Raw genomic sequence first — 72,089 nt, 5'->3', positions numbered from 1 at the left:
TGTTTATAGAAGCTTTAGAAATGAATAAAAATTCTCTCATTTCCTGTGCATCGCTTCACTTTTCTTTATTATAGATACATGGGCCAGTCAATGTTGCAAAGTGTCCAGAATCTCACTTTCTCCAAGGTGGGCTTTGGGATGTAGTTCCAGAAATTAGACCCTACTCACATAAGCAACATGAGTAAGTATGTTTAGGCAAAATACCAAAGGTCACTTTTACCCAAATGTGAGGTGTGCCTAGAACAAATAGCAGAAAACACAATTATAAACTAGGTTTGGGGCAAAAGTTGTGAGAAAGGAAGCTATTGTGCCAGATATCTAGAAAAAAAAAAGAAAATCTGACAAAAATGGTCACCCTTTCCTATTGTCCAATGCTATGGTAGGAAATAATATGGCTTCTAGTGCCAACCTGCCTTGCAGAATGTGCCAACACATCCAGAAAATGGCCAGCCATTGCATGAACACCAAGGAGCAAGAAATGCCTTACCTCTACGCAGTAGATAACATTGTCTTACTCCTTTATTTAAAAAAAAGACTTCTTTATGCAGAAGTAAAACAACAATATGTGGTAGAAATATTATACAATCTGAAACCACAAAGATATGAGTGAAAGTTTGGCTTGGCAATTTCCTATCTGTCCAATCTCAGGCATAGCATTTACATGCTTTCCATCCCATCTTTTCACATAATTTGAACACTTTGTTTGTAATACATTAAATCTCTTAACTTATAAAATACCATCTGTTCTTCCTACCTTAACAGAAGTCAATAATATATATGAGTTAAGTGATAATATATATGAAAGTATAAATTGCTTTTGATAAGTGATGATTGTACTTGAATATCATCACTTTTATAAATCTTCCAACCATTAAGCCTGTGACTAATATTTGGGCCTGTGGAAGAAAATTCTATTTCTCTAACACTTCAGTACCAACTGGATTTGAACTCTATTATTAGGTTTTTCAAGAAAATTAACAAAATAAATTAGGAGAAACTTAAGACAATAAAGAAGCATTAGAAGAAAACCAGCCACAGCATGTATACATGAAGAAAGAACACTATACATGATTGTTATCCCCTGTGTGAAGAAAACAGAAGAAAATTTTAGGGTAATCAGAGAAAGAAGACAAACACAGCAATATAGAAAAAGTTGGATGAAAAGAATACATTTCATCTCTAGTTAGATTTATCTGAAGTGAATATGGTTTGATGTAATTGGCATCCTCTAAATGATTGGTAGTGGTATCTCCACAAAATATAAATGTTTAATCACCACCAGGAGGAAAGCACAGATAGGATTTAGCTGATTCATAACCCTGATGTTTCTTTTTAAATTTACTGATGAAAAATATTGAAAGAAATATTTAATGATGTAGTGCACATTGAGATGAATACATGCAATTTGGCCTGAAGCCAGCCCTTTGAACATAACATCATTTCCAAACTTTAATCCACTGGGAGCTTCTAAGATATTTCTGGAGGAATTTCTTACCTTGAAAGATAATATCATTCTGGACTAAAAAAAAAATTAGCTTGCACATAAAGAAAACTTATAGGAGTTGGATCTTCTCTCCCAGCTGGGGAATGCATAGTGATTTTAATAACTGAGTATTATGGTTCCAAGGGTCAAACTCAAGACAAAATTTTGGATGTAGTGGCCTCTGCATATTATCAGTGTTCTGTATGTATCACAGCAACATTTCACTCTACACCTAAGTAGAAAAAAATCATTCTTCTCACAGAAACCCTCATCTTACTCATACAAGTTTTAGTAACTGTGACAATTATAGGTGCATAGATGACAATCAGCTAGGTGGTTCACAAATTAAGATGAATGAAAAAATAGCCAAAAAGTCTCCCTTTCTCATACTACCTCTATGATTTACCAATATAAAAATCCAGACTTCTTTTCTCTTGACTTAAGGCATTGCCTATTCTGTTAACACTCATCTACTATGAGAAGAACGAAACCCTTTTCAGACTGTATATATATATTGCACTTTCCAATTAAGCATCTCCCCTGGAGAACACAGAATGAGATGCCTGACATAGAGAATAACAATGGGCAGCTGAGTGGTTCTGTAGATATTACAAGTGAGTCTGAATATCCAGCATCTATCCCAGCTCAATTATTTATTAGCCTGTGACTCTGAGAACCTTAAGTAAATTCTGTGAATCTCAGAAATGAGAATGCTAATTCCTATGCTGCTCATTGGACAATTATTAGGAGAAAAAAAAACATTGCATAAAGAAGCAATATGTCAATTGTAAAAGCCTACCCAAATGCCGGTCATTGCTTTTATGATTACTATGGAATTCTTGACCAGGGAGCAGGACAGAGCTGTAGAGTGTGACTTCCTTTAGGGAATGCTGCTATATAACATTTGTGTTATTGTCATGGTCATCTGTGGGAGCCTTGAGGGTGGGAAGCATATCCCATTCCTCTCACTTCTTCCACTGCTGTTGCCAGAGCTCTCATCACAAAGTGTGTTCTATGTAAGAAGCTATTTAGAACATTTCTGGGTAAAAATAACAAGAAGCTTCTAAAGGGCATGCTTCTTTTCTAGCTTGAAAAGTCTATAAAAATGAGACCACAGTAGAATTAGATTATTCTACCCCTAGAGCCAGATTTTGTCCTCATGCAGGACACTCAGGGAAGTATAAAAAACTTAATTCACCCTCTTAAACCATAAGAATTTGACTTGGATACATGCGAGTTTAAAATAAATATATTTAACTCTGTTTAGTTTTTTAACACCTTTATTGAGGTATAATAGGTATGCAAAGGACTGTACATATTTAATGTGTACAATTTTATGAATTTGGACATATACAAGCACCTATGATACTATCAGTACAATTCAGGACATATATATATATATCTATCTTTGGAGATATATATATGTCTCCCAAACCTCCCAAAGTTTCCTTGTATACCTTTGTTTTTGTTTTCATTTTGTGTAGTAAGAACACTTAATATGAGATCTATCCTGTTCAATTCTGAAGTGCAAAATACAATATTTTAATTCTAGGCAATATGTTGTACAGAAAATTGCTAGAACTTCTTCATCTAGCAAAGGTGAAACTTTGCATCCATTAAACAACTCCCCATTTCCCCACCTCCTAGCCCTAAGCAACAACTATTGTATTCTCTTCTTCTATGAGTTTAACTATTTTAGATACCTCGTATAAGTGGAATCATGCGGTATTTGTCCTTCTGTGACTGGCTTATTTCATTTAGCATAATGTCCTCAAGGTTCATCTCTGTTGTTACAAACAGCAGGATTTCCTTCTTTCTCATGATTGAAAAATATTCCTTTGTATCTATATATCACATTATCTTTATCCATTCATCCATCAATGTACATTTGAGTTGTTTCTATATGTTGGTTATTGTAAATAATGCTGCAATGAATGTGGCAGTGCAGATAATGCTTCCCTATCCTGACCTCAATTCTTTTGGATATATACTCAGAAGTGGTGCTGTTGATCATATGGTAGTTTTATTTTTATTTTCTTAAGGTACCTCCATACTGTTTCCCATAGTTGCTGCACCAAATTACATTCCCATCAACAGTATACAAGGATTTCAGTTTCTCCACAATCTAGGCAACATGTGTGTGTTATCTTTTATTTTTTTAATAATTGTCATCCTAACAGATTTGAGGTGGTATCTCATTATGGTTTTGATTTGCATTTTCCTGATAATTAATGATGTTGAACATATTTTTATATACCTGTTAGCCATTAGTATATCTTCTTTGGAAAAATAGCTGCTCAAGTCCTTTGCCCATTTTTAATTGTTATTTTTATTGTGTTTTGGTTTATTTTGTTGCCATTAAGCTGTAGGAGTTCCTTATAAATTTCGGAAATCAACCCTTTATCTGGTATATAGTTTGCAAATGCTTTCTCCCATTCTTTAGGTTGCCTTTTAATTCTGATTGTTTCCTTTGTTGTGCAGAAGTTTTTAATTTGATATAATCCCACTTGTATAATTTTGCTCTTGTTGCTTGTGTTTTGGTGTCATATACAAGGAATCATTGCCAAGACCAATGTTAAGGAGGTTTTACTCTAATGTTTTCTTTTAAGAACTTTACAATTTCAGGTCTAATCTTTATGTCTTTAATCCATTTAGAGTTTATTTTTGTGTATGGTAAGGTAGAGCTTCAATTTCATTCTTTTGCAAGTGTATATCCAATTCTCCCACACTAGTTGTTGAAAAGACTATCTTTTCCCCACTGTGCATTCTAGGGACCCTTGTAAAAGTTCAGCTTATTGTAATGTTATATATGTGAGTTTAATTCTGGGCTCTCTATACTTTTCCATTGGTCTACAGGTTGGTCTTTATTCCAGTTCCATATTGTTTTAGTTACTGTAGCTTTGTAATATATTTTGAAATTGGACCGTGCGATACCTCCAGCTTTACTCTTCTTTCTCAGGATAGCTTTGGCTATTCTGAGTCTTTTGTGTTTCCGTATGAATTTTAGAATTGGTTTTTCTATTTCCTTAAAAAAATATTTCCTTTAATGGGGTTAGAATTGAGTCTTTAGATCTCTTTTGGTAGTATGAAAATTTTAACAGTATTGTCATCTAATACATGAACACAGGATTTCTTTCCATTTATTTGTGTATTCTTTCATTTCTTTCATCAATGTTTTGTAGCTTTTGTTGTACAGGAATTTTACCTGCTTGGTTACATTTATCCCTAAGTATTTTATTCTTTATTATGCTATTGTAAGTGGAATTGTTTCCTTAAACTCCATGTAGGTTTAATCTTCATAGAAGAGAAGTGAAATCAATGCAACACTAAACAAGAGATTAAAAATAAAAATTTAATCTAACATGGTAACATAACACAATAAAAGTATAAAACAGGGTAAGTATTCAAAGTAAATCAGTGAACACGTGTTGGGATGGACTAGGGAAACGAACATAATAGCCACTTATTGAGTCCCTGCCCTATGGCAGACACTACATCTAAATTGTCTTTATAATAATAAAATTATGAATTAGGTATTCCTCTTCCCAAATTGCAGGTTTTGAAGGTGAAACTCAAAGATGTTGAATGAATTGCCCAAATTCATATATATTAAAATTCAGGATTTTAAACTCCCATCTGGCCTATGCCAAATTTCTTGGTTTTACATTATGGGAGGATGAATGGGTCAAATTCATCTGGATTCAACCCATTTTCCAATCTGTGTTCATATACTTTCTACAAAGAGTTAGTATATTTTGATGCCTTATAAAACAAACCCCCAAATCATCAGATTGCCTGGTTTCCATCATAACTCTACCACTTAATATCTGCTAGGACTTAATACATACATACATCTCACACACACACACACACACACACATTCACTCACAAACAGAGGAAAGCATTAGGTGGCTCAAATAGACAAAGTTTTAACTAGATTAGAATGAAAAGATCAGCTGAACTTCTGATTTGCATATTTCAAAAATGTGAAAATTGTACTTTTTTTTAATTTTTAAATTTTATTTTATTTATTTCTTTATACAGCATGTTCTTATTAGTCATCAATTTTATACACATCAGTCTACACATGTCAATCCCAATAGACCAACTAATCACATAACCACCCCCACCACCTCACTACTTTCCCTGTTTGGTGTCCGTACGTTTGTTCTCTACATCTGTGTCTCAATTTCTGCCCTGCAAACTGGTTCATCTGTACCATTTTTCTAGGTTCCACATATATGCGTTAATACACGATATTTGTTTTACAATTTCAGACTTATTTCACTCTGTATGACAGTCTCTAGATCCATCCACGTCTCAACAAATGACCCAGTTTCGTTCATTTTTATGGCTGAGTAATATTCCATTGTATATATGTACAACATCTTCTTTATCTATTCCTCTGTCAATGGGCATTTAGGTTGCTTCCATGACCTGGCTATTGTAAATAGTGGTGCAATGAACATTGGGGTGCATGTGTCTTTTTGGATTAGGGTTTTCTCTGGGTATATGCCCAGTAGTGGGGTTGCTGGGTCATACGGTAATTCTATTTTTAGATCTTTAAGGAACATCCATATTGTTCTCCATAGTGGCTGTATCAACTTACATTCCCACCAACAGAACAAGAGGGTTCCTTTTTCTCCACACCCTCTCCAGCATTTGTTGTTTGTAGATTTTCTGATGTTGCCCATTCTAACTGGTGTGAGGTGATACCTCATTGTAGTTTTGATTTGCATTTCTCTAATAATTAGTGATGTTGAACAGCTTTTCATGTGCTTCTTGGCCATCTGTATGTCTTCTTTGGAGAAATGTCTATTTAGGTCTTCTGCCCATTTTTGGATTGGGTTGTTTGTTTCTTTAATATTGAGCTGCATGAGCTGTTTATATATTTTTGAGATAAATCCTTTGTCCGTTGATTCATTTGCAAATATTTTCTCTCATTCTGAGGGTTGTCTTTTCGTCTTGTTTATGGTTTCCTTTGCTGTAAAAAAGCTTTTAAGTTTCATTAGATCCCATTTGTTTATCTTTGTTTTTATTTCCATTTCTCTAGAAAGTGGATCAAAAAAAGATCTTGCTGTGATTTAAGTCAAAGAGTGTTCTTCCTACGTTTTCCTCTAAGAGTTTTATAGTGTCCAGTCTTACATTTAGGTCTCTAATCCATTTTGACTTTATTTTTGTGTATGGTGTTAGGGAGTATTCTAATTTCATTCTTTTACATGTAGCTGTCCAGTTTTCCCAGCACCACTTATTGAGAGACTGCTTTTTCTCCATTGTATATCCTTGCCTCCTTTGTCATAGATTAGTTGACCACAGGTGCATGGGTTTATCTTTGGGTTTTTACCTTCTTCCATTGATCTATGTTTCTGTTTTTGTACCAGTACAATATTGTCTTGATTATTGTAGCTTTATAGTATAGTCTGAAGTCAGGGAGTCTGATTCCTCCAGCTCCGTTTTTTTCCCTCAAGAATGCTGTGGCTAGTCAGGGTCTTTTGTGCCTCCATACAAATTTTAAGATTTTTTTGTTCTAGTTCCGTAAAAAATGCCACTGGTAATTTGGTAGGGATTGCATTGAATCTATAGATTGCTTTGGGTGGTATAGTCATTTTCACAATATTGATTCTTCCAATCCAAGAACATGGTAAATCTCTCCATCTGTTGGTACCATCTTTAATTTCTTTCATCAGTCTCTTATAGTTTTCTGCATAAAGGTCTTTTGTCTCCTTAGGTAGGTTTAATCCTAGGCATTTTATTCTTTATATTGCAATGGTAAATGGGAGTGTTAATTTAATTTCTTAATTCTTAATTTCTCTTTCAGATTTTTCATCATTAGTGTATAGGAAGGCAAGAGATTTCTGTGTATTAATTTTGTATCCTGCAACTTTACCAAATTCATTGATTAGCTCTAGTAATTTTCTGGTGGCATCTTCAGGATTCTCTATGTACAGTATCATGTCATCTGCAAACACTGACAGTTTTACCTCTTCTTTTCCAATTTGTATTCCTCTTATTTCTTTTTCTTTTCTCATTGCCGTGGCTAGGACTTCTAAAACTATGTCGAATAATAGTGGCGAGAGTGGACATCCTTGTCTTGTTCCTGATCTTAGAGGAAATGCTTTCAGTTTTTCACCATTGAGAATGATGTTTGCCATAGGTTTTTCGTATATGGCCTTTATTATGTTCAGGTAGCTTCCCTCTATGTCCACTTTTTGGAGAGTTTTTGTCATAAATGGTGTTGAATTTTGTCAAAAGCTTTTTCTGCATCTATTGAGATGATCATATGGTTTTTATTCTTCAGTTTGTAAGTGTGGTGTATCACATTGTTTGATTGGCATATATTGAAGAATCCTTGCATCCCTGGGCTAAATCTCACTTGATCATGGTGCATGATCCTTTTAATGTGTTGTTGGATTCTGTTTGCTAGTGTTTTGTTGAGGAATTTTGCATCTGTATTCATCAGTGATATTGGTCTGTAATTTTCTTTTTTTGTAGTATCTTTGTCTGGTTTTGGTATCAGGGTGATGGTGCCTTCATACACTGAGTTTGGGAGTGTTCCTTCCTCTGCAATTTTTTGGAAGAGTTTGAGAAGGATGGGTGTTAGCTCTTCTCTAAATGTTTGGTAGAATTCACCTGTGAAGCCATCTGGTGCTGGACTCTTGTTTGTTGGAAGACTTTTAATCACAACTTCAAATTCATTACTTGTGATTGGTCTGTTCATATTTCCTGTTTCTTCCTGGGTCAGTCTTGGAAAGTTATACCTTTCTAAGAATGTGTCCATTTCTTCCAGGTTGTCCATTTTATTGGCATAGAGTTGCTTGTAGTAGTCTCTTAGGATGCTTTGTATTTCTGCGGTGTCTGTTGTAACTTCTCCGTTTTCATTTCTAATTTTATTGATTTGAGTCCTCTCCCTCTTTTTCTTGATGAGTCTGGCTAACGTTTTATCAATTTTGTTTATCTTCTCAAAGAACCAGCTTTTAGTTTTATTGATCTTTGCTATTGTTTTCTTTGTTTCTATTTCATTTAGTTATGCTCTGATCTTTATGATTTGTTTCCTTCTGCTAACTTTAGGTTTTTCTTGCTCTTTTCTCTAGTTCCTTTAGGTGTAAGGTTAGTTTGTTTATTTGAGATTTTTCTTGTTTCTTGAGGTAAGCTTGTATAGCTATAAACTTCCCTCTTAGAACTGCTTTTGCTGCATCCCACAGGTTTTGGATCATCGTGTTTTCATTGTCATTTGTCTCTAGGTATTTTTTGATTTCCTCTTTGATTTCTTCAGTGATCTCTTGGTTATTTAGTAACGTATTGTTTAGCCTCCATGTGTTTGTGTTTTTTATATTTTTTGCCCCTGTAATTGATTTCTAATCTCATAGCGTTGTGGTCAGAAAAGATGCTTGATATGATTTCAATTTTCTTAAATTTACTGAGGCTTGATTTGTGACCCAAGATGTGATCTATCCTGGAGAATGTTCTGTGCGCACTTGAGAAGAAAGTGTAATCTGCTCTTTATGGATGGAATGTCCTATAAATATCAATTAAGTCTTTCTGGCCTATTGTGTCATTTAAAGCTTCTGTTTCTCTTTTTATTTTCATTTTGGATGATCTGTCCTTTGGTGTAAGTGAGGTGTTAAAGTCCCCCACTATTATTGTGTTACTGTCGATTTCCTCTTTTATAGCTGTTAGCAGTTGCCTTATGTATTGAGGTGCTTCTATGTTGGGTGCATATATATTTATAATTGTTATATCTTCTTCTTGGATTGATCCCTTGATCATTATGTAGTGTCCTTCCTTGTGTCTTGTAACATTCTTTATTTTAAAGTCTATTTTATCTGAAATGAGTATTGCCACTCCAGGTTTCTTTTGATTTCCCTTTGCATGGAATATCATTTTCTATCCTCTCACTTTCAGTCTGAATGTGTCCCTAGGTCTGAAGTGGGTCTCTTGTAGACAGCATATATACAGGTCTTGTTTTTGTATCCGTTCAGGAAGCCTGTGTCTTTTGGTTGGAACATTTAATCCATTCACGTTTAAGGTAATTATTGATATGTATGTTCCTATGACAATTTTCTTAATTGTTTTGGTTTTGTTTTTGTAGGTCCTTTTCTTCTCTTGTGTTTCCCACTTAGAGAAGTTCCTTTAGCATTTGTTGTAGAGCTGGTTTGGTGGTGCTGAATTCTCTTAACTTTTGCTTGTCTGTGAAGCTTTTGATTTCTCCATCGTATCTGAATGAGATCCTTGCCAGGTAGAGTAATCTTGGTTGTAGGTACTTCCCTTTCATCACTTTAAGTATATCATGCCACTCCCTTCTGGCTTGTAGAGTTTCTGCTGAGAAATCAGCTGTTAACCTTATGGGAGTTCCCTTGTATGTTATTTGTCATTTTTCCCTTGCTGCTTTTAATAATTTTTCTTTGTCTTTAATTTTTGCCAATTTGATTACTATGTGTCTTGGCGTGTTTCTCCTTGGGTTTATCCTGTATGGGACTCTCTGCGCTTCCTGGACTTGGGTGGCTATTTCCTTCCCCATGTTAGGGAAGTTTTCGACTATAATCTCTTCAAATATTCTCTCGGGTCCTTTCTCTCTCTCTTCTCCTTCTGGGACCCCTATAATGCTAATATTGTTGCTTTTAATATTGTCCCAGAGGTCTCTTAGGCTGTCTTCATTTCTTTTCATTCTTTTTTCTTTATTCTGTTCCACAGCAGTGAATTCCACCATTCTGTCTTCCAGGTCACTTATCCGTTCTTCTGCCTCAGTTATTCTGTTATTGATTCCTTCTAGTGTAGTTTTCATTTCAGTTATTGTATTGTTCCTCTCTGTTTGTTTGTTCTTTAATTCTTCTATGTCTTTTTTAAACATTTCTTGCATCTTCTCGATCTTTGCCTCCATACTTTTTCCGATGTCCTGGATCACCTTCACTATCATTATTATGAATTCTTTTTGTGGAAGGTTGCCTATGTCCACTTCATTTAGTTGTTTTTCTGGGGTTTTATCTTGTCCCTTCATCTGGTACATAGCCCTCTGCCTTTTCATCTTGTCTCTTTTTCTGTGAATGTGGTTTTTGTTCCACAGGATGCAGGATTGTAGTTCTTCTTGCTTCTGCTGTCTGCCCTCTGGTAGAAAATTGAACTTTTGAAATTGAAGACATATGTAGCTCACCTGTGATTATACAGTACTACTATTAGACCTCACATCTATAGAATTTCTATTCCATGAGACCTCATTTCCTATCTTATTTCTAATAACCTATCTCTGAGAGATTAAGTCTCATCTCAACAAATATTTTAACAGAAAAGTAATTATGAATTATTGGAGAACAGAAAGATAGCATTACTCAATTTATATCATTTATAGAAGATTTCTGTTATAAACTCCAACAATGTGGTAAAAAAAAAAAAGAGTGCAGACTTTGAGGGTCAAAGACCTGAACCTGAGTTTCAGACTTTGCCAGAAATTTATGATACATATGGAGAAAATCATATCTAGGCTTACTCAACTCATCTCTATGAACCACTATTACTTTTAGTAATGTGGTAAAACCATCATTACTATCTATTTGCAAAAAGTTCCCATCACCGAAACAGAAAATTTGTATCCATTAAGCAGTGTCACCATTCCACTTCCCCAACTTATGGTAACCTCAAATATATTTTCCACCTCTATGAATTTTCCCATTCTATATATTTCTTAAAAATGCAATCATACAATATTTTTCCTTTTGTGTCCAACCTACTTCACTTAGTTTCAAGTTCGTGTTGTTTTCAAGGTTCATCTATATTGTGTATCAGAATGTCATGCTCTTTTTATAGTTGAATAATATTCCATTGCACAAATATATAGAGCCACATTTAATCATCCTACTAAGGTATGCTGAATGATGTTAAGAGGTAATGATGGTTTTCATCTTGCAAGAAGGTTATAAAATTTAAATATGATAATGTAAGTAAAAATATTTTGTAAAAAACTATACAAGTTTTAAATATTATTTTCTCTGAAGTTTTATTTCTTAGCTAAACCTCGTTTCTTTCATCATAATATGTAAAGAACACATCTGCCACTAATGAGAGGTTTGACCTGGAATCACAACTTTTTAGGTAACTGTTTCTTCATCTTTAATAGTAGGGAACAGTATGGTATTTGTAGAGGGTGGAGTTGCCCCTGTTTTCAGGAAATATCCTAGTTTAAGTCCTGATTCTACTGCTAAAGAATTATTTCACTTAGGCTATTTACTTAGTCTCCGTGAGCCTCAGTTCCTGGCTGTGTAGGGAAGGGGTAGTTGCTCTCAAATACCATCAGCTCTAACATTGTGTAGATCCAGCTAAGGAGCGACTGAGGTAAACTATAAGACATATTAATGACTAGAGTCAAACATTTATTTATTTATTTATTTATTTATTTATTTTTGAGGCAAGCAATACGAATTCATTCAGATAGCTGGTGGACCGCAAAGATGGCTGACTAGTGTCTCCTGAAAAACCATCTTATTAGGGTTTGGATGCCAGTTTCTTTGATAGCACAGGGAGGGGGAGGAGATGAGGAAGTAAAGTAAAAAGGTCATAAGATTTGCAAATGTCCACTGGAATGGCCAGCCTTGGGGAGGTGACGTGTTAATTTCTTCTTTCTTACAGCCATCCACAGGTGGACAGGGTCAGGATGTACAAAGGCACTTTGGTTTAATATACAGGCAGAGGGGCAGGGTTCCCTGAGGCAGGCTATTCTGTATGATTATAATAACAAAAAAAACGAAAAGCAAAGGTGAAAGTCAAAGAAACAGATAGAACTTGGAGTCCAATTTGGCTCTTCCCTGTCAATGTCCATTCCATAATCTTGTGGAAAAAGGTGTGACAACATTCTAACTTCCCTGTCAGATGGATCTTTCTAGGAGTGTCTGCTATCGGTGTCAGTGTTCCAAGTGTTGAGATTTGTCTTTTGTTCTGCTTTGGAAGTGTCTACTTTACACCTGTAGATTTAAAAATATTCACAACCTAAAAGTTGAGAGTTATCAGGAATTTTGAGAGCTTCAAGCCCAGGGGCTGCATCGCAAGTTAAGGAATTTAGTGTTTTTCTATGTATGGGAAGATGCAAGAGTCTGGGCTCACTGAAATCATTTTTTTGATATGTACCACAACTATATGGGGCCTGTATTCTGTATTTGCATATCCTGAGCTTCCTCAGGGCTCAGCAGCTCATGTTGGAGGGCTGCCATCGTTGATGACTGATCCTCTCCTCTTGGTCAGGAATTTGCCCAATATTTGGGAGACATTTCATTATCAAATTTTGTTCCACGGTGATGGGAGGCTTATCCCAGTTCAGGCAAAAATTCTTGATATGCCACTGCAGGTGCTAATTTTCGGATTAGGCCTATTGATAATTAAAGATTCTCTAGATCCTCTGTCTAACTATGATCCAGTGGACATTTTCCCTTGTTGCTTCTTCCCACACCTAGAATCACATTATTACAATTCTTTTATGTTATAAAAGTGATCTATTTCCTTAAGATGTTTAGCCATAAAAATTTTGTTGGAGGCCTGGTTACACACTGGGTACTGCAAAAGACAACAATCTTATAAAATAGACAGGATATAAGTAATACAGCTAGTAACATTGACAAAGACATAGTGCAGCAGGGAGACACAAAGCATAAACGATTTGTTAAAACATTTGTTGAGATGAGGCTTAATCTCTCAGAGATAGATTTTTAGAAATAAGATAGGAAATGAAGTCTCGTGGAATAGAAATTCTATAGATGTGATGTCTAATAGTAGGTCTATATAACCATGGGTGAGCTACAATAGAATATTACTCAGACATAAAAAGGAACAAAATTGGGTCATTTGTAGAGATGTGGATGGACCTAGAGACTGTCATACAGAGTGAAAGTCAGAAAGAGAAAAATATCATATATTAATGCATGTATGTGGAATATAGAGTCAAACTTTTAGAAAGACAAAATTAATTATTTTGGAAATGTGTTCTATGATATAGGATGATTTTCTGGAGAACATTCGAGTCATTATCAGGAATGTCTTAAGAAAAAAGTGATTTTGGATTATTCCCAAATAGAACTGATGAGACTATCCCCAGCTAATGTCAATTACTTTAATTAGTCTACTACATGTACACTAATTAATTAATCTTCAAACTCCCTCTATAGAGAAAAACATTAATGAGGAAATCAATTTATTAACAGATATTAAATACAGATATGATATGATTAGCTCAAGGCTATGGAGCAAGTCATAGTCCAGGTTTGACTGTGGAAGCAGAGTCCCCAGCCAGGCCTGGGCCATTACGACCCTGTATAAAATATGATTTAATGAATATCCCTAATAGGGGTTTCAGTCAACTCACTGAGGGTCTTGAGGCCTGTATCCCTCAGTTCTGAGTATTTTCCTTGAAGTTATACCTCCTGCAAAGTTCAGTCTTTCCTTCTTTTCTTCTCTCTTAGTGAGCCATTTGTTTCCACTGGCTATGCTATTAGATGGTATGTATATGATGATGAATAAGTCATAGGTATTTCTAAAATAGGAAATCAACAGTAACATAATAATAGTGGGGGACTTTAACACCTCACAGCAATGGACAGATCATCCACACAGAAAATTAATAAGCAAACACAAACTTTAAATGACACAATAGACCAGATAGACTTAGTTGATATTTATAGCACATTCCATCCAAAAGCAGCAGATTACACTTTCTTCTCAAGTGCGCACAGAACATTCTCCAGGATAGGTCACATCTTGGGTCACAAATCAAGCCTCAGTAAATTTAAGAAAATTGAAATCATATCAAGCATCTTTTCTGAACACAACGCTATGAGATTAGAAATCAATTACAGGGAAAAAATGTAGAAAGGACAAACACATGGAGGCTAAACAATACGTTACTAAATAACCAAGAGATCACTGAAGAAATCAAAAAATACCTAGAGACAAATGACAATGAAAACACGATGATCCAAAACCTGTGGGATGCAGCAAAAGCAGTTCTAAGAGGGAAGTTTATAGCTATACAAGCTTACCTCAAGAAACAAGAAAAATCTCAAATAAACAAACTAACCTTACACCTAAAGGAACTAGAGAAAAGAGCAAGAAAAACCTAAAGTTAGCAGAAGGAAACAAATCATAAAGATCAGAGCATAACTAAATGAAATAGAAACAAAGAAAACAATAGCAAAGATCAATAAAACTAAAAGCTGGTTCTTTGAGAAGATAAACAAAATTGATAAAACGTTAGCCAGACTCATCAAGAAAAAGAGGGAGAGGACTCAAATCAATAAAATTAGAAATGAAAACGGAGAAGTTACAACAGACACCGCAGAAATACAAAGCATCCTACGAGACTACTACAAGCAACTCTATGCCAATAAAATGGACAACCTGGAAGAAATGGACACATTCTTAGAAAGGTATAACTTTCCAAGACTGAACCAGGAAGAAATAGGAAATATGAACAGACCAATCACAAGTAATGAATTTGAAGCTGTGATTAAATGTCTTCCAACAAACAAGAGTCCAGCACCAGATGGCTTCACAGGTGAATTCTATCAAACATTTAGAGAAGAGTTAACACCCATCCTTCTCAAACTCTTCCAAAAAATTGCAGAGGAAGGAACACTCCCAAACTCAGTGTATGAAGGCACCATCACCCTGATACCAAAACCAGACAAAGATACTACAAAAAAAGAAAATTACAGACCAATATCACTGATGAATACAGATGCAAAATTCCTCAACAAAATACTAGCAAACAGAATCCAACAACACATTAAAAGGATCATGCACCATGATTAAGTGGGATTTATCCAAGAGATGCAAGCATTCTTTAATATACGCAAATCAATCAATGTGATACACCACATTAACAAATTGAAGAATAAATACCATATGGTCATCTCAATAGATGCAGAAAAAGCTTTTGACAAAATTCAACACCCACTTATGATAAAAACTCTCCAGAAAGTGGGCATAGAGGGAAGCTACCTGAACATAATAAAGGCCATATACGAAAAACCTATGGCAAACATCATTCTCAATGGTGAAAAACTGAAAGCATTTCCTCTAAGATCAGGAACAAGACAAGGATGTCCACTCTCGCCACTGTTATTTGACATAGCTTTGGAAGTCCTAGCCACAGCAACGAGAGAAGAAAAAGAAATAAGAGGAATACAAATTGGAAAAGAAGAGGTAAAACTGTCAGTGTTTGCAGATGACATGATACTGTACATAGAGAATCCTAAAGATGCCACCAGAAAACTACTAGAGCTAATCAATGAATCTGGTAAAGTTGCAGGATACAAAATTAATACACAGAAATCTCTTGCCTTCCTATACACTAATGATGAAAAATCTGAAAGAGAAAGTAAGAATTAAGAAATTAAATTAACACTCCCATTTAGCATTGCAACATAAAGAATAAAATACCTAGGATTAAACCTACCTAGGGAGACAAAAGACCTTTATGCAGAAAACTATAAGACACTGATGTAAGAAATTAAAGATGATACCAACAGATGGAGAGATTTACCGTGTTCTTGGATTGGAAGAATCAATATTGTGAAAATGACTATACTACCCAAAACAATCTACAGATTCAATGCAATCCCTATCAAATTACCAATGGCTTTTTTTACAGAAGTGGAACAAAAAATCTTAAAATTTGTATGGAGACACAAAAGACCCAGAATAGCCAAAGCAGTCTTGAGGGAAAAAAAAAGGAGCTGGAGAGATCAGACTCCCTCACTTCAGACTATATTACAAACCTACAGTAATCAAGACAATATGGTAGTGACACAGAAACAGAAATATAGATCAATGCAACAGGATAGAAAGCCCAGAGATAAACCCGCACACCTATGGTCAACTAATCTATGACAAAGGAGGCAGGGATATACAATGGAGAAAAGACAGTCTCTTTAATAAGTGGTGCTGGGAAAACTGGACAGCTACATGTAAAAGAATGAAATTAGAACACTCTCTAACACCATACACAAAAATAAACTCAAATGAATTAGAGACCTAAAGGTAAGACTCGACACTATAAAACTCTTAGAGGAAAACGTAGGAAGAACACTCTTTGACATAAATCACAGCAAGATATTTTTTGATCCACTTCCTAGAGTAATGGAAATAAAAACAAAGATAAACAAATGGGACCTAATGAAATTTAAAAGCTTTTGTACAGCAAAGGAAATCATAAAGAAAGGAAAAGACAACCCTCAGAATGGGAGAAAATATTTGCAAATGAATCAACGGAGAAAGGATTAATCTCCAAAATGTATAAACAGCTCATGCAGTTCAATATTAAAAAAACAAACAACGCAATCCAAAAATGGGCAGAAGACCTAAGTAGACATTTCTCCAAGGAAGACATACAGATGGCCAAGATGCACATGAAAATCTTCTCAACATCACTAATTATGAGAGAAATGTAAATCAAACCTACAATAAGGTATCACGTCACACCTGTCAGAATGGCCATTATCAGAAAATCTACAAACAACAAATGCTGGAGAGGGTGTGGAGGAAAGGGAACCCTCTTGCACTGTTGGTGGAAATGTAAATTGATACAGCCACTATGGAGAACAGCATGGTTGTTCCTTAAAGAACTAAAAATAGAATTACCATATGACCCAGCAATCCCACTACTGGGCATATACCCAGAGAAAACCATAGTCCAAAAAGACACATGCACCCCAATGTCATTGCAGCACTATTTACAATAGCCAGGTCATGGAAGCAACCTAAATGCCCATTGACAGAGGAATAGATAAAGAAGATGTGGTACATATATACAATGGAATATTACTCAGCCATATAAAGGAACGAAACTGGGTCATTTGTAGAGATGTGGATGCATCTAGAGACTGTCATACAGAGTGAAGTAAGTCAGAAAGAGAAAAACAAATATCGTATATTAACGCATATATGTGGAACCTAGAAAATGGTACAGATGAACTGGTTTGCGGAGCAGAAATTGAGACACAGAAGTAGAGAAAAAACGTATAGACACCAAGGGGGGAAAGTGGCAGGGGGTTGTGGTGGTGGTGTGATGAATTGTGAGATTGGGATTGACATGTTTACACTGATGTGTATAAAATGGATGACTAATTAAAAAAAAAATCCAAGTGACAAAAGCCTGTTGTGATTGTTCAGTGCATGTCAAACCTGGAGGAGTGTAATGCAGTAAATATGAGTGCTGCCCCAGAAGACTTTGTAACCTAAAAGGCAGCACAGTGACAAAGACAGAGACAGTCGCTGTATCCTTCATAAATTGACAATGGATAAACTTCAGGAGACTCCACTTATTAAGAAATAATCTATCATAATGGAAGATAAACGAACAGATTAAAGCTTACTCAAGAGGAAATTTAGGATCCATGGTGGACCACAGGTTGAACAGCTATCAGGAGCTCAGGCATCCTGCTGTCGAGTGGAAGCGTGAGCTGTGAAGTCACGCAGACCCAAGTCTGAAATTCTCCATCACTCATTAGCTCTGTGACTCTGCAAAACCTCACTGAATCTCAAAAGGAAAATAAAAAGAAATAAATGTGTTTCATTTAAGTGCGCGATTTGTTACTCAGTAGGCACTTAGTACATACTTCTTTGCTTCTTGTCTCCCTCTATTATTCACAAAAGTAAACGAAATACATACCCACCATAATACATTTGAAAACTGGCAGTAACTCCTTCAACATCATCATCTAGCAGAATATAAGGAAACTGCAGTTATGAAATTTGGAAGCTCGTTTAAGAGAAATGACTTGTCTTCTTTTTTAATATGAGCATTTAAAGCTATAATTTCCCTCTAAGCATGTCTTCACTACATCCCACAAATTGTGATATTGCATTTTCATTTTTATTCAGTTCAAAATAGTTTATTTCCCTTATTACTACTTTTATGACTTGAGGGTTATTTACACATATGTTTTTTAATGTAATACAATTTTTGAGAATTTTGTAGATATCTTGGTTACTATTTTTAATTTAGTTTATTTGTGGTCAGAGAACATGTCCAATATATATTCAGTCCTTTTAACTTTATTGAGACTTGTTCTATGGTTGTACATACAGTCTGTTTTGATTGATGTTCTGTGTGTACTTGAAAAGAATGTGAGTGCTGCTGTTGTTTGGTGGAGTGCTCTATAAATATGAATTAAACCAATTTGGTTCAGACAATTGTACAAAAACAAAACAAAACAAAACAAAATAAAACAAAACCAAAATAAGCCCTGATCAATGATCACTGTTGAGTAGCCAGTCATATGTGGCAAACTCAGATTTAAGGAACTACATGCCTGTACCAAATGAATATTATCAATATTTCTAGACTAAGTGTGCTCGGCTATCTTGCCTGATCTGCTTCATATGACTATCCAACTTTTAGCTGATCATGGAACTTGCTAGGCGTTTCCATAAAAGCAAAACAATATATTGCAACATGACTTAGTAAAGGCATTTCAAATTGGATATGGCTGTCTGAGAAGCCAGAATGCCAAGATCTATATGCTATGATGATGATCATCGTCATTGTCATGATCTTAAATTCTTTGTTCAGGGCCCATAATGTTCTTGGCGCTATATGTCCTATGCATGGTCATTTCTGGTAATTATTTCAGATGCTTCAAAGGAAACTATCTAAAAAATACCAAGGTGAAAGGACTTGCCACTGAGCTTCTGTTTGGCCTTTTTTTTTTTTTTTTGCATTGTTTCCTATACACTGACTGCTGTGCACACATTTCCCTCGGTTCACGAGGATGAGTAAATTAACTCTGTTTAGCATCCTAGCCAGAATATCAGAGAATTTAGATTATAAGGAGCATCGCAGCTCAAGGATGCCATTTGCCATTACACTTATTTTTGATGACACCAGCATTCCACTTCGATTCGGTAGGATGGGGGATGTTCTGATATCTTAGAAGGTCTATTTATTGCCAGATGCATCTTTCTGAGTGATTTGAATGGATGTTATAAATGCTAAAAAGAGGACTTGGAACTTGAGTTAGGGTCTATAGGAATATTGACTTGAGTGTGCAGAAGTAGGACATACCAGGGTATATGCAAACCGAACATAAATATGGAAAAACACGGAGAAAGCCAGACTGTGTTTACACCTAAAGGGACAATTTCAGATAAAACAATAGAGGAGCAGGACAGCAGGATCCCAGTGAACACAGAGATGAGGGCTTTGATGATGAGACCCTTTGATCAAACCTTGGTGAGCGTTAAAGTGCACACCTGGTCAGGTGAATCTAGTGTGAAAGACTAGAGGCTCATTGGGCTCTTTGGAGAAATGAGAAATGGTGAGGAGGAAATTCTGGATCTCTGCAGACGGACAGTGGGCATGGAACTGTGTGCCTGTGGAAAATCTGGGAAAATCAGAGTTGATGGGAGCTGGCCTATGGGGTTCTGCCTCCAGAAGTGTCCAGGGGAGTGAATAGGGAGCCCAACAATTCAACAGATGCTGTCTTGGGTAAGCCTCACAACATCACAAAGAGCAGCACGTGGTGGGTATACAAACTCCCTTTCACCAAGAAAAAAAAATAAATAAGGTTCACAAGAGCTGAAAGGACTGTAGCTAAGTCAACCAGTCAGGCAATTGCAGACTCAGGACTCAAATTCGATCAGCTTACTCTCAACCCAGGGCACTTTTCACCCTAAGAATAAGTCTTCTCTCAAGCTTCTTTCTCTATCTCTTGGTCAGAATTATACATTCTTATTGCCTCTGTTCTAACTAACTCAATTCATCCTGGGTAGTAGTTAGTAATTTCCATGTCTCATACCATATTAAAACCTCTAATAATAATAACAATAACAGTAATAAAATGGTAATGATGATGATGACAATGGCTAAAATCTATTATGGACAATGCACTAGGTGCTAAGCATTTTACACATATAGGTATTACCCAATTTAATCACAGTAAGCTAGAAGATAGATACAGTAATTATCTCCATTTTATAGAATGGGAAGCTGAGACTCATGGTGTTTGAGCTACTTTCACATAGCTGGTAAGTGGTAGACATGAAATATTGAACCCAGATCTTCTGAGATACCCTTCTTTACCCCTCAGAATAATGTGTCCTTCCATTGAAAGCAGGGACCAAGCTGTTCTTATTTTTATTTCTACAGCATTGTGCATCATGGTTTGTAACTGTCTACTGCGCTGTATTTGTTTAACATGATATTTGCCAAAAAAAAGCTTGTTGAAGTGAATCATAGCTTGATACTTCAGGAGCATTGAGTCAATTATGAAGGAGAACACCATTGTCAGTTGAGAAACAGTGGTTTGATATAAACCAGAAGTACATTGTCTGCCTGCACCCAGATGTGGAAAGTGTGAAGCAGAGATGACAATGAGAAAGAACATATAGTGAACCCCTTCTATGACTCAGGCAAATTCTTCTTGAGCCAAGTTTGGGAGAAGTAAAGTGGACCAGGAGAAGTAAAGTGGGCCAGGAGAAGATGCAGCTTTGAAGTTCAGACCTGGGTTTCAATCTTGACTAGCTATTTGGCTTAGTTCTGTGTTATTAGACAAAATAGAGTAGCTTCTCTGACTCTCAGCTTTTACCATTTCTACAATGAATATAGCAATCAGCATTCTGGAATCATGTGGAAATTAAATCAGATAATGTATACATCAGCCTTCTGAAGGTTCCTATATCTCTCTGTCCTGAGTCATGTCACTACCAGATTTACATGTGGCTTATTTATCTGCTTTTTACTGATTAATTTTCATAGAATCTTGAAAGGCAGTTATGATTATCCCTATTTCACTGATAAAAAAGTGAGTCATGGTAGTTAAGTATGTATATTGAGGAGGAGAAAAGGGACCAGATGGGGTTGATTGAAAACCCCATAGTTTTCCCATAATATATGTAAAATATTCCCTCACCAGAGATCTCCAGGACTATTTTAAGAGCCTCTTAAATAGTGTAGAGGCTATGGTCACCTCATTTTTAGTTTGAATTCCATTTTGCTACATGGTCAACCTGTGTTGAAAGCCATTCAATAGATAGTTTCAAAATTCCACATGAAATCTTAAAAGGCCCTTTGTTGACAATCCTCTTCTTATATTTTTGTGCCTCAGTCTTGGACTTTTCTGCATTTTCATATTAATTTCATTAATATCCAGTTGCTTATTTTTCTCAATGTACTGGCTACGATTATGCCTCTGTAATTTGGAACACAATGTTCACTCTGCTTGAAAAAGACTCACCTTCACCTGATTTGCTTGGTGAACTCCTATACATCCTGAAAACTCCCATTCATATTGTTCCTCCCTTTTTGCCATTCCCTGGATCCAGGGTATCCCTCATCATTCCCATAACACCTGGTGCTAACCTTCAATACAATATTGCCAAAACCTGCCAATCTTAAAACAAACACACACACACACACACACACACACACACACACTTAGGAACGTTTGAAAAACAGATTCCCGGACCAGATCCAAGTCAGTGCAATTAAAACTTCCAATGGAGGCACCTATAAACCTTAATGTTTATAAGCTCTTCAATCAATTTTATGGTCTGACAAGTCTAGTACTACTTAAGTGAACCAAATAGTAAGTTGCATTAAAATTGTCTATGTGTGTCTGCCTGTCTCTATCTAGCTTGTGGTGTCCTTTAAGAGTATAACTGTACCTTTTTCAGGATTAATTTTCTAGTTTATTGCCTGGAAATACAGTCTTCAGAAATTATTTGCTGAACGAATGAACTAACAAAAGAATAGAATGAAAACAAGCCTCTCATATTATCTATAGAAATCTTTCCAAGTCATCATGAATAAGGATTCTAGATGTCCTGCTGCAGATTTCTATCTGGCACTATGTGTTTTGTTTTCATTAAAAAATGTTTGGTGTTAGGTCAGCAGAGACTCTTTTACCTGAAGACCTGACATCAGTTCTGAAGCAGCAGATCATCAGAGTCAAATTAGGTTGGTGAAATTTTGACTGTAGACAAGTATACAACCAAAAGTCATTCAACATGCATATAGACTTGAATTTGTTGAAGTTCACACCAGGTAATATATACTGAAAAAAAAAATATAAGGATCCTTCCTGTAAAAATTCTAAATGATGATAGAGAAGAAAAGTAGTGATAAATAAGAATATCAGAGAAAAGGTAAGGACAGCAGACAAAAGATTAAAATATATCCCTGAGTTCTAGGACTTCTATAAGCACTAAGGACCTCTTCAGTTTATAACATGTATCTCTCTTCTTTGCATTATAAAGTCCACACTCCTCCTCATGGCATATAAGGCCCTCCAAGTCTTGACCAATCAACTCTGAAAATTTCATTTTATTTTGTTTCACCACTCATCCATAGAACCACTTATAAGAAACACCTCTTTTTTACCTTTCCCTCTCTTCTTTCTCTTTCTCTCCCTCATGAACTGTTACATCAAAGAGAAACAAAGCTAGACACTAAAGAAGGATTTACCTTGTACACTTTCTACAACAGGGAAGAAGGTCCAGTGTAAACTGAGCTCGACTTTGCCTAAATAAAAAGCAGGAAACTTTTTAAATGGTAGGGTGTATTAAAGGAAAGGTGCTCAAGGGTGTTGAAGGCGGTTTGGTTCATGTGACCACATCATCTGTGTTTGCTAATCAGAACTTATCTGGATGGAGGGGAAACAAACTTCTTGATGACAGGAGGCAGTTGTGCAATTTGGAGCAAGGCTCCCATCAAGCTAGGCCCTTACCCTCCCAGAGGACTGGGGGGTAGAATTATCTCCTTGATTGTCTGCATTTCAGAGAGTATGCTCCCAGGTCCTTGAGGAGACAGTTCAGGTTGACAGAAGATTCATATCCAAAAGGGCAGATAAATGATTTATCACTGCCACCTTAGCTGCTCTAAAGGAGGTTCAGGGGTTTACAATCCTATCATCAAATTTTGGCTGGAATGAACAGTTAGTTCTCCTGGCACTGCTGAGCTTTCTTAGGCAGGCATTTTAAGGAGTCTGGGGGCATCCTGGGGACACAGGTTTAAGCTGCTAGAATCCATGTTAGTGTTTGATCAAATCTCTTAGTGAAGTGGTTCAGACTGAGTCATTAAATGCAGAGAGAGTTTGCATTTCTCACTTGATCCTAGGATACACCCAATTTCATTTTTCCCTAGAAAGCAAATTCAAAAATAAAATCATAATGATATAATAATAAAGCTAATATTCAGGATGGACCTTGAGGAGAGAAAAGAAATTCATTTCCCAGGCAGTGAAAATAGCATGTACCAAGAAAGAATAGTAATAAAGAGTCTGGAAAATTCCAGAAAAGCAAGAGGATGGTCATCGTTGCTCACAAGTTAACATCTCCATTCTTCAGCATGACAGGCAAAGAGTCATCTACTTGTCTTGAACAAGGGAGGCAAAGGGAATCCCTGGGGGAAGCAGGTGCCTGAGGACACAGACATTTTAGTTATCTATTGCTGTACAGCAAGCTATCCAAAGCTTAGTGACCTAAAAGAACAAACTTTTTCTTACATCTCATGCTTTTGTGGGTCAAGAACTCAAGCAGGATTCAGCTGGGCAATTCTTCTGCTTCATGTGGTATCATGGGTCATTCTGTGATTTTTAAGTGGTGGCTTCACTCTCATGCCTGTGCCTTAGAAGGGGAGTTGGAGGTCGGACTTAGCTGTGCCATCTCCCCCTCCCTTTAGAGCTCTTCCACATGCTCTCTCTAGCATGGGAGTTGGGGGACTCAGGGCTTTCAGGGCAAGGCAGAAGCTTCCAATCCTCCCAAAGGCTAGATTCAGAACATGGAACATGTAAAGCATCACTTTCCCTGTGCTCTATTGGTCAAAACAGCCACAGGTCAACCCAGGTTCAAGGGGAGGGAAATAGGCCTTAACTTTTGGTTAAAAGAGTGGTGAAAAATGTGTGGCCATCTTTAATCAACCACCGCAGACTTATACAGACATTACTTATTCACCCAGAATCCATGTCATAAGAAGAGAGAATGTTTGGTCTTTTTATGGTTGTGTTTATTTTATCAAATAAAGTGTCTAAAGACACCAATGTGGCAAGTAAAAATAAATAAGATGGCCCCTAATGTCTACTGAGTATACAAAATATCTTTGTGTCCATTAGTAATGGTGTTAATTGCTATTATTAAACACCTCCTACGTGTCAAAATTTATACTTGCATCACTTCATACAATTCTCACAACCATTTTGAGAGAGGCATTTTATCTTTATTTTGCAAGTTAGAAAACTGATATTCAGAAACACAAATTTTGTTGTCCCAGGGCACACAGTTAGAATTCTGGAGTTGAAATTCATGGACATCCAAGTCCGGGGTCTTTCAATGGAGTCACATCACCATCCCACGTGTCACATAAAGACACTTGTGCTGCCAGAACAGTGGTCATTATTTCCGTTTCACATATAAGATGACACAGGCTTAAGGTAAGCAGTTTACCCAACATTGTTAAGCTGAAAAGTAAAGTACAGGGACTCATCATACCATGTTAACGTCTTTACTGGAGTATAATTGCTTTACAATGTTGTGTTAGTTGCGGCTGTATAACAAAGTGAATCAGCTATACATATACATATATCCCCATATCTCCTCCCTCTTGCACCTCCCTCCCACCCTCCCTATCCCACCCTTCTAGGTGGACACAAAGCACTGAGCTGATCTCCCTGTGCTATGCACTGCTTCCCACTAGCTATCTATTTTACATTTGGTAGTGTATATATGTCCATGCCACTCTCTCACTTTTTCCTAACGTATACTTCCCTCTCCCCTTATCCTCAAGTCCATTCTCTATGTCTGTGTCTTTATTCCTTTATCTCTAGATACTGCAGAATCATTTTTTTTTTTAGATTCCATAAATATGTGTTCATATATGGTATTTGTTTTTCTCTTTCTGACTTACTTCACTCTGCATGAGAGTCTCTAGGTCCATCCTCACTACAAATAACTCAATTTCGTTTCTTTTTATGTCTGAGTAATATTCCATTTTATATACGTGCCACAACTTTGTTATCCATTCATCTGTTGATGGACACTTAGGTTGCTTCCATGTCCTGGCTATTGTAAATAGAGCTGCAAGAAACATTGTGGTACATGACTCTTTTTGAAATATGGTCTTCTCAGAGTATATGTCCAGCAGTGGGATTGCTGGGTCGTATGGTAGTTCTATTTTTAGTTTTTTAAGGAACCTCCATACTGGTCTCCATAGTGGCTGTATCAATTTACATTCTCACCAGCAGTGCAAGAGTGTTCCCTTTTCTCCACACCCTCTCCAGCATTTATTGTTTGTAGATTTTTTGATGATGGCCATTCTGACTGGTGTGAGGTGATACATCATTGTAGTTTTGATTTGCATTTCTCTAATGATTAGTGATGTTGAGCATCCTTTCATGTGTTTGTTGGCAATCTGCATATCTTCTTTGGAGAAATGTCTATTTAGGTCTTCTGCCCATTTTTGGATTGGGTTATTGTTTTTTTGATATTGAGCTGCATGAGCTGCTTGTATATTTTGGAGATTAATCCTTTGTCAGTTGCTTCATTTGCAAATATATTCTCCCATTCTGAGGGTTGTCTTTTCGTCTTGTTTATGGTTTCCTTTGCTGTGCAAAAACTTTCAAGTTTCATTAGGTCCCATTTGTTTATGTTTGCTTTTCTTTCCATTTCTCTAGGAGGTGTGTCAAAAAGGATCTTGCTGTGATTTATGTCATAGAGTATTCTGCCTATGGTTTCCTCTAAGAGTTTTAAAGTGTCTGGCCTTACATTTGGGTCTCTAATCCATTTTGAGTTTATTTTTGTGTATGGTGTTAGGCAGTGTTCTAATTTCATTCTTTTACATGTGGCTGGCCAACTTTCCCTGCACCACTTATTGAAGAGGTGGGCCTTTCTTCATTGTGTATTCTTTTCTCCTTTATCAAAGATAAGGTGACCATATATGCGTGGGCTTATCTCTGGGCTTTCTATCCTGTTCCATTGATCTATATTTCTGTTTTTGTGCCAGTAATATACTGCCTTGATTACTGTAGCTTTGTAGTACAGTCTGAAGTCCGGGACCCTGATTCCTCCAGCTCCGTTTTTCTTTCTCAAGATTGCTTTGGCAATTCAGGGTCTTTTGTGTTTCCATACAATTTGTGAAATTTTTTGTTCTAGTTCTGTGAAAAATGCCAGTGGTAGTTTGATAGGGATTGCATTGAATCTGTAGATTGCTTTGGGTAGTATAGTCATTTTTTACCAAATTCAGTGATTAGCTCTAGTAGTTTTCTGGTAGCATCTTTAGGATTTTCTATGTATAGTATCATGTCATCTGCCAACACTGATAGCTTTACTTCTTCTTTTCTGATTTGGATTCCTTTTATTTCTTTTTCTTCTCTGATTGCTGTGGCTAAAACTTCCAAAACTATGTTGAATAATATTGGTGAGAGTGGACAACCTTGTCTGATTCCTGATCTTAGAGGAAATGGTTTCAGTTTTTCACCATTGAGAACGATGTTGGCTGTGAGTTTGTCATATATGACTTATATTATGTTGAGGTAAGTTCCCTCTATGTGAACTTTCTGCCGAGCTTTTATCATTAATGGGTGTTGAATTTTGTTGAAAGCTTTTTCTTCATCTATTGAGATGATCATATGGTTTTCCTCCTTCAATTTGTTAACATGGCATATCATATCGAATGATTTGCATATATTGAAGAATCCTTTTATTCCTGGGATAAGCCACACTTGATCATGGTTTATGATCCTTTTAATGTGCTGTTGGATTTTTTTTGCTAGTATTTTGTTGAGGATTTTTACGTCTATGTTCATCAGTGATATCGGCCTGTAATTTTCTCTTTTGCGCCATCTTTGTCTGGTTGTGGTATCAAGGTGATAGTGGCCTCGTAGAATGAGTTTGGGAGTGTTCCTCCCTCTGCTATATTGTGGAAGAAATTGAGAAGGATAGGTGTTAGTTCTTCTCTAAATGTTTGATAGAATTCGCCTGTGAAGCCATCTGGTCCTGGGCTTTTGTTTGTTGGAGAATTTTTAATCATAGTTTCAATTTCAGTGCTTGTGATTGGTCTGTTTATATTTTCTATTTCTTCCTGGTTCTGTCTTGGAAGGTTGTGCTTTTCTAAGAATTTGTCCATTTCTTCCAGGTTGTCCATTTTAATGGCATATAGTTGCTTGTAGCAATCTCATGATCCTTTTTATTCCTGCCGTGTCAGTTGTTTCTTCTCCTTTTTCATTTCTAATTCTATTGATTTGAGTGTTCTCCCTTTTTCTCTTGAGTCTGGTTCATGGTTTATCAATTTTGTTTATCTTCTCAAAGAACCATCTTTTAGTTTTATTGATCTTTGCTCTTGTTTCCTTCATTTCTTTTTCATTTATTTCTGATCTGATCTTTATGATTTCTTTCCTTATGTTAACTTTGGGGGTTTTTTTGTTCTTCTTTCTCTAATTGCTTTAGGTTTAAGGTTAGGTTATTTATTTGAGATGTTTCTTTTTTCTTGAGGTATGATTGTATTGTTATAAACTTCCCTCTTAGAACTGCTTTTGCTGCATCCCATAAGTTTTGCATCATCATATTTTCACTGTTATTTGTTTCTAGGGTTTTTTTTTTGATTTCCTCTTTGACTTCTTCAGTGATCTCTTGGTTATTTAGTAGTGTATTTTTAACCACCATGTGTTTGTATTTTTTACAGATTTTTTTCCTTTAATCAATATCTAGTGTCATAACATTGTGGTTGGAAAAGATATCTGATATGATTTCAATTTTCTTAAATTTACCAAGGCTTCATTTTTTACCCAAGATATGATCTATCCTGGAGAATGTTCCATGAACACTTGAGAAGAAAGTGTATTTTGTTTTTTTTGGATGGAGTGTCCTGTAAATATCAATTAAGTCCATCTTATTTAATGTATCATTTAAAGCTTGTGTTTCCTTATTTGTCTTTATTTTGGATGATCTCTCCATTGGTAAAAGTGGGCGTTAAAGTCCCCTACTATGATTGTGTTACTCTTGATTTCCCCTTTTAAGGCTGTTAGCATTTGCCTTATGTATTGAGGTGCTCCTATGTTGGGTGCATAAATATTTATAATTTTTATAACTTCTTCTTGGATTGATCCCTTGATCATTATGTAGTGTCCTTTTTGTCTCCTGTAATAGTCATTATTTTAAAGTCCATTTTGTCTGATATGAAGAATTGCTACTCCAGCTTTCTTTTGCTTTCCATTTGCATGGAATGTCTTTTTCCGTCCCCTCACTTTAAGTCTGTATGTGTCCTTAGGTCTGAAGTGGGTCTCTCGTAGACAGCATATATATATATATATATATATATATATATATATATGTCTTGTTTTTTTATCCATTCAGCCAGTCTATGTCTTGGTTTGAGCATTTAATCCATTTACATTTAAGGTAATTATTGATGTGTATGTTCCTATTACCATTTTCTGAATTGTTTTGGGTCTGTTATTGTAGGTCTTTTCCTTCTCTTGTGTTTCCTGACTAGAGAAGTTCCTTTAGCATTTGTTGTAAAGCTGGTTCATTGGTGCTGAATTCTTTTAGCTTTTGCTTGTCTGTAAAGGTTTTAATTTCTCTGTTGAATCTGAATGAGATCCTTGTTGGTTGAGTAATCTTGGCTGTAAGTTTTTCCCTTTCATCACTTTTAATATGTCCTGCCACTCCCTTCTGGCTTGCAGAGTTTCTGCTGAAAGATCAGCTGTTAACCTTATGGGGATTCCCTTTTATGTTATTTGTTGCTTTTTCCTTGCCACTTTTAATATTTTTTCTTTGTATTTAATTTTTGATAGTTTGATTGATATGTGTCTTGGTGTGTTTCTCCTTGGATTTATCCTGTATGGGGCTCTCTGCACTTCCTGGACTTGATTATTTCCTTTCCCATATTAGGGAAGTTTTCTACTATAATCTCCTCAAATATTTTCTCAGTCCCTTTTTTCTCTCTTCTTCTTCTGGGACCCATATAATTCGAATGTTGGTGCGTTTAATGTTGTCCCAGAGGTCTCTGAGACTGTTCCTCAATTCTTTTCATTCTTTTTCTTTATTCTGTCCTGTGGTAGTTATTTCCACTATTTTATCTTCCAGGTCACTTATTCAGTCTTGTACCGCTGTTATTATGCTATTGATTCCTTCTAGAGAATTTTTAATTTCATTTTTTCTGCTATTCATCAGTGTTTGTTTGCTCTTTAGTTCTTCTGGGTCCTTGTTAAATGTTTCTTTTATTTTCTCCTTTCTTTTTCCATAATTTTGCATCATCTTTGCTTTCATTCCTTTGAATTCTTTTTCAGGTAGACTGCCTATTTCCTCTTCATTTGTTTGGTCTGGTGGGTTTTTACCTTGCTCCTTCATCTGCTGTGTGTTTCTCTGTCTTCTCATGTTGCTTAACTTACTATGCGTGTGGTCTCCTTTTCGCAGGCTGCAGGTTCGTGGTTCCCATTGTTTTTGTTGTCTGGTCCCAGTGGCTAATGTGGGTTCAGTTGGTTGTGTAGGCTTCCTGGTCAAGGGGACTGTTGCCTGTGTTCTGGTGGAGGTGGGCAGGACCGCATCCGGTGTTGTGTTTTGGGGTGTCTGTGACCTTATTATGATTTTATACAGGCTCTCTGCTAATGGTGGGGTTTTGTTCCTGTCTTGCTAGTTGTTTGGCATAGGGTGTCCAGCACTGTAGCTTGCTGTTCGTTGAGTGGAGCTGAGTCTTAGCATTGAGATGGAGATCTCTGGGAGAACTTTCGCCATTTGATATTACATGGAGCTGGGAGGTCTGTCGTGGACCAATGTCCTGAACTCAGCTCTCCCAACTCAGAGGCTCAGGCTTGACACCTGGCTGGAGCACCAAGACCCTGTCAGACACACAGCAGCTGTGTGACGGAAGGTGAAGGATTCCACCTCTGTGCCTCAGTCTTCTCTTCTCAGCACTCTTTACTGGCTTTTCCTGAAGTCGTCTTCTCCCTTTGAGCTTCTTTCTTACCTTCAGTTGCACCATACGTGACAAAAACCTCTCTATCTTTGATGTCGATCATTGGGTGTGGTGACATCTGGCTCGCCGGGTCTGGGCCTAGGCCACGCCAGACGATGGATGGACGTTCATGGCGAACTGGGCCACACTTCTTATTCTGCCTGGGGCCCTCGCCTCTCCTCCCCACCTGTCGGTGGTGTTGGAAGACAGGGGGTGTGGCGTCCGGCCCGACCCCTGGTCTCCCAACCCCAGCCTCGGGGCCTCGGCGGGCTGGGGTCCTCTGACACTCTTGCTTCACCTCCTCAGCATGTCTCACGAGAAACACTCTACCCTTAAAAATTCTGGAACTTTTAAGCTCCAGAAATTTTAGGTGTTACACACACCATTTATTTGTGATAATTTCAACCATGTTAAAGAACATCCAAACTGTGTGTAACCTTTTGTCATTTCTATGCTTTTGACTGTGTGCTAATGGAAAATGTAAATTCTTTGCAATTTATAGCGGATTTTCCATTAGTGGCAGTGTTTCCATTGTTTTGTTATCTCAGTTTGTTTTAAAACATTTATTACTAATTTGACACAGTGATTGTCTAATTAAAGTTCATTCTCTAACATGAAATATAGTATTTTATAAAGCAGCAAGGACATTTCCCTTCCATTTAGAGTGCCAGATATTTCATGGGTGGTTTACAGTAAATGTTGGAAGTAATTTTGTTTATTTGTTTAGGAAATCATCATTCCCATCATTCTTACTCCATATTACCACCCTTAATTTTTCCAGCTAATTCTTGTGTTTCATTAAAATCTCTTTTATGCAATAGGTTTTGTTTAGACACAATTGTTAATTAAAGTAAGTATATGAATTGCTAAATTGCCTGAGAGAAAATGTTAGATTTTTCCAAGCAAGACCTATGCTTTTAGCAGAAAGATTATAAAAACTTTCATACTTAAGGGAAAAAGTGTTTTGAAGACAAAATGAAATCATACTAAACCCTTTTAACCTAAGCAGAATCTAAATAAGCTCTACTCAGTAGCCATCCCCTGTTGGTTCTACTTCCCAAATATATGTTACCAGTGTCTTTTTTCCACCCTACTCCCTTTCCTTCACTCTAGGCCACTGGTTGGTTCTCAAACTCTACATTTTTACCACTCTACCCACCCCCAGCATTTTATTTTTTTTTGTCATATTTTACATCTTTTTATTTTGTGTATCCCTTAACAACCTACTGTAGTTATTGTTGATTTTACACTTTTGTCTTTTAACCATCATACTAGCTTTTTAAGTGGCTAATCCACTGCCTTTACTATACATCAGTCTTTACCACTGAGAGTTTTCCTTTCATATATTTTGTTATTTCTTGTTGTGGCCTTTTCTTTCCACTTTAAAAGACCCTTGCACATTTCCAGTAAGTCTGGTTTAATGGTGATAAACTCTTTAGTTTTTCCTTATCTGGGAAACTACTGCTCCCCAATTCTGAATGATAACCAAGCCAAATAAAGTATTCTAGGTTGTAAATTTTTTTTTTAAATTTCTTTCTGGCCTGTAAAATTTGTGCTGCAAAATCAGCTGAGAATCTTACAAAATTTTCTTTGTGTGTGGCTAGTTGTTTTTCTCTTGCTGATTTTAAGATTCTCCCTTTATTTTTAACCCTTTCCATTTTAAATATAATATATCAGGGTGTAGATCTCTTTAGGCTCACCTTGTTTGAGACTCTCTGTGATTGCTGTTCCTGGATGTCTGTTTCCTCCCCCAGGTCAGGAAAGTTTTCAGCCATAATTTTTTCAAATAAGTTTTCTGTCCCTTTCTCTCTTCACCTTCTGGGACCCCTAAAATATGAATGTTAGCATGCTTGATGTTGTCTCAGAGGTACCTTAAAATCTCCTCATTAAAAAAAAAAAGGCTTTGTTCTTTTTGCTCTTCTGATTAGGTGATTTCCACTATTCTGTCTTCCAAATCACCTACTCATTTTTCTGTATTATCTAATCTGCTGTTGATTCCCTCTAGTGTATTTTTTATTTCAGTTGTTGTATTCTTCAGTCCTGATTGGTTATTTCTTATATTTTCTAAGGCCTTGTTGAAGTTCTCACTGAGTTCCTCCATTCTTCTCCTGAGTTCAGTGAGCATACTTAAAACATTTTCTTTGAACTCTTTATCAGGTAAATCACTTATCTCCATTTCATTATTATTATTTTTTCTCTCCCCTGGAGTCTTATTTTGTTTCATTTGGAATATATTTCTCTGTCTCCTCATTTTGTTTGGCTTCTGTTTTTTGTTTCTATGAATTAGGCAAAACAGCTACCTTTCCTTGTCTTGAAGAAGTGGCCTGTGTGGGAGCATACCCTGTGTAGACTGCTTGCAGTTGGTGGCTTTGGCAGGTAGGCTGGGGAGTGCTGAACCCAAGCTAACTCTGCAGGGTGGCTGAGGCTAGAGTGGGTGTGTGCCAGGGGCAGTCTCTTGGGGGACTCAAACAATGGTGCTCACTGATGTCTCCAATCCTGTGGTTGGTTCCAGAAGTTCCCTGCCCATTTGGCAGAAGCTCTAGGGTTAGTAAATGGATTTTCTTCCCATATAATCTATGTGTCCTTTAAACTGCTGTTTTATCACTGTATCCCAAAGTGGGTAAGTCTGCTTTGGACCATTAAGCATTATCACTCCCTACTGCATTGGGGGTGGAGTTCCCATGGATACCATGTCTCTGCCTTTCCTACCCATTTCTATGTGGTTCTTATATGTGCAGTAGCTGTTCAGTCAACCATCACGTGTTCTTTAAGAAAAACTACTCTATATGTAAGTGTAGACTCAGTGTGTCCATGACTTCAGGATCTTTCTACACCATGACTGTGGACCCCTTCTCTTCCCCTTTGTTCTTAATATAAAAGGAAAAACGACTGAATTAAGGAGAAAATTCTTTTCTAGGAGGCAAAAAAAAAAAAAAAGACAAAAAAGAATACCTCTTCAATTCTTTTCTGAGAAATCTGCAGAGTACTTAAAATATTCTATACTTCATATTAAATATTTCAGTTACATTGGAAAGGTTCATAACTCCCAGTGCGTAGTCCTGCAATTAAAATATTTAACTGAAGAAAAAGGGTATCATTTTTCCCCTACTGAAATTTAAAGTTAGTTAATTTTTGATTATATAATGTTACCTTGGACTCCCACAAAGGCTTACCCTACATTAAAAATATTGTTTTGTACTAAAAATTCTTTTATTCTTAGCTCTCAAATTATAAATAATGTAGAAGCATTGCTTAAAGTGTTGAAATAAAAAATGAATCATTTCTTTTTAATAGTCTGCCTGAATAATTATTGGATCAATAGTTCACAGTATGCAACCTGCAATTAAATATATTCATTAATTCAGTAAAGTGGCCATATTTTATACTTGAAAGCCATTAAAGTAATATTACATAACTCCTAATATAAGACTATTCTTCAGTTATAACATGTTTTTTTTTCAAATTTTCAAAACCAATTGATTATTCCAAAAAAATTTCCCTGAATGATTAAATAAATAAAAATATTTAACTCTTTTATGGACTGTATTCAATTAACAAAATCATAATCCTCAGCATAGTGAAATGTTCAAGTCCGAGCAAACACATTTAGGATTTTAACTCAGAAACATTTCTTATAAAAATGTTGAATAGAGTCCAAATCTAGATATTTTGAAAGCAAAAGCAAAAGGCTTTGAAATCAGTTCATAACTGGTTTATGTTAATAGATATCAATCACTTTTCTTTTCAAACATTTTAGTGTATACCATTGGCCTTAGAAGTCACCATATGCTTGTTCTCATAGACCCAAACATGGAATGTAGATTCAAAACTATTTCTTGAGTGAACAGTTAAATTGATATTGTGCTGGAGAGTCTGGCTACTCAAAGTGTGGCTTCTGGGCCAGCAATATCGGCCCCACCTGAGACCTGGGTACAAAGGCAGAATTCAGACCTACTCCAGTCCTATCGAATTGGAATCTTCATCTTGAATGGAGTCCCATTTTTTTGAATGCACAACCTTTGAGAAGCAGTGCTGAAGGACTTAACAGGACCTTAACTATTAGGAATCTGGATTCATTCTGCCTCTACCAAGTCATGGGTCCATCACTTTGAAGTGCCTTATAAAGTGTAAATGATCTATAAATATGCATTAATATTATTTCCCATGGTGAAGAGAGGTCATCTTATTGCTTATGTCACAAGGCCACCTGTCTAGCAGAGTGAACTCTTGACTTTGAATCAGAAGACATGAACTTAATCATTAGCTTTGTCACTTCCCACCTGTTTTATCTCAGTTTCCCTGTTCAATTCCCTGAGTTTCAGATTCTAAGTCTGTAAAACCAGAATAATGACATTTCAGGGTTAATGTAAGGATCTAATGAGACAATAATATGAAATCACTCTGTAAGCTTTACAGTTCTATACATGTATTAAATATTAATATTGGAGAGCAAGTGATAAATTGGTACAGGCTCTGATGACATGGGGTGGAGTACTCCAACCATATTTCATCATGTCTCTCTCCTTCCCAAAACCTTTTGATGACAAAAATCCAAACTCTTTGGCCCTCAGGTTTCTCCCTGAACTGAGCCCTGCCTCCCTTGTGGACATCACTTCCTACCTCCTATTCCTTTTCTCTCATTCCTACAGTCATATTGGCCTTGAGGTCTTTCTGTGAAGACAGCAATTATGTACTTGGCATTTGTCTTGTGTCCTTGCCATTCCCTAGGGCTGGAACTCACTTCCCTCAGATATCATCATGGCCTCAGCATTCAGTTCTCACTGCAAATGCACCTCCTCAGAGAAGCCTTCCACGATCTCTGAAAGAGCACTCCACTCACTCTCTGCCCATTTACTCTGTTTCCTGTTCCACTGAATTTATTGTTACCTGACAGTATAATTCAGGGTTCAAACAGGAAATCAGAAAACACTCTAGGTATTTTGAGAAGGAAAATTTTAAAAGAGGAAACATTTGCATAACAAAACATTGGATAGTCTGGGAGAACAAAGATCAGACAGAGCCTTACATGACAGCAGGAAATCTGGAAGAGCTGAAATTACAAGGAAGCTACAACCATGGCCTCAGCTGCCAGCAAAACCTCAAGACTGTGGTTACACAGGCGTTAACCTGGTAGCTGATGCAAATACCACCTTGGCTGTCTGCTCAATGGTCTGCCTCAGCTTCCACAGGTGGGTATTGGTTCTTAGTTTTCTTTTCCTTTTCAGATCTGTGAAAAATGCCTCTTACTGGTGGACTCCTACAGGAGCTCTGACTCCCTGCAAGACTGCCCGGAAAACAGTTTTGAGAACTCAAGGCCTTGCATCCCCAGGAATGCTTAGAAGAGTAGATATAAGAAAATGACAACAATATCTGTTATGCATATATAGTTACTCTCCGTCTTCCCTACAAAATCATTCTCTCCGTGAGAGCAAAGATTTCATCTATTTTCCTGATATAGTAAAAAAATAAAAGAGTAACTGAAATCTAGTTGACAGTCAAAAATTTTCTTGTTGAATGAATAAGTGAGTGGGTGGATAGTGCTTGAATGAATGGCAGAATCCCCAAAGCTGGTATTATGGTCATTACCTGGGTTTCCCCCTTTGGTGGGCTACAGCTGCAAGTCAAAGGAGCACCCCTCTGCTTGTGGAGTTTTCAGTCACTCTTCCTACCCTGCAGGCATCTGCAGGGTCTCATGTGTTCACATATTTCTCTGTGGGGTAGGACAAGCTAAACCACAGCTAGACAGGGCCCTGGACTGAGAGTTAAGAGACTTGGGCTTCTAGCCTGATCTATTTTTTCTGATAACTGGGGATGGGGGTTGAGGAGGTACTTAGAGAAGATATTTTACGTCTCTGAATCTCATTTTTATTTTATGGGAAGTGGAGACTATGCTTGGTGTCCTACTTAGCTCACAGGGCTATTGGGAGGACCAGTGGAGACAACGTATTTTGCTACTCATTCATTCATTCACCAAACGTTTACCAAGCACTTACTCTATTTCAGGAACAGGGAAGACTCTGGGTATACAACAGTGTGTAAAACACTGTCCTTGAGCTTGAGAAACTCACCGTTGTGGAATCTAAACTAACTGCCAATGAAATGAACCTGACAAAAGTTGGAAGGGGACTAGTCAAGTCAGAGTGGTGTGGGAACACATGGAATGGGGGTTTATTCTACTAAAAGAGGCACTAACTCTGTACAGGTGCATTGGCAGTTCAGCAGGATCTCCAGGGGCATTGAGTGTTGTCAAGGGGAGAACCAGAAGGAAGCGTGTGTTGCTGTAAAATGTTAAACACATAAGATAGAAAATTTAAAAAAGAAAATAAATTTTTGAATTTGGATAAACAATAAATATTCCTCCAATGTTAATGGTGGATGTGTTCTATGTTTGATAATACATGTCTCTATGGAATGGTGTGTCTGTGCATCTATGTGTGTGTATGTGTGTGCATGTGTGAGTATGTGTTTTATAGCATAGTGAATGCAATCCCCAACTATGGAGGTGGATTGCTTAAATTCAAATTCTAGCTCTACCACCTACTAGCATGTAACTGTGTGCCATTAACTTTTCTATGTATTAGTTTACTTACCTTAAACCTTATTTAATAATAGTACCTACTTTATAGAGTTGTGAAAACTATATGAGTTTATACACACAAACTTTTAATAGTGTCTGACTATTGAACAGGGTAAACAGAGTAAATCCAGCTATTATTACAATAACTGTGGTACTCTTACTTCAATTGTTGCTATTATTATTACTGATAGAATTTAATTCTCTGTAGAAACTGTTCTGCCCAGTGTGAGACCTTGGGATTCAGAACCATCAAAAGTAACAGCTTGAGTCCAGCCGATCTATGTACCATTTTCTTCCTCAGTAACTTGACACCCCCAGGGCCAGATGTTCACACAGTGTTACTCTAGCCTTGTACGGCCTCCAGGTCCAGGCCAGCTGTGCTGGGCACACCTCAGGATACACATGATTCAATTCAATGAGAATTTCTGCTGCTAACTTTCTTCTCTGGCTCTGCCATGTCCTTAAAAAATGTGTTTATCAAGTTTTCTTTGATGTGCTTTCATCAGTTTAGTATATATACTTCCATTCAATGTTATATGGGAAAGGGAACTGGGAGAACATGTTATCCTATCACTTCACTTTACAGATGGTGAATCTTCACTGAAGATGGCCCATCAATTAAAATTTGAAGACACCTGGAATTTGAAGACCAGAGAGAGAGAGAAACAACCTATCCCGAGGTAACACAGTTAAGTAATGAAAGGGGTAAATCCAAAACAAAAATCTGCTCAGTCCCAGACCAATGCTCTTTTCCAGCCCCTTGTCCTCCTTCTGAATTACCATGTGGAAAATAACAATTAAACATGCCATAACACTAAAAATGTGTCAGATTTACATCATTGTGGTTTTTTATTTCAGCCTTAGCAAACACTATTCTGTTACAAATGTTGGTTTTAAAACCCAGGTTTAACAGCCACAGTGCATGGATTGAGAGGATAATGGTGCACACATTAATAACGATAATGCTAGAACTGACAATTATATGGCACATTACAGTTCACAAAGTATTGTACACATATTGGTTCAATTGTTTTCTCTTCAGCATAAACAAATACAAATTTTGACATGGAAAGAGAATTCTGGCATACTCCTGTTTTCAGTTTGTACAGACCTTTCCCATTCTTCCAGGCTCATAGTCATTTCTGCCACACGAAGCTTGTGCTTTTGTCATAGGCTTAGAGAACAGTTTTTAACTTCAGTCTCATAACCTCCTTTTAACTACACTGTCCTTTAATCCTACTGGTGAGGGATGGTGTGTGTGTGTGTGTGTAGTTTTTTCAACCACTAGGAGCTCCTTTGGAACAGTATCTTGTCTCAGCAATTAGCAGAGTAACAAGATGCGAAGCAAATAAAGCACCAGTATGCAAATAAATGTCTGTAAATTCACAGATTGGATAAGGCTCATATAGAATATCTAAGGAAGAAGTTATTGCAATATTGAAAACAACCTCTGTGCTTACACTTTTGGGTGGTTGTCAGAAAGGGATCAGGGATGAACAGAGTCATGGATACAGCACATCAAATTCACTCTATTGTGAAGGAAAATAAAAAGGGAGATTCAGGTAAAGGATTGGTTAAAGATTTATATGTATCTGATGCATTGAGAAACTGGGAACATCTCTGTTTAATGGGTTGATTTGGGGTGGTGGAATCCACAGGTTGATGTCAAGTGAGGCATCTAATTATTAATGTTTCCAAAATACAGCTCCTAATTTATCAACCTGTCTTTCAAAATGTTCCTTCCTTTAGTCTCAGTAAATATCCTTAAGACTTGCTCATTGATCCACCCAAAACCTAGGAGTTACTGCTGCATGATTTTTCTCCCTCATTCAGGACAGGAAATCTTTGCAAAGCCCATCAGCTAAAATTTGAAGATACCTGGAATCTGTTCCTTCCTCTCCACCTCTACTACCCCCAGCTCAAACCTTTATTTCTTGCCTTGACTACCACAATTCTTTTTTTTTTAAGGATTTTTATTTATTTATTTATTTATTTATGTATTTATTTATTTGGCTGTGTTGGGTCTTCGTTTCTGTGCGAGGGCTTTCTCTAGTTGCGGCAAGCGGGGGCCACTCTTCATCGCGGTGTGCGGGCCTTTCACTGTTGTGGCCTCTCTTGTCGTGGGGCACAGGCTCCAGAGGCGCAGGCTCAGTAGTTGTGGCTCACGGGCCTAGTTGCTCCGCGGCATGTGGGATCTTCCCAGACCAGGGCTCGAACCCGTGTGCCCTGCATTGGCAGGCAGATTCTCAACCATTGCGCCACCAGGGAAGCCCCACAATTCTTTTTTTAATTTGTATTATTTAATCTTCATTCCTATAATCTAGTCTTTCACTCTATATGCATTTACATCAGTAAAGTAACCCTTTTACAGCTCTATGAGTTCTGAAGAATACATACAAAATGGTTTCATTGCTTGCCAAAATTCCCTCTTACTTCTTTATAGTAAATCCTACCTCCCACTTACAATCTCACTGATCTGCTTTCTGTTCCTGTTAAGCTTACCTTTTCTAGGACATCCTATAAACAGTATCATATTCCCTCACTTAGGAAAATGCATTTGAGATTCATCCATATTGTTGTGTGCAGTTTGTTCTTTTTCGATGCTGAGTTGTATTCCATTGTGGAGATATATTACAATTTGTTTACCCATTCACAAAGTGCAGGACATTTGTGTTGTTTCTAATTTGGGATGTTTATGAATAAAGTTACCAGATACATTCACACACAGGTTTCTGTGTGAACATAGCTTTTAATTTCTCTTTGATGATTTCCTAGAAATTGGATTGCTGGATCATATGGTATGCATACATTTGACTTTATAAGAAACTGCCAAATTGCTTTCCAGAGTGGCTTTACCATTTTTCATGTTTATGAGAAATGAATGAGCAATCTCCACTTACTGTGAATCTTTGCTAGCAAGTGAGTATTTGGAGACTCTATGTATTATAATAGTATGTATTATACATGCATATTATATTAGTATATATTAGTATATATAATATTGGACATCTTTTCATGTGCTTATTTGCCACTTGTATATAATTTTGGTGAAAATCTGTTATATATTCTTTGTCAGATATGAATTTTGCAATTATTTTATCCCAGTCTATGTCTAGTCTTTTATTCCCTTAGCTGAGTCTTTCACAGAGAAAACATTTTAACATTTAAGTTTAATTTATCTTTTTTTTTCTAGATCAGGATTTTCATGTCATATCAAAGGTATGTTCACTTAGACCAAGATCACAAAGTTTTGTAGTTTTAAGTTTTATATTCAAATCCATAACCAATTTTGAGTTACATTTCTGTAAAGATACAAGATATGGGTCAAGGTTCTTTTCCCTTTTATTTTTGCATATGAGGTGTATATACTGCATTTTTAAAAATACTTCAGACACTACATGTTAAAAAGCATATATTTTCCCATTTAACTCTCTTTTCATTTTTGACAAAAAACAATTGACCATATATGTGGAGCCTATTTCTGGACTCTCTATTCTACTTCATTTGTCTATGTATTTATCCTTTCATTAATACCACATTTTCTTGACCATTGTAGCTTTATAATAAGTCTTGAAATCAGGGAGTATGAGTCCTCCAAATTTCTTCATTTTCAAAATCATTTTGGTTATTTCAAGCCTTGGACTTACCATAAATTTATAATAAGCTTGTTGATAACTACCAAAAAATCCAGCTGGTATTTTAATTGAGTTTTCATTAAATTTATGGAACAATTTGGGCAGAACTGATATCTTAATCTTGTGTCTTCTAATCCATGAACTCAGTATATTTACAAACTGAGTTTATGTTTTTTTCATTCATTTATAAACATAAATTATCTTTTATATTGACATTAAATGCTACAAACATGTTACATATAATTAGTTTGAGATTGATTCTTTGAGCTTTTTTGGTAGGAAATAATGAATTGAGACAGTTTTATTTCCTTTTTCAATTCATATCCTATCTATCATCTATTTATCTAATTATCTACTTATTTAGTTATTTCCTTTTTTGCACTGTCTCAGACCTCCAGTTTGATAATGAATTAGAGTATAAAGAGCAAACATCCTTTCTTTCTTTTTTTTTTTTTTAAACATCTTTATTGGAGTATAATTGCTTTACAATGGTGTGTTAGTTTCTGCTTTATAACAAAGTGAATCAGTTATACATATACATATGTTCCCATATCTCTTACCTCTTGCATCTCCCTCCCTCCCACCCTCCCTATCCCACCCCTCTAGGTGGTCACAAATCACCGAGCTGATCTCCCTGTGCTATGTGGCTGCTTCCCACTAGCTATCTATTTTACATTTGGTAGTGTATATATGTCCATGCCACTCTCTCACCCTGTCACATCTTACCCCTCCCCCTCCCCATATCCTCAAGTCCATTCTCTAGTAGGTCTGTGTCTTTATTCCCGTCTTGCCACTAGGTTCTTCATGACCTTTTTTTTTTTCCCTTAGATTCCATATATATGTGTTAGCATACTGTATTTGTTTTTCTCTTTCTGACTTACTTCACTCTGTATGACAGACTCTAACTCCATCCACCTCATTACAAATACCTCCATTTCATTTCTTTTTATGGCTGAGTAATATTCCATTGTATATATGTGCCACATCTTCTTTATCCATTCATCCGATGATGGACACTTAGGTTGCTTCCATGTCCTGGCTATTGTAAATAGAGCTGCAATGAACATTTTGGTACCAAACATCCTTTCTTAATCTCAATCTTGGGAAAGGAATATTGTCTTTAACCATTAGATATAAAGTTAATAATGTTTCCTTCTTTTTTTTTTGCTAAGGGTTTTCAATATGAATGGATGTTGAATTTTGTCAAATGCTTTCTTTGCATCTATTGAGATGACCTCTTTTATTTATCTGCTAATATGGTGAATTACATTACTTGATTTCCAAATGGTGAATCTGCTTTTTTTAATATTAACATTAATTGATCATGATGCATTATTTTTTATATATTTCTGTATTTGATTTGTTAATATTCTGTTCATTGCTTTTACATCTACATTCAAAGGAATATTGATATGTAGTGTTAATGTTTGACTCTGGATTAGATCATTCTGGATTTATAAAATAAATTCAGAGTGTACACACATTTTATTTTCTTGAAGAGTTTGTATAGTATGGGTATTATTTCTTTCTTAAATGTTTAGTAGGAACCACCAGTACAGCCATCTGGGATGGAGGTTTTATTTCTGTAAATTATTCAAATAAGAATTAAAATTTGTTACTAGATATAGGATTATTCTGGTTTTCTAATTCTTAGTGACTTCTGCTTGTGTTCTGATAGACTGGTTTATTTAAAATAGTGACTTTTTAGCTATGAAATTATCCCTAAATGTTTATCAAGTTATTGATATATTCAAAGAAACAGCTTTGTTTTCATTGTATTTGTTTCAGTTTTTCTTATTTCAATGTAGTTGAATTCTGTTATTATCTTTATTATTTCTCTTATTTTGTTTGCTTTTGATTTCATTTGCTCTTATGTCTTTAGTTTAATTATTTATTTACTTTTAATTTTTAGGGGAAATATAAGATTACTGATTTAAACTTTTGTTTTTATTCTAATGGAAGTATATAATGATATAAATTTCTCCCTAAGTACCACCTTAACATAATCCCACCCTATTTTCATTCAATCACAATATTTTCCAACTTCACTTTGAATTCCTCTTGACTCACAAATTTTTTAGAAGTGTACTTAGTTTTCAGATATTTGTAGATTTTTAAGATATCTTTTTGCTACTGATTTTAATTTTAATTATTTTAAGATTACAAACCATACTTTAGATGTTTTTTAGCCTTTGAACTGCTGAGTTTTATGGTTAAGAATATGTCTTATCTAGACAAATATTCAGCGTGCACTTAAAAAAATGTATCCTGCTGCTGCTGTTGTTGAGTGGATTAGTCTATAAATATCAAATAGATCAAATCTGCTTTTAGTGTTGTTCAGGTCTTCTATGTCCTTACTGATTTTCTATCTCCTTTTTTGATAACGAACAAGGAATGTTGAAGTCTCCGACTAAAATTTTTGGATTTACTTATATCTACTTCAGTTCTATCAGATTTCACTTCATGCACTATAACTTTCTTCTTAGGTGCATACACATTTACAAATTTTAAATCTTCTTGGTAAAATAACTGTTATACTATTATGTAATTTTTCTCTTCATGTCGGCTATTTTTTCTTATGCTGAGGTTTCCTTTCTCTGATATTAATTTTGCCATCCAAACTTTCTTTTTTTCATGTTTTTTAAATGATATCATGTTTTCTATTTTTTAGAAAAAGATTTTCCTATCTACATATTTATATTTAAAGTAAACTTTTCTTTTTTTTTGTGCAAAATATGTGGTCAGATCTTCCTTTTCTATACAACTTGACAGTCTATGGTTTTTTAATCACTGTGTTTAGACCATTTACATTTACTGTGATATTGATATAATCTGACTTAGAGCTGTCATTTTACTATTGGTTTTATGTTTGTATTTTTTGAGTTTTGTTTCTCTGTTCTCCTTTTCCTGCTTTCCTTTTAATTAGTTGAATTTTTATCCTTTGAGTTTTTGGCCATATCTTGTTATATTTATTTTATACATTTATTTATTTTTGGCTGTTTTAGGGATTAAGCTTTCACTGTTTACATAAAGTTATTATTTTATCATTTCAAGAAAAGAAGTTTTATAACCATATCAGTATGGTTTACCTTTCCTCACTGGCATTTATGTTATAATGTCATGTTTATTATATCTATATTTAATGCCCCACCAAACAATGTCACCATTTTTTCTTTCAACTGTCATGCATATTTTAAAGGATTTCAGAGGATAAAACTTGAGTTTTAAATTTACCTGTATATTTACAATTGCTGCTGTTTTTGCCTTTATTTCTGAAGCTTCAAGTTTCCCTCTGGTACTGTTTCCCTTCAATCTAAATACATCATTTTATCATTTCCTTTAGATCAAGTTTTCAGGAAATTAATCCCCTGATTTATCCTTCATCTAAGAATTCCTTTAATTTGTGAACATTTTTGTAGGATATTTCCACTGGATATGGAATTCTGAGTGGGTTGATCTTTTCTTTTAGCATTTTGAAATGTTGTTCCACTCTTTTTTGTCTTCCATAGTTTCTGGTGAAATATCCATAGCTTTTGAACCATTGCTTCCCTACATTATGTAATGTGTTATATTCTCTAGCTGCTTTAAATAGCTTTAAAAAATTTTTAGTTTTCAAAAGACTGATTATGATCTGTCTAGGTATTATCTTCTTTTAGTTTATCCTCTTCAGGATTCACTGAGCCTTTGAACGTGCAAATTTATATCTTTCATGATACTTGGGCAGTTTCTGGTTATTATACACTCAAAATTTTTTGTGTGTCCTTCTTGCTCTTTCTGGGACTCCAATGACATGGATGTGCAATACTATGGCATGGACCTGACCTTGGAACAAAGCCACAAGAGTAAGAAGGAAATAAATAATCTCACCCCTGTACTGCCTGCTTTCTAAATTCTGACCCTTCACACTCTTTCTGCCTTGTTTACCTTTTAAGGTTTTCACATAGTTGCTCTTTTGAATTTTATACAGAGTTTTAGTGTAATCTTTTGAAGAGATTAGCTGTGGTGAGTTTACTCTTTCTTGGCCTGAGCTAGAGGTTACAAACTTTTACACACCTGACAGTATCTTTTGAAAAATATATTTTAGATTCAATCATTTCCTGACTTAAAATATATTAACTTTTTTTTTTAATATGGAATACATTGCCATCTTTTAAAAATAGGTTATTCTAGACTCGACTATCTCTACAACCCCACTTTGTCCCTAAATTACAGCACTGGAATCATAGTACCCACCATTTATTATTATTGTTTTATTATTAATTAATGAATAAATTAATTAATTTACTAGAACATGGTACTGTTTTCCTGGCTCAGAGTCTTTGTACTTATTATTCTATTCTTATGAAATATTTTCCTCTTTTTCTTAGATTATCACTTTTCATTATTCAGATCTCAGTTCAAATGTCTCCCTCGGACAGATTTCCTGGCCACTCAGTCTGAAGTAACTCTTTTTTTTTCCTCCACTCCAGCCAATATGTTCTCTATACCAACATCCTTAGTACTCAAAACTCTTATCACACACTGCATTTATTTTTTAAAATACTCATTTCTTATTTTTCTTCCCCTCTATAGTGTAAGTTACCTTGAGACAGTAACTAGTTGTTTTGTTCAAGCTGCTAGGAACTGGATGTACCTTGTTGGCACTCACTAATGAGAAATGGGCTCATTGAAGGTTATCTTACCTTTTGTTGCAGAAGAGAGGACTCTCCCTTTCACATTAGGTATGCAAGTTTGGTTGTATGAATCTATAGTACTAATTGCGTTTTCCTGGAGCCCTCTAAATTCAAGGCTTTGTGGTTCAAAAGACCTATGGTTTTGACCCAAACATTAGAACTTTTCACACATAGTGATTGATTTGGTGACCATAATTTGATACCACCCAATGGTATCATTTCATGAAAGGGGGTGCTCTTCTATATCACATACAGAATGTTTTTCCTATTTATCTCTGAGTAAATGTTGTGGGATTAATTATGTCCCCTCAAAATTCATATGTTGCAGTTTTAACCTCCAGAAATCAGACTGTGATTGTACATGGAAATAGAGCCTTTAAAGAGATAATTATGGTTAAAAAAGGTCATACAAGGAGATCCTAATCTAATCTGACTTGAGTCCTCATAAGATGATAAAATTTGAACACACAAAGAGAGACACCAGGGTTGTATGTGCACAGAGGGATGGCCATGTGAAGAGGCAGCAAGAGGGAGGCCATCAGCAAGCCAAGGAGAGAGGGTTCAGAGGAAATCAACTCTACTGGCACCATAATCTTGAACTTCAAGCCTCAAGAACAGTGAAAAATTCCTGTTGGTTAATTCACCCAGTTGGTGATATTTTGTTACGGCAACCCCAGCAAATGAATACAGATTTTCATGCTGAGAAGTGGGATGCTGTTCAACAAACACCTAGAAATATGAAAGTGGCTTTGGCACTAGGCAACAGATGGATACTAAAAGAGTTTTGAGCACATGCTAGAAAAATCCCAAAAGGGATTGTTGGTAGGAAACTGGATCTTAAAACTGATTCTGGTGCATTCTCAGACAGAAACGGGGAACATATTATTGTATTCTAGAAAATAGAAATTGTAAGTGATACACTTGTATATTTATTTCTAAACAAAATATTGAAGGCTTAGTCTGGTCTCTCCTTATTGCATTCAAGAATATATGAGAAGAGAGAGATAATTAATGGAATTGTTAAACAAAAACAAACAAGGACTTGAAGATTTGGAAACCTTCATTCTATCCATATTTAAGGAAATGAAAAAAAATGTTCTGGAGAGAAGAACAAGAGTAAGACTGGAAAAAAAAAATCACTTGATGAAGAGATTATGGGTGTGACTCATGGACCTAATCAGGCATCTCAGCAGAAGACAAGAATAGAGATGAAGCTATACCAACAGAAACATGGCCAGCCTGGATTTCAGGGGAAAGAGATGGGACAAAATATAGGAAGGCTGTCAGACTTCTGTGATTCTACAGTATGAGCCACAAGGGTGATCCAGCTGCAAAAGTGTTATACTTTAAAAAAAAATGACAAATGACCCAAAAGGTGGGGCTATCTCTTCTAAATTTCCAAGGTGGAACCACCTCCTCTGGAAATTTATAGCACCCAGAATTGTGAGAAAATAAATTTCTGTTGTTTAAGTCACCGAGTCTATGGTATTTTTTTTTAATGGTGGCCCTAAAAATCTAATATAGTAATGAATTAAATTGTGTTCTCAAAAAAGATAAGTCCAAGTCCTAACCTCTCTTACCTGTGAATGTGACCTTATATGGAAATAGGGTCTTTGTATATGTAATTAAAGTAAGGATCAAGATGAGAGCATCCTTAGTTAGAGTGGGCCCTAAGTCAAATGAGAGTGTCCTTACAAAAGAGAGGAAAGGAGAGGACACAGTATGATAGTGAATTGTATATGTCAGCTTGACTGGGCCATCAGGATGCCCCAATAGTTGGTTAAACATTATTCTGAGTGCGTCTTGAGGGTAATTCTGATGAGATTAACATTGGGATGGGTAGACTGAGTAAAGCAGATTGCTCTCCCCTGCATGGATGACCTGCATCCAATCCATTGAAAGCCTGCATAGAACAAAAGAGAATTCACTCTCTCTACCTGACTGTCTTTGGGCTAGGATACCAGCCTTTTCCTGTCTTTCGACTCTGAGTCAAACTAGAACTTACACCATCCACTCTCCTGGGTCCCACACCTTCAGATTTGGACTGTAACTATACTGTTGGGTCTCCCACTTGCCAACTGTAGATCTTGAGACTTCTCATCTTAACCAATTCCAGATAGATAGGTAGATAGATAGATAGATAGACATATCTCCTCTTGGTTCTGTTCCTCTGGAAAATCAAGGCTAATAAACACAGAAACACATAATGTTTATGTAAAGACTGAGGTGGCAGCTACAGAGTTTGGAGTTATGCTGCCACAAGCCAAGGAATGCTGGAACAATCACAGTCTGGAACATTAAAAGAAGTATCTCCTAGAAACTTTGGAGGGAGTGTGGCCCTTCTGGTACCTTGATTTCAGAATTCTAATCTCCAGAATTGTGAGAGAATAAACATCTGTTGCTTTAAGCCATCCCATTTCTGGTAAGTTGTTATGCAGCCACAGGAAACTAATACACTTTGTCTGAAGTTACACAACCATCCACGCATATTCCTAGCTTTGAATCCTAGTCTACTGGACATCAAAGACCTTACTCTTTTTTTTTTTTAATGATATTTCTCTAATTTTTTTTTTTTAAGATTTTTTTTTTTGATGTGGACCATTTTTTAATTAATTAATTAATTAATTTATGGCTGTGTTGGGTCTTCGTTTCTGTGCGAGGACTTTCTCTAGTTGTGGCAAGCGGGGGCCACTCTTCATCGCGGTGCGTGGACCTCTCACTATCACGGCCTCTCTTGTTGCGGAGCACAGGCTCCAGACGCGCAGGCTCAGTAATTGTGGCTCACGGGCCCAGTTGCTCCGCGGCATGTGGGATCTTCCCAGACCAGGGCTTGAACCCGTGTCCCCTGCATTGGCAGGCAGACTCTCAACCACTGCGCCACCAGGGAAGCCCAAAGACCTTACTCTTATCGCTACATTATACCTCTCCAGAATTAGCTTTTACAGCACAGATTTATGTGGTAGTCACGTAGCTTTCTTTGGGAGACAGAACATGTACAAAATATTTTATCCTCCCCATCATGTTTACATATTCATTGATTTTATTATGTATTTATCTTTTATTGAAGTATAGTTGATTACCAATGTTAGTTTCAGGTGTACCACGCAGTGATTCAATATATCTATAGATTATACTTCATTTAGAGTTACTATACTTACTGGAAAAATTATATTCCTTGTGCTATACATTGCATCCTCATATCTTATTTATTTAATATCTAGCAGTGTGTTGATTTTTGTGTGACAGTCACTGTGCTGAGCAGTGTGAGTTCTGCAAACGAGAGAGGCATGGCTGATGCTCATGGAGCTGCCAATTTAGTGGTGAGAACAGATCATAAATAAATCTTCTGATAAATGCATAACTACCAATAATGTTATATACCATATAGTAAGGGAATAAGGCAGTAAGAACGATAGAATACATGAGACTATGGCTGACAAATTTAGACCTACACAGGAATTTTTTCTGTATTGTCAAGAATTTTAGATTCATGCTTCAGTTCAGAATTAGCCTTTGAACAGAAGTCAGCTTGACCTAATAGTCTAAATTGAGATTGGTATGTGTAGACTGAGTGCTGGAGGCACAGGTTAGGAGCCACTTATTTTTTATTTTATTGCAAACTAAAAAAGGCAAATCAAACAGCCCACCCTGAAAATAACCAGGCATTTCCAACTGTGAGTTATTTAAATGTGCATGAAAGCAGCTTAACGATATTTTAGTGAGCAGTTTCAGGGTGAAAATGTGATATAAGGAAAACCAGAGACACACATTGTCAGAGGCTCTAAGATGCTTTTGGGCTACCCCCAGGATAGGCAAGGTCTTGCTGCTTTCAGATCTGTCTTCCTCGTGGTTGCCAGAGTGATCTTCCTAAAGCGGAAATGTCACCAGATTTCACCACTGATTAAAATTTCTCATTGCCCACCGACTGCCTCTAAGAGTATAACTCCTTTGCCTGACTCAGAAGGACCCTTGTGAGCCTGGTTTTGCTTTTTCCTCTAGCTCCATCTCCTGCAGCCACCCATGTCATCATTTTCACTCCAGCAAAGCCAGGGTGCTTATAATTACCCCCTCCCAAGTCTCTCCACACATGGTATGTATATACACCATTCAGTTTCAAGTTTCCTTGTTTTCCTTATATCCTCTCCACTGTTTCTTGTGCCCTTGTCATTCTCAACATTTACTTCTATCATATCCAGTTTTACAGTTTTATAATTACCTTCCTTACTCAGACCATAAGATACTCAATGACTTCATATCTTATCAACTGCTTTTGATAGACGTGGGGGAAGCAGTGGTGTGTGACTTCCAAGATTTGGCCTTAAGATGTCTTGAAGGTTAGATGCTCCATCCAGCCAAGAGCCCAGCTAAATGTCAGATATATGTGAGGCCATCTTGGAGCATCCACTGAAATTCAAGCTCCCAGATGAGTGTAGCCACAAGAGTGACCCCAGGAATGTCCGGCAGAGGAGCTGATCATCTGAACCCAGTCTGAACTGCTGAGACACAGAACTCTGAGAAAAAGCAAAATAATTGTTATTTTAAGCCACTAAATTTGGGGTGGTTTATTATGTAGTAGTAGTTAAGTGATACAGGGCTCTAGCTAGTTTAAGCAAAAACAATTTATTAAAGGCACTAGGAAGTACATAGGACCTCCAGGAGGGACAGAGAAACAGTGTTGGATATTACCCAGTCAGGAAAATGAAGCCAAGGAATGAAGCCCATCATATTGGAGGATTTTGGTGGCACAAACACCACTGCTATCATCACCTACTACTTGCCATTGACCACATTTATGACAGTGTGTGAAGAGCTATAATTACAACTGCCCCTTCTCACACTCTGGCCAAAAGATCGATCTTCCCATTTCATGGTGCTGCTTCCTGTTACTCTCTTCCTCTTCATTCTCTTTCATGAGTCATCTGATTGGCTAAACCTAGGTCATATCTGGCACCCTCACAACAAAGGGATCTGAGAAAACTAGTCGTTACTGTTATAATTGCTGCTGTTTTGGTTGGCAGCAGTTTGGTGAAAAACCATCCAAATATTAAGAAGAACTTGAAAGATTTGGTCAGCCAAGCATAACAATAAAAAATGAAAGATGTTTATCATATTCACCTTCATGCTTACTTAGTGTGTGGGCTTCAGACCAACTGGACTATGTTCTGAGACTTCAGAATTTTGGGTGCTCTACCACTATTAGTGTACTTTCTTATGCAAATTCCCACCCCTGGATCTGCTGGCCATGTTTGCCATGATACCATGCCAAACCCTGGAAACCAATCATACAGTAATTCAACCTGTCCCATCAGGATCAAATGTTGTTTACCCTGCACCAAAGTAATAACTAATAAAATGCCAACGACTGTACATTTACCTTGAATCATGCCAGTAGTATATTATTTTACTTAGAGAGGCAGTATTTCACCATTGGTGACACCAGGGTCTCTAAAAACAAGCCTATTGAGGTTTAAATCCCAGCTCCTCTTACAATGCTGTGTGACCTTGGGTACATTACTTAATCTCTCTGTGCTCTAGTTCATTACTTTTTATTTATGAATGTAGGCTAACATTAACATCTGATAATATATGTTCAATTATACTTATATTATTTATGTATTTATACACACACAAACACATTCACATACCGGGAACAGCATCATATACACATTGTAAATGCTGTGAAAGTGTTAACTATTAGTATTCTCAGTTATTATCATCAATAAATTCTTAAACTCCTTAGATTTGAAGAACGAAAAAGGCATTAGAGAATAGGGACTCAACTGACTTTGCAAATTGTTTATGTTGAATCAGTAAATCTGATAGGTGTGAGCTTTGTGACCAATTCCCCTCCCCCACCACATAAAACATACATTCATTATAAAAAATCAAATAAGACAAATATGTTCTGTACCACTGTTATTCGTTAGACCACAGTACTCATTCAATACATATTAACATTAGTGTTTATAGTCATGTATGCATATAGACTTTTATTTATTTATAGGGAGTACAAATTGCCAGACCCCATAAGAAAGATATATGACCCCAAGCTTTCTTTACTTCTCAGATTATATCATTTAATCTTAGCGACAATTCTGTAAAGTAGTCAGTGCATGAACACATAAACCCATAATACGTATAAGAAAACTAGCTCAAGAGAGTTGAAATGACTTCTGAAAGGTTATACATCAAGATGATTGTGAAGATGGTATTATAAAGTAGCTACTCTTGACTCTAAAGTTTATACCCCTTTGTACCCACCAGCCTGACTAGAATAAACTTGTCTTTACTGCAAAATTGCAAAAGTTTAGAATCTGGTGTCCAATGCCTGCACGTAACAACTGCTGAATTGTAATCTGATTGTATAATGTTTGGAACTCAAATGGCATGTGATCTGATCCTATTAAGACTCTGGACCAACCAGCTGAAGGACATTTATATGTTAGTAACCCAATACCAAGGTGTTTAAGAGCTGGAATAAATCTTTACACCAATAGCAGTCACACTTTATGGTGCGTCAGAATCACCTGGATGGCCTGGTAAACACACATTCTGGGTCTCCACATCTTGAGATTCTGGTGCAGTAAGACTGGGGTATGCCAGAGAATTTGTATTTCTCTCAGTTTCCCAGATGACACTACTGCTACTGGTTCAGGGACTATACCATGAGAATCAGAAATACCTAGGCTAGCTCAATCATTTCAAAAATAAGGCAGTGGGTTGAGAAGCAGGATAGACTGTGAAGTTTATCTGGGAAATAGACTCTGAAATAGGAATTTGTTTGCAGGCAGCTTGTTGAAAAGTGCTCTCACAAACACCAGCACTGAGGAGGTGAATACAAGGAGATCAGGATAACAAGATGTGGAACTGCAATGACATTGCAACGAAGGTTTTAGCTCATGCTGGGGAGGGTTCTGGAACAGGTTTGGACCTGCAGAACAGTGTTCAATTGAGGCAAAGGGGTTGTGTCTTTGTAAAACTCCTCCCTTCTCTCACATTGACACGTCTTTGGATGTGGTCTGCCCCCCATGTCTGGACCCCAGGCAGCTGGGAGAATGAATTCCTGGGGCCAGGAGGCCTGACGTCTTCTTCTTGCAGGATACTAGGAAGAACATAGGAGTTGGACCTGGAAGTTCAGGCAGGTTGCCTTGTTTGTCTATGTGTTGAGCTGTTTAAACTGAACTTTGAACCCTAAATCTCTGAACATGTGGTGATAGAAAAAAATAATTTTAGATTTCTCTAGACCTGAGTTTGAATTCTCGCTCTACCATACAAAAGCGTTGTGGCTCTGAGTCGCTCAATGATCCTCTCTGGCCTGTTTCCTGATTTTCCAATAGTGGATAATAATAGTGATTATATGCCTTTTTTATTTTATTTACTTAATTTTTTTTTTTTTTTTGGCCTCACGGACTGTGGGATCTTAGTTCCCTGACCAGGGATTGAATCGGGTCCCTCAGTAAAAGTGCCAAGCCCTAACCACTGGACCACCAGGGAATTCCCTATATGCCCTTTTAAAAGGGAACAGGCTTTAACATGTGCTTAGTAAGCAAAGGTGTTATGTAAATTGTTATATTAGTGCTTTCATCGTTATCTATTCCTATTATCTAACTAATTGTCCTGACTTTAGTGGCTCCAATGGTGAACATTTATTACTTCATAGTTTCTGGGCATCAGAAAACCAAGAGAGCGTAAACTGAGTATTTCTGACCCAGGGTCTCTCATGTGGTTGCAGTCAAGATGTTGGCCTGGTCTCCAGTCGTCTGAAGACTGGACTGGGCTGGAGGTTCCATACCCAAGATTGCTCACTCATATGGCTATTGGCAGGGGGCCTCGGTTCTTCACCATATGAGCCCTCATGACATGGTGACTGGTTTTCCCTGGTGAGAATGACCCAAGAGAGCAAGATAAAAGGCACCATGCTTTTTATGCCCTAGCCTCAAAAGTCATATCCCTTAATTTCTACAATATCTTATTAGTTACCCAGGTCAGCCCTATCCAGTGGAGGAGGGCACTATGAGGAGGCAAGAATCATTAGGGACTACTTTGAAGACTAACTACCACCAGTGCTTAACGCAGGTTTGCTTGTGTGGCCTGAGGCCAGAGACATCTCATTCTGCCTAAGACTATTTGCCTCTTCCTCAAGATCATCTGTCTCTTACTTGGAATCAAGGGGTCTTAAGCTAAAGGATCTGGTCGTCACCACCCAAGGAGAAACTAAATCAATGGGAATTACTGGCAGTCAAGGATTCTGCCTCACGTTGAACGCAAATATCATATGATATCACTTATACGTGGAATCTTAAAAAATGGTATAAACGAACTTATTTACAAAACAGACATAGAGTCACAGATGTAGAAAACAAACTTATGGTATCAAGGGGAGGAAAAGGGGGGAGGGATAAATTGGGAGACTGGGATTGACATATACACACTACTATATATAAAATACATAACTAGTAAGAACCTACTGTACAGAACAGGGAACTCTAGTCAATACTCTGTAATGACTTATATGGGACTGATTCGCTTTGCTGTACAGCAGACAGTAACACAACATTGTAAATCAACTATACTCCAACAAAAATTAATTTAAAAAACAGAATTTGAATTGTTGAAGAGAGTATCAATTCAGATCAAATCTGCTCTCCTCTTTGAGGTTTAAGTGAAAAAGGAAGACTTTTTACTTCCTTCTATTTTTACTGCTCCATTACTTCGGCTGAACCCTGGTCATATGTATTTTTAGATATGTTTGCCAGCTGAAAACTATTTAGAGGAAAAGAGACCTCATAGAGATTTAATTTTACCTGCTGGCAAGTTAATAAGTAAACTTTCTCCAACAAAAGCCTTTGATAGCGTCAATATTTAAGATCATCACTGGTAAAATTCACCTGTTCAGTCTTTTCTTTTGCACCAAAGAGTGGCCTTTAATTTATGGCAAAGAGAGTGTCTGAGTTTTCAGAAGAGACATAATTTCAGAAAGAGGAAAAATTTCTGTATATAAAAAGAAACCTATTTATCTCATTAATCTTTTTTATTAAGAGTTTTTCTCTACTAAAATGAACAGCCTGTTATGTGAGAAAAGGCTAAACATCTAAATCTTGCTTTAATGGTGATAAAACGTATTATTCATATTAACAACCCCAAGGTTATTTTTATGTGCATATAATGGTTGTGCTGATCTGCTTTCAGGACATAATAATCCAGATTTTCCACTCAGCAAGACATCTTATTCATTTAAATTTATTGCATACATTTAGGAATATATATCAGCAGTGAACACAACCTAAATTGCCAGGTATAACACTGCAACAAGAGCCTACATTAGAAGGGAGACTAAATATAAAGGTGGCTGTAATAAAACTGCCTGCCTGCTATGGCTGAAATAGAAGACAGAGCCCTGCATTCAAGTCAGAAGGATTGGGTTCTGGTTCCCCATCTCCTTTCAACAATTGTGTAACTGTGACCCTGGGGAAAATATTTGACCTTGGTGAATCCCTGACTTCTCACCTAAAAGTAGAGTTGTTAGGCCTACTAAACCCGACTGTACTATCTATGGAGGTTAAACTCTTCTGATGGAGATAAATACATGAACAACTTATTTTATTCATGAAATAAATAATTTATTCACAAAGTCGACAATTTATTCATTGAAGTGTGGTGTCAATTGTATATTACTGGGATCTAAGGACGTAGTAGTAAACTAGGCAGGTTATGCTGCCACTCTTCTGGCATGTATAGTACAGTGGAGAACTTAAAGAAATAATCTAGATTACTGAAACAGAATGTGATGAGTGCCATGATTTAGAGAATATGGCCTCAGTGAAAGCCCATATGGAGCTTAGGGGGATCCAAACATATTTAGGAGGACCATGGAAGGCTCAGGACCTGTCCACAAAGAACAACAGGAGAACTCAACAATAGTAGGTAGATGCCCTGAGTACTGTATGATCTACAAAATAAAGTCTTGTCAGACTGAGAAGAATAGCTTTATTGACACACCTGGATGTGCAAACTTCTCAGATATAAATGGTGAGAAAATGACCCAGGAGAGAACATTAAAGTAGGTGCCTTTGGATAAACAAGAATGAAGGGTGCTGTGACAGAGCATGAACGTAAAATTCATCAAGACAGCAGAGAGATGTGTTACAAGAGGTCTAGGAAGAGATAAAATGCCCTTACATACAGCCTGAGAAAGGACTGAGGTGAATATTTCTGGTGCCTTCCATTTGTACGGCCCCCTTTAGTACACATTGTTGGCCATGTTCTCTTTAAGTCTTTAGCAGTGACATTGAAGGTGGGTACTTCCAAATCACAAATTCCCAAGCAGACATTCGAGCTCAATCATCAAACTCCATATTTTTAAAATATCCTAACTTTTCCAATAGGTTTAGCTTAGAGTTTCATTTTGTAACCAGATAAAACTGGGCCAATATCACTGTTTAAACACAGCGTCTTCTCATCCACAGTGCCATTCAGTTGTTTATTGCCCACAGGGACTCATCTATAATAAATACTCTTCCAGCTAAGGGAGCTTTACTAATATTCCTGCTAGCTGATGGGATAATGTAACAATGAGTATCATGACAAGTATATCTTGCATGTGCACAATATACAAAGCTTCTGAAGTGTGATATTCCATTTAATTCTTAAAATTACAGAGTTATTATCATTCCTCTTTTATATGTGAAAAAATTTGAGGCCTAAAGAAACAAAGTTGTCTGTTTGAGATATGGGGCCAAGCTTTGAATACATATCTGTGGGTTTTCATATTCTACATATTTTAGATAAAAGCAATAGGAGGGTTTCAACTTTTTTCCAACTTTTTTCATTTGTCTTTAATTGTAACTATTATAATTGCACTTAGGCTGTTAAGATTTTAAGACTGTTACATACCAGCTGGTGACCGTGGGAAGTCATTTCTTTCTGAACCTCAGTTTATTCATTAAGTGGTGAAAATAATACCAACTTCAAGATATATTTTAAGGATTAAATAATATAAAATATATAAAATGTCTAATATAGGACACAGGGGTACAACCAATGGTAACTCGATAATTTTTATAGTACTTGAACATTTATAATCTTCTTTGATTCTCAGCTTTATTTTGCCAGGTAGGCTTTGGGAAAACTTCATAATGAAGTGATTAGGCATCTGAGTTTGAAGCTGGACAAACACGACTTAAACCCTGTTGTACTATCTACTATCTATCTTGATAGCCTTGGATTCTTTTTCACATCTGTAAAATGGGACTAACTATAATTTCCCACTCATTAAGTTGATTTGATTATTTCATGAGGTAATGCAGGTAAACTACAGGTGGCCTATACAGATTTGTACTCAGTAAATGTCTGATAATATGTTAATCTAATCTGACAGAGGGAAGAATTGTGATTTAATGATGAGATTAAATGAAATTGCTTAGATCTTGGAACCAGCAATGAGTAGAGCCCAGGCTACTCATTGCCCAATAGCCCATTCTAAAGCTGGTCTATTGGCCCAAGATTTGTCTCATTAACAACTCAGTTATCCTTTCTAATAGTTTCTGCCTCATCTATACCGAAGAGTGTTCTGTCAATTATCCAGCATAACGCACACAAATACTCTCTAAAAGAGAGTTATTTCTTACCTACAAGCATTTGTTAGCACCTATTCTGTGCCAAGCACCGTGCTTGGAGCATTACATACAGAAGAGAGTAAGACAAAATATCTATCCTGAGGAGCACTCAGTCCAGTGGTGGGAAAAAGGGAACAAAGAATTACAAAGTTGTGGCATGTGTCCTTTTAGGTTAAGTCATAGAAATTGCTGTATTTCTATGTCAAAACCAGCTGACTATGATCAATTTCATATGTTTCAAATTGATGCATGAGGTATATGCTGGAGTCTATGGGGCAGATTGTTATAAATTATGACTAGTATTAGTGTTACTTCGGCACATATATCTAGAAAATAAAACTATGGGGAACCATAGAAGTAGGTTTGAGTTAATGAAATGTGGGGAAAGCAAGAATTGTTTAACTGAATTCTATTCTATCTTCACGATGCTGTTGCGAAGTGATTCATCACCAATAGGCTTACTCAGCCAATTTCCTTGGATACATAGAGAGACAAGATTATAGATAGGAGTGTATGTGTGTGTGTGTGTGTGTGTGTGTGTGTGTGTGAGAGTGAGAGAGAGAGAGAGGCTGAGAGAGAGTAAGAGAAAGAGACAGAGAGACAGAAAGAGAGAGAAACTGAGGTTACTGCACTGGTAAGCTCATGAATGCAGGGTGTTCCTTGTGCTATTGCTTTCAATGAGAACTGCATGTCTGTTGATCAATTTACTTTCTGTAAAAGAGCTATTTTTGAACACTGCTTAAAGATTCAAAGGAAATGTAAATGAGTAGTTGGAAAAATTTAAGTGCTGGGGAAAGAAAATAGGTGGAAGGAATTATTCTATTTTATGAGTGCTGATATGAATGCCAGGTGCCTCTTCATATCCAGAGAGCCTACTGCCTTAAGGGTTTTTAAATAGCTTTAAAGGCATTTATTTTCACATTGATATGGTATTGAGGAAATTTTATTCATTAAATATTTATTCATTCAATATTGAAATCCTTGGGGGTACAATGTATATTCTTACATATGAGGGTGTATCATAAAAATTTAGCTGTTTAGACAGGAAAATAAATGTTTGTGTAAGGAAGACAGTGTCTTATATCTAGAGAAAACTGGGCAGGGAGCCAGGAAATGTGGGCTTTAGACATTAACAGTAATAAACGGACATAACCAATAGTTAGCAAACACCCACTGCATGATGTCAGGTACTGTGTAAGATAAGGAAGACTTATCTCACCCATTAACTCGTGTTAACTCTCTATAGCAAGTGTAATAACTAATTTTTCACATAATAAGGCTCAGATAATGTCTGTATTTCAAGCCCAGGGCATAGTGTTGAGCCCCTTGTAATCTTTATTAAATGTTAGTTGAGTTAAAAAGTGAGTGAGTGAGCCAGCGCATGAAATGAAGGCTTAATTTTAGTGGCTCAAAAACCAACATAACCTGGAAGAAAAACCTGTTAAAATTTTAATACTACTTTAGAAGGAAAGGAATCATCAAGGCTTGATGGAGTTAGTGAGGTTATAGATGAGAAATGGCTGAGTTGTTTGCATTTTTATTGCTTTATGATTTGCATAGCAAGCCCACAAACATCACGTCTTTGTATCCTCCCACCAACCTTATGAGGCTACAATTTTCTTTCTTTTTCCTCATGAAAACAAAGAACAGAAATTTTGTGTGACTTTCCCAAGGTCATGCAGCTAGTCTGTAATTACCTAGTTCATTGTAGTACTCTAAAAATACTCATTAAATGATATGCTTAAGTCGAAATAAAGTTTTGTTTTCTTATGTCATATTTGTTTATGTTTGTTCTTCATGTTTTTTATGGGATCATGGAGGTGGCATTTAACAGTCCAAGAAATATGAGAAGCAAAGAAAAATGCTTTACACTTGAATGGCTGGGTGGGGAGGAGTGAAGAAAATGATGTCTTTTTTGTAAATGGTAAACATGAAAATAGGAGTATTTTGGAAAGAGAAGATTAATGAGTCTAATTTGAGGCATGTTGAGTTTGAGTTACTGATGGGTTATGCATGTGGAGCTGTCCAGCAAGAACATAGAAATGCAGTCCAGGAGATCTGGAGAAGGCTCAGAGTTGAAAAAAATTGTTTGATTCTAATCATCCCAACGACAAAGCAAAGGATTCTGTGACAATTACGTGAGATTTCCAAGGGAGAATACATAGAAGAATAAAATTTGATAATGTTACTGTATTTGATACCTGTTACTATTATCTATTATTTATACTCAAAACATTAATGTTGGTAAAAGATTAAAATTCATTGTGCCACACAGTTAAATCTTGATGTGCGCATGTGTGTATGCATGCATGTGTGTACATGTATGTGTGTAACACCAGAAAGAACATTGCATTCTAAGTGGTATTGTATTATACCTGCAGTGGTTTCCCCCAAGAAGCTGAAACACTGCTTCACTAAAACCCTGAGATACAAGGCAGCCCACTGAATTTCTTTCCAAGCTCTAAAAATTGTCTCCTCTAGTGATAAAGTATACCTCAGACATTCACAGATAACAGTGATAATCTGCAGTAAGTTTTTCAGAGAAATTCTCAACAGAAGCTCATGGAGTAATAGACAACTCAGAGGATTTACAATTTGCCAGTCCCTTGTTCTGCTAAGTCCATCACCCTAATTTGCCCCTGGGTTGATTTATATAGAATTTCTCTTTTTCATTACTCACCCTGTCCTTTTAAACAACACTAAATCCTCTGTGAACACATATTGCTACAAAAAATACCTTAAGAGAATGAATTGTTGCCTCACAAGGAAGTGCTGGATGGTTACTTACAAGAGTCTATTTTAAACAGTTCTCTACATGTAGAGGTCATTTGCTCTGCTGGGTTGATGCCTGCTTGCCAGTGTTTTGGAAGCTGTTCAATTTTCCTCTATTAGCAGGAAGCTGACTTGACCAAGAGGAAAGGTAAGAAGGGTGGGCAGGAATGACTTGGTCCCTTATTCGCCATTATAGAACATGAAATTGAAGAGCAAATGACAAAAGGTGGGTTGCCAAAAAGAATACAAGTATTACCCAGTAGTGTAACCTATGGAATCTTCAAATCCTATGGAATCTTAGCTCTAGAAGATACATCCTTCCAAAAATTGTTCTAATACGTTAAAAGCCTGTTGATTGCACTTCTTTTGGAGCAATCCAAAGCACATTGGCATATAAACATTTCAGATAAGTCCTACAGTAACATAATGTATTTTACTTCATATAATCCAGTGATCCCCAAATCTATTTGACCACAGGATCCCTTTCTGCCTTCTCACTTGTAAATGTATGACATTTCTGGTGTGCACCAAGCCACAGTTTGAAAAATATCACTAGACTATAGAATCTAAACCTTTTCAGGGCAGATATTATATACATATTATCCATCCTGGATCTTGCATATAGTGCTTTGTAGACTATATAGACTTTCAATGAATTAAAATAATTGGAAAGTGATGAGTTTTATGAATTGACTAACTGCATTTTTAATATAATTTACTTAATTATAAGTATGTATAATTTAGCATTTAATGGAGACTGTGCTTAACAAGAGACTCTAAAATTTCTTCAAACTTAACAATCAACTCAATTAGGGATAGAAATCAGAAAAGTTAGCCCGGAAGATTATATAATGAAGATAGCTGGAGTTGTATGTCAGAGATGAATTGAGGATGGGACACAGGTAGTTAAAAATCCAAGATTGATGGTTATAAAGAACAGTAGCTCATGGCAGCCAAATAAGTTGTGATCTGGAATTAATTCAGAACAGTTCTGTCCTTATTATGTGGTTTCCTAGATGAGTTCACATATTTAAAAAATATTTTTGGTCATTGTCACCACTCCTCAAGGGATATCTTGCAGAAATATCAAACTCCCTTTACACAGTAGTAGCACCTGTTTATATAATGTGAGCACAACAAACTCTTTGTTAAAATACTTAACCTTCTTCAGTTTGAAGGGTGATTTGTGGTATAATGGATATAAGAATTATAAGGTAAAAATGGGAAGGTGATATATTATTTGAATGCTAATACATCCAATGTCTTTTATGTCTACAATTTCTCTTGAAATATCTTAGACACATGAGTTTTGACAAATAAATGAAAGGTACTTGGCTTCAATGGATTTCACAGTAACAAAGGACACAATTAAGGTAATTTTGGCACTTGCCATTATCAACTGTATTCACACAACAATATATTTTCCCCCAAAGAGATTTAAATGCAATTATATACGTACATGGTCTCTGACATTCAAATCACTGTGTTTCAGTAGGTTTTTCTACATCCATTCATCACCTTCCCCTGCTTCTTCTATTTTCTATTAACTTTTTTAAGGACATCTTTATTTTAAATATGAATGACATTAAGAAATATGTATAGGAAGTGTCTTAAGGGTATTAACATTTATTGAATATGTTATGTATCTTAGGGACTTTATTTAGTGTCTCATTTCATTCTCACAAAAATCTTATGAAGAGTTTAAAAAAAGATTAATACCTAGCACAATTTCAAATAGCTAGTGCATGACAGTACTAGGATTGATCGTAGTTCTGTCTAATTCTTTAATGGGCATATGCTATTTTTTAAACATGGCAAGTCTTTCTTTGACAACCCCCCCCCCACCCATTCTTAATAATAACATTGGTTCAGAGAAGTCCAAGTGGAGCTGATCCTAACCCCTCTAAATCCAGAGGAAATATTTCAGCCTCCTGGTAATAGTGTATGGTTCAAGGTGAGGGAAATGAATCTGAGTTCTCTCCTGGACAATAAGGAAATAATGCCCTTATTTTCCCTGGAATTATGAGCTAAAAGTTTAAGGTGGGTTTGGAGCTGAGTAAAGCTTTCTTAACATGATTCATTAAAAAATGTGTGAAAATAATATGTATAACTGAATCACTTTGCTCTACACCTGAAACTAACACAACATTGTTAAACTGTACTCCAATATAAAATAAACATTTTAAAAATGTGTGAAAAAAGGCAAAAGCAAATGGAGTCGAGAAAGAGAGAAAAATGGAGACCTCATGTCAATGTTTGAAAACCTGAATACAATTCTGCCTGAAATGGCTTCAACCTAAATGCTCCCCAATTATATAAGCCAACATAGTCCTCTTCTGCTTAAACAAATTTGAGCTTGGTTTCCTTCCCTTGGAACAGAAGTATACTGACTAGTACAGATGGCTAAGCTAGTGCCATTTTCTTGCAGCCCACCATCTCTCTTCTATAAATTTCAATGTTTGGGACAAGTAATTTAACTCAAAATGCATTATTAGAGTCTCACAAAGAAGAGTGCATCATAGAAGCACTGTGAGCATTCAGAGGTGATGAACAGCACGATCCCTGTTGTTTGAGAACTTAAAACGAGTTTGTGAAAGACAAGCCAATATGGGGGCAAACATCACTAATAAAAAGCAGAAAGAGTGTAGTAAATCCTGTACTAGTAATTCAGTATGCCATGCCTCAGTGAAAGGATTGTTCATGCCCCACCCTTACCTGGGCAGGTACCCTACCTGTGGAGGTGTATCTCATGAAATGTTGCTTTTGACTAGAAGAGTGAGCCCAGCTAATTCTGGGGTCTACTGAGTGTAAGCTGACTTGCTCACAGATATGTCCACCATAAGCCATGTTTTCTACCTAGATTTTATTAGTAGTAACGATGATAATGTTGTTTTTATTTTCCATTTCTTTGTTATATTTTTTCTGGACAGAGAAGCAAGGTGCTATTCATTGGGCCACCTAAAGATCCCTACAGTGGGTGAATGGGTCAGGACAATCATGAAATAAGGGGAAAAAATCATGGAGCAAGACACCCAAGGAGTGGTTGACTGGGCTGGTTTGTTTTGTCTTTGGACTTTGGACTTCAGTACATGGGTCATGCATTTTAGTCTTGGTGGTTTGCAGAGGCATATGTTAGATTGAGCAGGTTGTTATATTTGCGTGATGGTCTTTTAACTGCTGAAGCTTAGGCAAAATGATTTAGCTAACCATAGGATATTCTGACCTTGGTGGATGACTGCAGCTTTAGGCAGCTTTGTCCAAAGAAACTAGGCAGACATGGATATGGGGATGCTCAGGCCCCAGTAAAGCCACTGAGCTTCATAACTGGTCCCAGCAGACACAACATCCTAGATAAGGAATGGTGGCCTCTCTGGCCTCAGAAAAGATGTAGATGACTCAGAGAAGATGATGTCAGAGTTCTTTCTACTGAAAATACAAACTACATTTAGCTTACTTGGAGAGACGGTGGGATCCTCAATAAGGATAAGAGGTCAGCAAGATTGGGAGGGACCCTATAATGCCTTATAGCATCAAGGCTTACTATAAAGGAAAAACTTTTCCTAAACAACATAGAAAAGGCAATAATACAATCATAAGGGTAAGAAGCTTTCTACAGACAGGTGTTGGTGTTTTAAACTTCAAGGCAGCTGAGTTCTGGGTGTACAAAAATGAGCTAATAAAGTTATAGCTTGAAGTGTCCAGGCCAGGCTTAGGTAGGCAGTGAATGACAATTCCATTAAAACTGGAAATGTCTGGACTTATTAGAGTGGCACATTACATAATTACAAAGAGCTTGTATTCATTTTAGAGCTGACATACCAAAAACATGAGATTCAAAAGAGAAAATGGAATTTAAAATATTATGCATATGTGGACCCCTCCCCAACAAATCTCCTTCCCTGAGAAATATGGCTAATGGATAGAACCAAAATTAATCACCAGTTGAAGATTTATTTAAGCTCAGTTCAAGCGTATTTGTTGTGGGCTTTGGACAACTGGTATACACTAATATACCTTACTAGGACAAAAACAAGAAAACTTATTTTTGTTTTCTTTTCTTTTGTCCTCCATCTATCTTCCTTTATTCAGATACCAGTGAGCCCCTGCTGTGATTGACTATGATTCAACCATAGGGGCAAGACTCATTCTGAATACAGCCTTTACTGTTTTAAACTTCAATCTTTATCAAGGCTAAATACACAGTCTAGGAACACAATTGTCCCTGGGTAGCATTTTTAAGAGTTGGGTATTGACCTCTAAATTCAGTGTATATAGAACCAATACTTTGATACTTATGGGTGCTTACTTCACTCTTAGGGCTTCTTAAAAGTGAGATTCCTGAGAGTTTCATGTTAAAGTAATACAACCATAGGAATGTTATCCAGAAAGAGCCTACTTGGTAGTTGCTAAAGGAACCCCAGTCTACCTAGATACTGACAATCCTCTAGCTGAGACTGAGAATAAAATGTTAAAGACAATTAATTTTAGACTTTAACTTCTTTAAATTTTAACTCACAAGGGCAAGACAATTTGATTTTGGACTTGAATACCTTCCAACTTTAACATCTTTGGACTTAAAGTACAATGGGAAATAATCTTTAAACTTTATTTTTTCCTTGAGAATTTTATAATTAGAGGCAGTTTATATTTAAATTTGGGATATGTCCATTTTTTGGAAATTTATTATCTGAGTGTCACTACGCATTTTTATTTTTGAATCAATTTTTTTTAAACAATTTTATCTCATGCAGAACTGTTGATATACTGTGTTGAACAATTTGGCTGGATGTAAGTTGGGATGGGAAATAGAATAAGGAATGAATAAGGAATAAAGAATGTAAAGTGACAGTGGGATTCATGTAATTAATATCCTGTCTGACATAATTGAGAGCCATTTGGGGGCAAAATGTAAACAACAGAGTAGGGATTCAGAAAGGGGATAGTAAAGGAGCGGTGGGTGTCATTCTTCTGTTAATTGTCCAAGGATAAAAAAACCACATCCAGCAGTCCAGCAAGCCAGGTCTTCTTGGTGATGAAGGGCATCTCTTGCCCTCTTCTCTTTGCTGTTCCTTTGTTTTGTGCCTCCATTGTTCAGAATTTCAGAAAGAAAATGTAGTGTCATTTATAGTGCAGCCTCTGAACCCAACATTTTCCTCAACTGATAGTAGCTTTCTGATTCAAATTCAAGAATGCTAGATTCAAAAAAATATTCTTTAAAATTGACAAAAAATATTTTAAGCATAAGATGTCATTTTCCCAAAATGAGTAGAAAATGGCAGAATCTGTTATATAATAGTATTTTTAAAGTGAATTTATACAGTGACATTTAAAAAGTACACTGAGCTATAGGCACCATACCAACTTTTACAGGCTCTCTGTTTTGGGGCCATTCAGTTGATCTATTGGACCCTCATTCATAAAATAGGAATAATAATATGTAATTGGGCTGAGGTCAGGAAACTGGGTCAGATGGTGTTCTAAGGTATATTCAAGGTAAAAACCTACAGTTTGATTTTGCAGGTATTACACCCGTTACTACATATATAAGCACATATGTACATATTTTTCTTGTTATCTAGGGTAGGTAATGCTGTCCAATAGAAGTAGAAATAGACTATCTAATTTAAAGTTTTCTAGAAGCTATATTTAAAAAATAAAAGGAAACAAAATTATTTTAATAGTGTATTTATCAAAATATAAAGTTTCAATATGCAATTAAAGCAAAATGTACAATGACATTTTAGACAATTTTAAATGTCTTTAAAACACGGAGTGCATCTTATACCCACAGCACATCTCAGTTTGGACCAGACACTTCAGTTGTTTCATAGCCACATGTGGCTAGTGGATTCCATATTAGACTGCACAGATACAGAGTAATGAAAACAGCTGTCTTGGGAAATAAGGGCTATCTGGAGCAAGATATTCTAGAGTTGGTATCATGGTTTAAAACTCTCATAGGTGATCATAATAGGCTCAGATCATAGAACACTCATAACATTTTAGATCTGAGGGAAACTGGAGAGATCATTTGATCTAAACATTTCATTTTTAGGTGCAGGAATTGTGCTCAAGAGAGGATGCATGACCTACAAAGGCCACGCAGAGAACTGACAACAGAACTGGAACCAAAGCCAATATAGCACTGCGATGTTCCCTTCTCTGAACCCTGTGAGAGTATTATACCTACTCTTAAGTGAGCAAAGGAGGAGAGAAGCACCAAGCACCATGGAGATCCTACAAGGTCCTGGGTGCTTTATAACCATCCATGTTTTTTAGCATTTTGTATGTGCTTTCATGACAAATTGACATCTTAACAATGGAAACTTTGAGATTTTTCTTCTAAAATATATTATTCTACAATATACATTTTGTAAGAAAGAGCCTAGCTTGGTCCTCAGGAAGTCAAACACAAGTACCACACTTGTATAATTCAGTGAAAATGGCTTTTTCATTTCCAGGTTTTAAAATCTTCCACTTGGCAACCTCAAGGTTCCATTACCATCAACCTTTGCATTTCATTTATCCTGTAGATTAGATTTGCAAATGAATATTGTGGAGTCTTTCTTCATTCTAAACTATGTTTTTCACATGCTGCATTATGTTCCATTGAGCCAGGTTTTCAAATGTGGAAATTAAAACTCAACGAGGGAAAGTCATACCTGCTGTCTTTAACCTCAAGGATTAGAGTGATCTGTGACAGTATGGGGATTATCAACATTGACAGAAAGCTGTAAAACAGATTATGGGGAGAAACACCTGATGGAATGAAGAGGCTGTCATTGTGGGCTATATGAATATAATGAGTGATACTCAAGTGGGGATATACAGGAACTTTGAGTTGTAATGCAGATAGATTTCCTTACCTGGGCCAGTAGGATGATTAAATGCTCAAATCATCAGGAGCATTGTCTGAACAACACCAGTCTTATTGTGTGCCCTTAGGCAAGTCACTTACCTGCATGGTACCCATTTTCTTAGCTTTAAAAGGATGCTCATAATCTATATTCAGCCAGATAATGTTTACAAAGAGCTGTGAGATACCTGGATGAAAGGCCTTATTTACATGTAAAGTACCGTTGTTATTCATACCCCCTCTGCTGACTACTCTGCAGCGGGTGTGCTGGGGAAGGACAAATGAGGAAAGAGAAAAGAAAAATTGGCTCCTGAAGTGCTGGAAACCTGATTACCCCAATCTGGCTCATTCTGAAAGGGAGGTGTGCTGCATTCATTAACCATTTCCAAACAGACTTCACTTTGGATGAGCAAACAAGCTAAGCGAGACCAATCCATACTCTTTTTTGTAAGTGAGAAACAAAATCTGAGATAAGAATAAAGCTACTACAATTCTGAGCATAATCCCCTTAAAAACTGTTTCCACTCCATGCATCTGGCTTCCATTAGTCTGCAGCACTGGAAAAACTAGAAGATTCTAAATGCACCACTTTAATCTCAATTTATAATAAATTTATTTTTGTGTATATGCATATTTGCAACTTAAGTTATTAATATTATTGTCCTCTATTAATTGAACAATGGTGAGTTCAATGATTCCTTGCCTAATTTTAAATCCTATTGATTCCTAATGATATAAAATCTTTTAATGAAAGTATCTGTGACATAAATTACAAAGCTTTTTGAATGTGTTTTTAAAATACCTAAGAATGAAGAGGAAAAGATGGGTGGGGTGAATAAACACCACATTTGCATCATAAGGCATGGATTACGCTCAAAGTTTTTTCAGAAAAACTTGCTGGATAAAGCCCCAAGACTTTGATACAGCATCATATTCAATCTCTTTATCTCTGCAATAAGGGATTTCCATCCAGCCTCTAAAATCCATTCCAGGTCTTACATTTTTCAATTACTTGCTTTTCAGCATCTTCATTGTCATTGCCATGAATTTGTATCTCTTTTATCCATTGTGCCTCCCTGTGGCAGGCATATCTGTATATTAGCTTCTGGAACCCTTGCAATAACCCTGGGAGTTAGGTGTTATTTCCTCCATTATTGCAGAAGTGGATAATATGCAGGGCAAGATTACCTTACCAGGTCAAGGCAAGTGGCAGAATGAAGACTTTTAACTAGCTCTAAATGACTCCGAAATTTTCCCACTATACTAGACTACCTCTTAAAAACAGCATTGCCCCTCATATTTCTCTTAATATGCAACTATTTGGTATCACTCACCTTGCCACTTATCTTTAACTGTTTTGAAACAATGAAACATGTACATTTAAATTTGGTAGCATACATATTATTTCTTTGAGTATCTTTCTGAAAAGGTCTTGGCCTGCCTGAATAATTACTGGTGAAATTAATGTCATCCTGCTAACAGCTAAAAGTGCCTGACATTCTTTGTGACTAATTATTTTAAAGATGGTGCTTTAATTGCAGGATGTAGGAGGTACTTTCTATAAATGCTTAACCTTACAAGGGGACATGATCTGCAATCTTAAGATCATTAAACTGACTACCAGGAATAAGCATGCTTTGGGGACCAATGACATTTGTCAAAAGAAGCCCATGTGTTCTGTGGAGGGCAGGAGGCCAGGCCCGGGAAAAGCAGCCTAATAATTGTTCTATGCTGAGTTCCTTTAATTATTTACTAGAAGGAAGATATGGGCGATCCAGGCCTTCTCCAGAGAGTTGGCTATTCAAAGAACAGGATACATAAAATCACTGACTGAACTAAAATCGATGCTTAAAATAAATTCCCCAGGACACTTTTCAGGCAGTTTGCAACCATCACAAAATAGAAGCTGAGGAAGCTGGTTGAAGATGACCTGAATAGGCCTTACAGTATAGTTATTTATTACCTGCCCACACAAACTTACGCTCTGTGAGGGCAAGGGTTGCTCTCACACTTGTTCCTAGCTGTCACCTGGTGCCTAGAACACCTTCTGGAATGATGCAAATCATTAAATTAATGAATAAAGATCACTAGACAGGAAGACATGGATCTTGGTTCCAGAGCTAGATCCAAACCACCTTGTAGGTAGTTCTGGGTAGTTTTTGAGACCCCAAAACACAATTCAATGACAGCAGGGACATTTTGTCAGTGTAGTCTGTGCATTCCAGCATCTGAACGGTGGGAGAAATATTGAAAATGCACTTTTTGGCATTCTACACTAGATGGACAGATTCAGGATATTTAGGGATGGGGTTTTAGATCTCACCTATGAATTTTTAAGCAGGCCAAAGTTTCAGAATCAAACATTGAATGCAGTGACCTGATTAATTTGTTCATTAGTCTGTTTCCTCAGCCAACACATTTAATTCATATTTACTGATACCAGCTATATGCTAGACACCCCTCTAAATGCTGGGACATCCAGTCTATAGCAAACATGTGGAACTTACATTTCTTCTGGGAACACACACACACACACACACACCAAGTAAATATGTGGCACTGAGGGTGTTAATGTGTTTTGAAGGAAAGGGAAATCTGGATAAGAGAGAGATACTCTTGCTTGAGTGCTCTTTGATTATAGGGTGGGGGGGGTCCTCTTTGATAAGATGTCATTTGAGGAGAAGGGATTAGCTCTGAGGATATATATAACCAAATATTTCTGGTAGAGAAAATAGAAAACACAAAAACCCTTGACAGATGCTGGTTTGTCAAGTTTGAGGAACAGCAAACAAACAAATAAACAAACACAGGATAGCTGAAACAAAATGAATAAGAGGGAAAGGAGTGAGAAATGGGGCTGGAGAGGTAAGCAGGGCAGAGTGAGTATTTGGATTTTACTCTGACTGAGAAGGTGTGGTAGGCAGAAACCTTGGAAGACCCCCAAGATAACAAGATACCTTCCTTCTGCTGTAGATGCTCCTTATAACCCTCCCTTAAGATGTGAATGTTAACACTGAATATGACGGAGAGTCACTACCATGAATAGATAACATTTTAGAAAGGGCGATTAGCCTCAGTTGGCCTCCCCTGAGATTTGAAGTGAGAAATGTGTCTCTGCAGGCCTGGAAGAAGAAGGAAGCTGCTATGAGCTCCACACATGTAAGGAGGTGAATTCTGCCAACCACTTGAACGTGCTTGGAAGAGGACCCTGAGCCTCAGAAGGAAGCACAGTCCTGGCCAAGATCCTCATCATAGCTCGTGAGCTTTCTCACCTAGAGATCCCAGCCTTGCTGTTCCTGGACTTCTAACCTACAGAGTTATGAGTTAATCAATGGGGGTTGTTTTAAGTATGAGCTTGTGGTAATTTTTATGGCTCAAAAGAACACTAATACACAGCGTTATTTACAATAGCCAAGACATGGAAACAACCTAAGTGTCCATCGACAGATGAATGGATAAAGAGGATGTGATATATATATATATATATAATGATATATAATTATATATATATTATATATATGTAATGGAATTTTACTTAGCCATAAAAAAGAACAAAATTTTGCCATTTGCAGCAACAATGGATGGACTTCGAGGGCATTATGTTAAGTGAAATAAATCAGGCAAAGAAAGATAAATATTGAGTGGTATCGCTTATATGTGGAATCTAAAAAATACAACAAACTAGTGAATATTACAGAAAGAAGCAAACTCACAGATATAGAGAACAAATTACTGGTTACTAGTAGTGTTTACCAGTGGGGCTGGAGGGGCAATATAGGGATGGGGGAATAGGAGGTACAAGATATTGGGTGTAAGATAGGCTCAAGGATGTATTGTACAACACAGGGGATATAGCCAATATTTTGTAATGCCTGTAAATGGAAAGTACCCTTAAAAATTGTATTAAAAAATTTAAAAAGAACACAATACAGAAAGTAATCACAGAAGGGGAGTGCTTTGCATAGGGGTGTGGCATGGTCTGCCTTTGTTTTAGAAGCTAGTTTGGGCTACCTTGAAGGGAATGGGCTGAAGACATGCAGGATAGTCAGTGGGAGGCCACTGCAATAGCCCAGGAGAGAGATGGATGGTGGCTTTGATTGCGGTGGTATGGATTAAAGATGCAAGAAGTAGTTGGATTATTTTAGAAGTTAAAGACAATTGGATTTTCAGATTGATTGATGAGGGAGTTAAGGGAAAAAGGATGATATGTGTATTTCACCAAGGATGTTGACTGGGGCAATTGGAAGAAAGGAGGGAAGGGTGGTGTCCCAAAGAGGGAGGCTACGAGAAAGAGAGAGTGCAAAGAGGAGAAATCAAGCATTCATTTTGAGACATGTTAAGGTTGAGATGCTCAAAGTCACATCCAAAAAGCAATGGCAAATAGAACATTGGATGTAAGAATTTAGAGTTCAGAAGAGACACTGGAGCTGGGAATATTAATTTACGAGTCATTAGCATATAGCTTGCATCTAATGACATGGACTAGAAATCACTGAATGTTTGAATTAACACAGAAGAGGAGCAAGATCTTGTGTCTGATCCCTCAGGCACTAAACACTGACTCCCATGCTTATCTGAGATTCTGGTAATTCTGTCTCAAATCTCCCAAGCGGACTGAGAAGGCATTCTAGAGAGGAAAGGGGGAATCCAGGAAAATAATGCACCATGCTGTCAAAGAAGGGAGTATTTTAAAGAGGTAAATATGTTGAATACTGCACACAGTTTAATTTAGACTAATTGAGAAGTGGCCATAGGATTTGACAAGCAAAAGTTCAGTGAGATAAATTTCATTGTCACGATGGAAGCAGACATTGGAAAGCAATAGAGAACAGATCAAAATGGAGATGAAAACATATGCAACAATGTGGATGGATTTCAAGAAGTTTGGATATGAAAGAGAAAGAAAGGAGAATTTGATAATTGGAACAAGATGTGGAAACAAAGGTATTTTAGTTTAATTTAAAAATAGGTAATGCATCTATATGGTTCCTAAACCAAAAAGTATACAAGCTAATATAGTGAGAAGTCTCTGCCTATGGCCCCCTCTACTCCTGCCCAGTTCCCATCCTAACCCCACCCCCATGTTCACTTTTATGTTTCTTACATTCTCTCATGAGTTTGCTTATACATAAATAAGCAAATCAAAATATGCGGTCACCCTTATCTAAACAGAAGTTATTATTTATACAATTCCATTCCTTGTTTTTTTCACTTTACAATATATCTTGAGAATCTTTCCAATGTCAGCTCATAAAGAGCTTCCTTGTTCTTTTCCACAGCCTCATGTTCTCTCCCTGCACCATCAGCTATTCAACCAATTCTCTAATGAAGGAGCCTCAAATTGTTTCTTGTTCATGCATCATTTCTCACAAGTTCATGTGTACAATAAATCCCCTAAGTGGATTCCTGGAGCAAGAATGTGTTGTCCTTGTTGTTATAGCAGATGTTGTTGTTGGCTTGTTGGCTTGTTTCTTTTGGTCATTTAAAAGATAGAAGCAAGTTGAGTGATTTAATTATAGAAGTAAAGGAACTAGGAGAAAGTGAGGGTGTAAAGATACAG

Source organism: Balaenoptera musculus, chromosome 5 (assembly GCF_009873245.2).
Source record: "Balaenoptera musculus isolate JJ_BM4_2016_0621 chromosome 5, mBalMus1.pri.v3, whole genome shotgun sequence".
Taxonomy (NCBI): Eukaryota; Metazoa; Chordata; class Mammalia; order Artiodactyla; family Balaenopteridae; genus Balaenoptera; species Balaenoptera musculus.
This window is presented reverse-complemented; position numbering follows the sequence as displayed.